The 60,605-nt window shown below is 57.6% G+C and overlaps 1 protein-coding gene across 7 annotated transcripts; it reads left to right on the forward strand.

Moving 5' to 3' along the window:
• Nucleotides 1-9,593: 9,593 nt before the first annotated feature.
• Nucleotides 9,594-59,454, forward strand: NFAM1 (NFAT activating protein with ITAM motif 1). 7 transcript variants are annotated; one of them, XM_058741127.1, is made up of 7 exons: nucleotides 9,775-10,190; nucleotides 20,611-20,853; nucleotides 23,550-23,879; nucleotides 25,080-25,192; nucleotides 31,610-31,693; nucleotides 39,489-39,576; nucleotides 59,072-59,288. In XM_058741127.1, exons 2-7 carry the CDS (start codon nucleotides 20,751-20,753, stop codon nucleotides 59,131-59,133), a joined length of 780 nt encoding a protein of 259 aa, XP_058597110.1. In that variant the 5' UTR covers nucleotides 9,775-10,190; nucleotides 20,611-20,750; the 3' UTR covers nucleotides 59,134-59,288. The 7 variants fall into 7 exon arrangements, 6 of the variants coding, with proteins under 6 accessions (XP_058597113.1, XP_058597110.1, XP_058597111.1 ...); XM_058741129.1 differs by lacking the exon at nucleotides 59,072-59,288 and adding an exon at nucleotides 41,171-41,686 and having other exon boundaries at nucleotides 9,782-10,190; XR_009265269.1 differs by lacking the exons at nucleotides 9,775-10,190; nucleotides 20,611-20,853 and adding exons at nucleotides 13,269-14,183; nucleotides 59,299-59,454 and having other exon boundaries at nucleotides 59,072-59,223.
• The last annotated feature ends 1,151 nt before the right edge of the window (nucleotides 59,455-60,605 follow it).

Genomic DNA, 60,605 nt, shown 5'->3' on the forward strand with positions numbered 1-60,605 from the left:
ATCAGTGAGTCAGGCCCCCTCAATGGGGCCGTGAGATCACACGTATAAAGTGCTCATGGTCGTCCTGGATCCTTAACAGATGCCAGTTCTGGGTCCCCTTCCCTCAATCTTTCCCTGATGTCCACAAAGACGCTTTCAGTCCCTCCCATGGGCTGTGCTAAGTGTGAGAGTGCTGTCCTTGCCTACGCTCGGAGCTTTCCCACAGAGAGTGGGTGCCAGAGCCTGAGAGAGCCTTTTTCCCGAATCAGAATCACCAGTAGACAATCTCAGCCACTGATGCAAGGCACTGGGCTGAGAGAGGGGCAGAGGGGGTGGGGAGGTGGGTCTTCTGAAACAGTCCCGCCCCAACAGGCCATCCTGATGGGCCTCTTCCAGAAAGGGCAGGGCTTTGCCATGCGGGAAGCAAATGTTAGTCACGTCATGGGTTCCTGGGAAAGAGGACCCACGTCCTGGTGGCTCCCACATTCCTGGCGGAAGGAAAGGCTTCCCTCCAGGGGATGCAACAGAGGGTCAACCAGCAACTTGGAGGAAATGGGGGACCCAAAAGGAGCTAAGCGCTTTCAGGAGGCATCTCCAGAATGTAGGGAAGGTCATGGTCCTACTGACCTGGGCACCAGGGCCATGCCGGCTGGAGGAGCCTTCTGAGGGGAAGGGTCTGGAAGCCAGCTTGGGGGGAATGGACAGGACAAAGGATGTCTTGGCCTGCACGAGGGGAGGCTGGGGGCCACACATCCTTGTTCTTAGCTGTGGGAAGGAAAGGGTCATAACCCCAAGGGAAGACCTTTCATCCGGGGGAGAGCTGCTCTGTGAGGTTCGAGCCTCCAGTCACTGGGGACATGAGCAGAGAGGAGTGGCGGGGGAGGGCCAAGAGAGGGACGGGATAGAGAGGGGAAGTGGCAGGAACCCCAGGTCAGGACCCCAGGAAGCGCACTGAGCCCATCCCCGCCCTCCTGCTTCCACCATGTTCCCCAAACAGCCAAGGCCTCCTGCTCCTGCCCCTTCCCACCTGTCCCCTTGGCTGCCCCTGTGCCCAGACTGTTCGTTAGAGCCCACCCTCCCCCTTAGCTTCCACACTGTGTCCCTGAGAGTGGCCTCTGTGACAGGAGGGAAGGGTTGGGGGGGATCTTATTTTTTCCTGTATTCTCACCACTAGGCTCAGCTCCCCCCACACCCCCCTACCTCTGCCCCTGCAACATGTCAAACACCTGCAGGACTGGATTGAAGGAAGAACTTCATTCTGAGGCCGACTTTCCTGTTAATTTCATATTTCTACATGTTAGCCAGTTCTTTCCTAAGTTGGCCCAAATTGTTTTCAGTCTCTGACGTGCACTTCCTGCGAGTTCAAAACCAAGGTCATTTATTGACTGTTAATGTGATGAGAATTCCCTGTGGAGCCCGTTTCACCTGTGTTAGAGAAAGGGTCTCACACAGGGACTCTTCCCAATTCCTTCCTTCCTTCCTTCCTTCCTTCCTTCCTTCCTTCCTTCCTTCCTCCCTCCCTCCCTTCCTTCCTTCTTTCCTTCCTTCCTTCCTTCCTTCCTTCCTTCCTTCCTCCCTTCCTTCCTCCCTCCCTCCCTCCCATTTTTTAAATTTATTTTTGAGAGACAGAGTGCAAGCCGGGGAGGGGCAGAGAGAGAGAGGGAGACAGAGGATCTGAAGCAGGCTCTGCGCTGACAGCAGAGAGCCTGATGCAGGGCTCCAACCCACAAACCGTGAGATCATGACCTCACAGTCAGACGCTTAACTGACTGAGCCACCCGGCCGCCCCAGCCCCCAATTTCTCATTCATTCATTCATTCATTCATTCAAGAGGTACATGTGCTTGGCCTGAGCACCTGCTAAATGGAGGTGTCCTCACCTGGGAAGGGAGGGTGGCTTCAGGTAGAACAGGTTGGGGAGGCTGCAGGGGGCTGACAATCTAGCCAGGGAGTGCACACCCCCAAGGTTGTCACAAGGCAGGACCAGCTGGCAAACTGGATTCAAACCCCAGCTCTGCCCTCACTGGCTGTGTGGCCTTAGAAAAGTGACTTCCTGGGGCACCTGGGTATCTCAGTCGGTTAAGCATCTGGCTCTCGATATCAGCTCAGGTCACGATCTCCGGGTCATGAGACAGAGCCCCGCGTCTGGCTCGGCGTTGTGGAGCCTGCTTAGGATTCTGTCTCTCCTTTTCTCTGCCCCCCCACCCCTGCTTGTTCTCTCTCTCTCTCTCAAAATAAATAAATAAACATTTTAAGATGTGTTTTTATTTTTATTTAAAAAAAATTTTTTTTAATGTTTATTCATTTTTGAGACAGAGAGAGACAGAGCATGAATGGGGGAAGGTCAGAGAGAGATGGAGACACAGAATCTGAAGCAGGCTCCAGGCTCTGAGCCGTCAGCACAGAGCCTGACGCGGGGCTCGAACTCACGGACCGCGAGATCATGACCTGACTGAAGTCGGCTGCTTAACCAACTGACACACCCAGGCGCCCCTAAGATATGTTTTTAAAAAAAGAAAAGAAAAGTGACCTCCTGTCTCTGAGCCTCGGTTTCCTCATCTGCAAGATGTGGGTGCCATAGAGCTGAGCCGGCAGGGTAGCTGAGAGGGTGGCACTGCCCAGCATCTGGGCAAAGATGACTTTCCACTTCCTCCTTGGGCTACTCCCCCCCTACACCCCCTGCCCTGCCCACCTCCAGACACCGGCCGGGCTCAGCTGCCGACGGCTGGACGCCCCATGAGTGGTGGTGTCATAAGAAGCTGGGGGTGAGGAGTGAGGGGACCCCTGTGTGGGTCCAGGCGACAAAGGGCCTCCTGCTGCACACCCAGCAGGGAGCCCAGCCCCGTCCCATGGGCAGCTCAGGGATGGCCATGTCCTCTGCATGTCCCCAGATGGTGCTGACACAAAGATCAGTAGACAGATGCGGGAGGAAAGGCAAGCAGAGGGACAGCTTAGGAAGACTTTCTCCCAAGTCAGAGGCAAAAAGCCTGAAAATACTTTCCTTTGGCCCTGGGTGGGGTGGGAGGATTCCCCTGGGGAGGAGGCTTCTGGGTGAGAGAAATCTCTGGGCCATTGGCCTGCTACATCTGCAGTGACCTACCGGGAATGTCACGGTCCAGCAAGCCCAAGATCTCCACTCAGCTGATGTTTTCCCTTCCTCCTTCTTTCCGGACGAAGAACAGACCACGGTTATTGTTGATCGGCTTGTCCTCTGGAGACTTCGGGTCCTAAAAAGACTGCCACGTCCTTTTGGGGTCGCAGGGCGTTTTGTCCAGAATGGGATTTTCACCCCAGCGAATGCCGGGAGTGTCTCAACTTCCAGACAAGCTGTCTTGTGGAGAAGGTCTTTCTACTCAGAAAGCCTATCGTAAATGATGCCAGGCTTCCAGGAATGGCCAGAAAGCTGCTCGACTCAGATGTGGCTGAAAATCTGTACACGTGAAATGAAAACAGTAGAAATCTATACCAGTCGCAATACCGGTAATCCTTTAATTTAAAAAAAAATGGTTTTTATTCATCTGACCGTTGTCATTGGAGAGCGAAGGTTCTTTCAGCAAAGGGTGGAGATGACCGAGGCCTTCCCCGGCCCGGCTCCCCTGGGTCCTGCTCAGGACGTGACACCCCAGTCCCTCTGGCCAGCTCATGCTGAGAAGCTTCTCACTGAGTCCTTGTGAATGCTGTGGCCTTGGCTTCAGTGGCAGGCTCAGCCTGGTCTTGACCTATGACCCAGGTCTCCCCAGGCATGGAGTATTTGAGGGAAATGGCCCAGCACAGTGCACTGAAGAGAAGTGGGAAGAAGAGAACCTATTGGACAGAGGAGAGAGACAGCTTTCCCGAGGAATCAGGCCAAGCCGGTGGGACAGTCCCCGGAGAATCCTTTGCCCCTGCCCAGCCCCCTGCCCCCATCTCTGGAGCCCTAACACGGGCCAGCTGTAAGTCCAGACTCGGTGCGGGGGTGGGGGGTGGGGTGGGGGGGAAATCCTCCTCTCCTGCCCCTCCTCCTGTTCCCACCTGCCTTCCCGAATGTCTCCCTGCTGCCCCTCCTAGACCTGCCACCCTCCACGGATTCCTCGTCCATGACCACACACCCTCGAGGTCTGTGCGTGCCCCATCACCCCTTGCTGGACCCTGGTGGCTCTCTGCCAGTTCCCCATCCCTACCTAGAGACCTACGCAGCTCCTTTCAACCAACATCTTATTCTTTGCAAAGCGCTTTCCCCTCTGTCACTCCCAACTGTTTGTCATCACGTCCATTCAAGGCAGCTAGTTCACCCCCATATGGTAGATGAAGACAGGACTCCCCATTGGCTTAGAAGATAGGGGGGGAGAGGCACTCGGAGGGGGCCGGGGGGGGGGGGGCTTGCTCTACATTCCCAGGGCACCTGCTGGCCTTCCAGGGGAGGGGGAAGGAGGAGAGGGGAGGAGGGGGGGATCAGATCTCTTTGAGGGGCTCTCCCTGGTCCCTTCAGAACGGGCCTCCTGGAAGGCTGCCCACGGCCCTGCCCACAGCCCCTTGGGAAACTGCCTTGAAAGTGCTTCAGGCAGTTTCTCCAGTGTGAGAACCACAGGATGTCAAAATACTGATCCCCTGGCCTCTCTGGGGTGGGGCCAGAAATGCACATAATTACTGGTTGCCACACACACACCCCTCTGCCCATAGGACACCGAGGCCCTCTGGCTCCTAAAACCAGACAACTGTGAGGGGTGACAATGCATGAATTAGCCTCAGGGGAGGCTAATTGTTTCCTTAATTGGCTGATCTCACTGTGGGAGCCCAGTTGTCCCTGCAAAGCCGGGGGACTGGTTTGCCTGGTGGCCAATAGCTGGTTCCAGTCAAGTTTCCCCAAGTGGATTTTACGAAGTGTTCCCGGCAAAGCAGCAGCCTGTTAGATCACAGAGGCAGGTTGGGGGGTCTACAGCCAGCCAGCGTGCCCTGCACTCCGTTCCCGCAGACCACCCCCAGCACACTTCCGGTCCTGGCGGCCCCTGACGACCCCCCTTCTCCTCCGTCCTGCTCCCTCCTCTCTGTCGCGTTGCCTCTAGCTCCAACCTGAGCTTGCTGGGAAGCGGCCTCTGGCAGCCCAAGACCCTAGGAAGGGGAAGAAGGGGCATGGAGCATTCCCCCATGTGCCACCAGGTGGCGCCATTGGCACAGGACAACCCGGGGCTGTCCCCAGTGGCGGGTCGGGACAGGGGTGGTGCCAAGGCTGTGGTGCCTGCCACCTGAGGACCTGCAATGATTAACCTCCTAGTCGGTGCTTATGTCTCCCAGGGACACAGTTGTTCCAAGGGTCTGAGCCGAACAAGGCCTTGGCACATGGTGAACGTGGAACAAGTGAAAAAGGATGCCATCTTTCTTTTTCATTCCCCACAACCACCCCCCCCCCGCCTCCCCCAGATCTTCAGGACTGTTTTCAGCATGGCAGGGGCTGAAGAGGGGCCATTACCTCCTTGCCGCCTTCCCCCAGCAGAATTAGCAGGGAGGGGCTTGTCTAACTGGGGGCATGTGTCCATTAGGAAAACCCCGGCCTCTGGTCCCAGGTACGCCTCTGATCCCCTCTGTGACCTTGAGCAGGCCATTTACGTGATTTTTCTCCGTCACTAAGTCTGTAAGATGAGAGTTATAATACCAGCCCTGCTGGGAGAATCAAAGCGAATTGCAGGAGAACATAATGATTAAAAGCACAATCACGAGAGCTCATCTCCCTGTCCCCGCTGCCTCCTCGCTGTGTGGCCTTGGGCAAGTAGCTTACACTCTCTGATCTTCAGTTTCTTCACCTGTAGAATAGGGGCCCTAATGATACCCATCCACATGAGGTTTCTGTGAGGACTGAAGTCAATACGTGAAAAACCTTTAGAACCATGTCTGGCGTGAAACAAATACTTAATAAACGGGCGGAAATACTGGCTTGAACCGAGAAGGCACTTTGGAAATGGGCCCTGTGAGCACTCCATCCAGGGCGGGAACCTCCTAGCAGCGTGCAGGGACAATGACCTCCAGGAGGGTGTGCACGCGTCCAGTAACAGCTCATTTTCTCCCGAGAAAGGAGGCTGGTCTCCTGTGGGCCAGCCCAGCTCACGATTAGATGGGTCCCCTCAACTGAGTCCGGGCTGGATCATGTCCCTGGCTTAGTTAGTGGTCAGGTCTACTCCTAGGACGTGGCAGGAGGTTGGCACCCAGGCTGCTACATGATACAGAAAGGGGGACCCCGAAGGCACAGCTGGGTGGTGTTAGGAGAGGACCCGGAGAGTGGACGCTCTCCATCTTGGCCACCAGGCCAGCGCAGAGGGTGGCCTTGAGGGGGCTCCTCCACGGGTGGGCCTCCTGGTGCTGGAGTCTGTGGGGAGGAAGGAAATGACTTCCCGCAGCTGCTCGCTATGCACGCAGCCGGCGGAGGGAACACAGAGAAGTCGGGCAGCTCCTGAGCACGAACCAACCGAAGCAGCCTGCCCGGGGGCCTCACTGCCACTCGCTCACTCCCCTTTGCTCACTCAGGGCGACTGGAAATCCTGCCTGGGGGTTCTGTTCTCTTGTCTACAGGGGAATCAACTGGAGGGCACAACGGTGGCTTATGTTCTGTGCTTGCACGGCCTGGCACACACTAAGCACTTGATAAGTGCGTGGGAACTACACAGAAAAGAAAAGAGCAACCATTGTGGTCCAGTTCGGAAAGCTGTAGTCTTCAGGGGGTCAAGGCACCTCCGGACTGCAGGGGACTTCTGCGCTCTCCCATTTCCTCCTTCTTCAGGCCTGCCACTTCCTCCACGAAGCCCTCCTTAGTACGCCCTCGTTCCCACGCCCTGAGTAAATAACCTCTTCCCCTCTACCCCCCCCACCACCTCCCTCTTCGCTCTGTACACACTTGTGCCATTAAGGCAGGCTGGAAGAGGGGTTAGGGCCCCAGACCCTGGGGCTATCTTCAGAGTCACTCCCCCTGGATACCTTTCTCAGCTGTGTGACCTTAGGCAGATTTCATCTGAACCTCCCGGTGCCTCGCTGTTCTCATCTGTAAAATAGAATTGATCATAGTACCTACCTATGGGGCTGTGGTGCGGATTAAGTTGAATCGTAGATTAAAAGTGTCTTGAAAAGTGTCTGCTGTTTAGTGACTGCTCCGAACCGCTATGTTATCGCTCGGTTATGCTGGGATGATTACTCCTCACCCAAACGTGGGCTTCTCGAAGCCTGGGTCTTTCACTTCTGCATCCTCCTGCTGAGGTCAGTGCCCCGTGTTGGAACAGGCGCTCAGCAAAATGTGAAGGGACGGAGGAACGGACGGAGGGACGGACACAGGGACATATGTCTGGATGAGCACAAGTGCTCCAGGGACCTCGCCCGCGGAGGCCTGGCCCACGGATCCCCACCGGGGATGCCACCCGGGCCCGTGTCCCCTACCCTCCTGTCCCTGCTTACCCAAAGCTTCCACTGAGTGCGGGGAGCGGGGACTGAGAGGGGAGGGAACGCCATCAGATTCAAGTGCAGCAGGTTCACTGCGCGGCGACCACGTGGGTGACAGCAGGTGGAAAGTATTGGTCAAAAGGAGGTTTCTGGATGAGCTGTGGTCTCATTTCCATCCCCCGGTTCCTGAGGGCCTGATGACAGCACAGCCTGGGCCCGCTGGTTCCCTGCCCAGGGCCCCTCCCTGCCTCTCACCAGGAGTCCCACTGAGGCCTGTTGGGAGCCTGCTCTGTGTCTGGCAAGCTTGGGAAGAAGGCACTGTACCCCATCTTAAAATTTAAAAAAGTGTTATTGTTTATTTTTTTTTTCAACGTTTTTTTTTTTTTTTATTTTTTTATTTTTGGGACAGAGAGAGACAGAGCATGAACGGGGGAGGGGCAGGGAGAGAGAGGGAGACACACAGAATCGGAAACAGGCTCCAGGCTCTGAGCCATCAGCCCAGAGCCTGACGCGGGGCTCGAACTCACGGACCGCGAGATCGTGACCTGGCTGAAGTCGGACGCTTAACCGACTGCGCCACCCAGGCGCCCCTAAAAAAGTGTTATTGTTTATTTTTGAGAGAGAGAGAGAGACAAAGCTCGATTGGGGGAGGGGCAGAGAGAGGAGGAGACACAGAATCCGAAGCAGGCTCCAGGCTCTGAGCTGTCAGCACAGAGCCCGATGCGGGGCTCGAACCCACGAACCGTGAGATCACGACCTGAGCCGAAGTCGGACGCTTAACCGACTGAGCCACCCCGGTGCCTCAAGTGCTGTATCCCATCCTAAGCTCATTCATCCGTCCATCGTACACCAATATTTACTGAGCATGTACTAGGCGCCTGCACTGTGCCCAGCACAGAAGAGTCAGAGGTGAAGAGGTGAAGATCAAGGCCTGCACCGTCTGGGGGCCCAGGCTGCAGAGCGGCACCTGCCAGGACAGACAGGTGCGGGGGCAGAGCCCGCGTCCGCGTCCCGAGGCAGCTTGGCGCTCGGCCGCCTCCCAGTGCCAAGTCGTAAAGAGACTCCTAGAGGCGCAGACCGATGCCTTTATAATGCTCCCTCCGTGCACAGAGGCATTAACATGACGTCTATCACCATGGCATCGAGGTGCTTAGACAACCTGCTCCCCCCGGAGGTCGGAAACAGCGTGAAGCAGATTATGTGTCTCCCTGTGACATATGCGATCATGTATCACCGTGATGGATCAACAGTCCCGCCGCCCCCCAGCCAGTAGGAAGTGGCTTGCGTTTATATGTCTTCCTCACCTGGTGGGCAGTCCCTGCTCCTGGGGGCCACCCTCCCGGTGCCGCCGGAGTCGGTGGGAAACCTCTGCCGGCTTTCATTGTTCATGTGCAAAGCCGCCGAGGGGAGAGCATTTGGAAGAAGGACGGAAACCGGACCCCTTTTGTGCCGTCACCGGGGGGGCTGCATGCGGCCGGGCGGGGGTGGGGGGCAGGCTCAGCTTTCACACCGCTGGGCATTAAATGCTGGCCCCGCGTACCTGCCCTGATCTTGAGCAAGCTGCGTTGCCTCTTGGGGGGCGTAGTTTTCTCTTTTGTAAAACTGGGAGCATCACATTTATCTTGAGGGTTCATGGACACTGGTGGAGAAAGGAGGTGAAGGGCTAGCAGGTGCCGAAACTCGGCCGCATTTACCCCAGCCTCCTCTGCCAGCGGGCATGCTGGGATCCTCCCCACGGCCCCCAGCCCCTTTCCCTCTGCCTCTCCGGATATGCAGGCAGACGTCTAGCCCCCTGCCTCATCCAGCTTGGCCCAGTGCCGGGCTCCTGAACGCCAAGGGTAGAGGCTCCATCCTGCTGGGAAGAGGGGTGCGGTCAGCAAACATTACTGTCCCGGAGGCAGTGCCTGCTGGAGGTGAGGAAAGGGGCTGTGGCTCCGGGCCAGATGGGGAAGCAATTCATTTGTCTCCTGGTGGGGGAGGGGATGAGCTCAAGCCGAGGGCCACTTCAGCAGGGGTGCAGGAGGGGAGGGAAAGACATCTCAGGTGAGTCAGGGAGGAGGCCTCTGCGCTGCTCCCACGGTGGCCCTAGCTGTGCCGATGACGGGCAGCTGGCCTTCTGGCACCATTCAGGGCTGGGACCGTGTAGTTCCTGCCCTCACCCTCGCTGCCGGCCCCTCCTCCATCATGTTCCCGCCCCACCCGAACCCTCCCAGCCCTTTCCACCCGGAACCCGGCCCTTGGATGAGCACATCCATCAGGGGGGCCCTGGACCATCTCTGAGGGGAAGTCTGTGTGAACACAGTCATCTGGGGCTGTTCCCGTGACTTGCTCAGAGAGTCCAGGGTTATTTTTTAAAATGTTTACTCATTTATTTTGAGACAGACAGAGAGCAAGTGAGGGAGGGGCAGAGGCAGAGGGAGAGAGAATCCCAGGCAGGCTCCGTGCTGGCAGCACAGAGCCCGACTCGGGGCTCGAACTCATGAATCGTGAGATCACGGCCTGAGCCGAAACCAAGAGTCGGATGTTTGACTGAGCCACCCAGGCGCCCCAGAAAGCCCAGGGTTATTGAGAGGAGCAGGCCCAGTGAGGCCCCGAGGAAGCAGAAGGGTGGCCAGGGTGGAGCCTTGTGGGGACGCAAAGGGGAACTGACGGCCAGCAGGCCGTCCCCTCCTGTGAACCAGAGAGGAAGGAGGAACGCTGACCAGGAGGCCTGGATGGAGAGGCGGCCTCCGTGGTGTCGGGCCCCGCCAGACCCGCTCTCGGGCCCCCAGCTCCTGGGTTTGCTCCTGTTTCCCTGGACCCTGCAGCTCGCAGGTACGGCCTCCTTCCTTCTTCCCACGCGCTCCCTGGCTCGCACATCAGAGTGACTTTCATCTGCCCGAGCAGCTAATTCCTGGGGACCTGTCTCGGGAGATTTGCTGGTTGCGTTTGAACATTGCAGACTTCACAGGGGAAGCCTTCAGGGACCCAGGAGATGTTTAGCTAATGCCTTGCCAAGGTGGCTTTTGAAGGGGTGGGGACGGCGCTCCCCCCCCCCCCCGCCCCCACTGCTATGTTCACAGTCTTCTTCCGATAGCCTGTACTTTGGGCCTTAAACAAGGTGGGGGGCAGGCGTGCTGCGGCCAGGGGGCGTCAGAATAGGCGTGGGGTCAGTGGGGAGGGACAGCTCACCCCCAAGGAATCTTACGGTGGAGCCACAGAGTTGACCCTGCAAAGCCTCAGAGCCACCCTCAGCCTTGTTCCCCGTGTTAGCCAGGGAGACGAGGGGCAGCCAGGGGCTGGCCACCAGGAGCACTGTGCCCCGGGCCACAAAATTGTCACTGTTGCCAGAAAGGGTGGCACTCTCCACTTCCTCGAGTCCAACCAGAGGCCGCAACGGGAGCTTATGCCGTTCCCAGGACCAGCGCTGTGCCTCCTTTCCTGGCCCCAGATCCCCTCAGAAGCTGGGTGGCCTGGATCCGAGCCACCCCCAGGAGTGTGCCTCACCGGGCTGTCCACACCGGGGTCCCTCTTGGATTCCCAGGCTCCCCCCGCCCCACTGTGCAGCCGAGGAATGTTTCTTCCTCTTCGTCTAGACTTTTATGCCCCCCTTCTGCTTTGTCCTCTACCTTTTTCTTTATACCATAAACAACGGCAGCTATGCTTATTGTCGTGAATTAGCCTCTTCGAACACTTAATCTGGGCTTTACTCTCCCACTCAGCCCCGCTCCGGCCTGCCTTGGGGTACTGTCCCTGCCAGCCACTCAAAAACAGGAAAACTGAGGCCCAGGGAGGCCAGGTAGCTTTCCTGAGGCCTAGAAGGTGAGGACAGGTCAAGGTTAGACCTGAGTCAGCCTGAAGCCCAAGCCTGGACCCTTGGCAGCGGGCTCGTGGGGCTCCTCTCCGCTTTCTTTGTAAAGAACATTCCTCATAGAAAAAATTCTCTCCCCTCCCCTCAAGAACGCAAGAGCTGACTGTGGTACCTACTGTAGGTTTCCTGGGCTGGGCCCCTTGCGACATCATCCCCTTCAACCTTGTGCCCTTTGCACCTCTCCCGTCCCCCAGAGATGGCCGGCTCGGAGATGGTCCGAGGAAACGCAGCCTGCTGGTGGGACTCACGCTTAGTCATTTCTAACTTAATTTCCTTCCAATTCCCGTCATTTCTTTTTGTGCGGCCCCTCCTCCCCCGAAGGGACCCTGCACGCCTGGGTAACCGTGGATGACACTTTGCGGGATGCTGCTGTGAGGAGCGCTTTTGTAACTGTCTTCACTGTCAACACGCAGCACCTTTCCCCCCAGTGTTGCAGCGAAGTTTGTGCAAAAGAGAAACTCTGCTCTTTCACAAGAGGTGGAAAAGCCTGGGGATCCTCCAGCACCTCCTGGAGCAGCAGACGGCCCCCCATTTCTCTTGGTCCTGCCCCTGCGGGTGCCTGGCTCTCTCTGTCACTGACGCCCAGGGTCCCCGTGCCATTTTCCTGAACTGCAGAAAGATGCAGGGTTGAGTGCGTGCGAGGGCATTCAGCCTGAGTTTCGATCCGAGCTCTGTAACTCGCCCCAGGACCCTGGGCAGGTTCCTAATGTCGCTCTGCCTCCGCTGCCTCATCTGTTAAATGGGTGGGATGATAGTACCTGCCCCTGGTTGGGGCTCAGAGGATGTCCTAGCTGAGCCTAGCAGAGCCCATCGAAACTCAAGATTCAGTTGGCCGGCTGGATATCTTGGCGAGCCCACTGGCCCCTTGGGGTCTTTCTGACTTTTCCAGTGGCCTCTAGCACAGCAACCCAATAGAATGGTGTGTCAGAACCGCTATTGTTCCCAACCCTCCTCCCATCGTGAGGCAGGACTCAAGCTTGCTCTCCTCTGGTCTTCTGAGCTCCCTGCCAATTCTGCTTTTCTCAAAGGGTCTGGCAGCCACTGTGGTCTCATGGGCAACTGCTCTCCCCCAGGGGTGGCTCGTCAGTCACCTGCTGGGGGTTTGGGGCCAGACAGGCCAGGTTCAAGTCCTACCTTCTTCTATTGACTGCTGTGTGACCTTAGGCAAGGGACTTAACCTTTCTGAGCCTCTGTGTCCTCAACAAATGTCAGTCCCCTTTCTCTTCCCGGCCTTCCCAGACCTCTGGGCTATAGTGATTTCTCAAGTGTCCTTGGAGGAGGACCGGTTCTAGGCACTGGCAGGGGCGGGGACCCGGAGGTGAAGAACCCGTACCCCGCAGCCTGGCAGAAACGCTGAGATCTGCCCAGAGGACGTGACGGGACATGACCCAAGGAGGGAGTTACCGATGCCGGCTCGCCCTCTCCCCCTTGGCTCTAGACTCAGGTGTCCCCGCTCGCTTTGTTGTCCTAAAGATGTTCAGGAGCCTCCTGCCTTCTTGCCCGCAGCTCCGAGCCTCTGTCAGGATTGGCCTCTGCTTTTCATCTTTGTCTAATCCCAATAAAGAGCTTGCGAGGCAGGCGGAGAGAACCACCGGAGGTGGGGCAGGGGGAGGGCTGGAGGGGGCAAGGGAGCCGAGATGGGGAGGAGGCGGAGCAGGTGGGTGGGTGGCGGGCGCAGCGTGAGAGGCCAGAAGGCAGAGGCAGGGGGAGGGAATGGGGAGAGGTTCAGTTTGACTGGAGAGGAGGGGCTCTCGGCGGAGCAGTGGGTTACGAATCCCACTGGGCTATATTCGGGTGGATTTCAAATGCCTGTCAGGTAGGGGTTCCGGTTGGCCCTGTCGTCATTGCTTTCTCTTTTTAACTCGTGAGCTATAATACGTACACGGAAAAGTACAGTCAGTGTTCTAAAACAAAGACCTGTGCGGCTCCCACTCAGAGAACGCTGCAGGCCCCCCCAGCCCCTGGTCCCCCTCCTCCCCCCACCAAGACACCCCTCTCTCCCACCCAGACTTTTAGGGCAATCGTGTCCCGGCATCTCTTTATAGTTTTGCCCTTCGGTATGTGTTCCTGAATGGTATAGACTGGACTTGCCTGGTGTTGAACTTTGTATGATCAGAACGATACCGTATATTCTTTTGTGACCTGCTTCTTTCGCTCCAAGTTATGCTTCTTAAGATATATCTAGTTGACGCTGTGGCTGTGGTTTGTTTATTTTCATTGCTAGCGAGCAGGGATCACAAGCAAAGGCCCCAGGGCTAAATCCAGCCCGCTGCCTTTTGGCCTGCGAGGCGTGAGTGGTCTTTCTGGTTTTTAACGGTTGGAAGGAAATCGAAAGAAGACCATGTCGTGACACGTGAAGATTATACAATAGTCACATGCCAGTGTCCATAAATAAAGTTTTATCGGAACAAACCACACTCATTCATTCGTCGATCGCCTGTGACCGCTGTCACCCTACGTCGGCAGCGTTGAATAGTTGCGAGAGAGACCATCTGGCCCACAAGGTGTAAGATGTTTACTCTCTGGCCCTTTACGGAGCACGTCCGCCAGCCCCCGCTGTGGAGCGTCCCATTGGATGAACTCACTGCAAGTCAGTTATGATCGACACGTCACGCGCTTCCTGTCTGTGGCTGTGAACACTCACGTGTGGTCTCCGGCCCTTGTGTGTTCAGTGCTTCCAGGGGACACGTTCCCGTTAAGGCTGCTTCTTTCCAAGAGGACTGTGAGCTTCGGGGGGCTGGAAAACGTGCGGACTTTCGTGGGTCGAATCCTCGACCCCCAGCACGGTGCCTGGTACCCGGGGGATATGCCGGAGATACCACAGCAGGAAGGACTCAAGTCCTCAGCCACAGACAACCCCGGGAGGCGGTCCAAGAAGGCTGGGTGGAGACGTGATGCCTCCAGGAGAGGGAGCTGGGTCCAGGGGCAGGAGGTGGGCCCCGGGCTCCTCAGCGCAGGTAGAGGGACGAGACCCTGATGTCTTGGGAATAAGAGTGTGGATACTGGAGTTCCGGGTAAACGTGGGCCCTGAAACAGGATCTCACGCTTGTTGTGGATCTAGGGACCCTGGTGGGAGTGTGGGCCTGAGGCACTGGGGTAGGGGGCCGAAAGCAGAGGAAGGGAAGGGGGTGACCTGAGCCTGGAGAGGGAGTAGGTGTGAAATTGGCAGGCAGAGCTCCTGACCCCCTGGTGAGGACAGTCTGGCCGGCCTGGGGTCCAGTCATGGAAGATGTGGCCAAGTCACCTGACCACGCTGAGCCCCCCACTTCCCCGGCAGGGCGCTCGGCACCCTCCCGTGCAGACCTCTTGCTAAGGTGACAGGAAGATACCGCCAGGACCACCGGTGGCCCTGGGACCTCCATCAGGGACCCCTCAGGAAGGGTCCGTGGGGCGGGGTGCCTGTAAGAGGTGGTGTGGTGAACCTGATGTGTGTCTGCTCTCCTCAGGGCCGCACGGGCCGTGCGGAAGAAGGTGAGGTCAGAACCAGGGCTGTGCTTGCTGTCGGTGGCCCAGGGGAAGGGGACGCCAAGCCAGGCCAACCCACAGGCTGGTATCCCACAGCCCGCAGACGCCTCGCCTGCAGCTCTGCTCACAGGGCCCAAGGCCTATTTCTGAAGGCCCTTCGGCAACCCAAAGCAAAACTTAAAAGTTTAAAAGGGTACGTGCCCTTTGAATCAGCAACTCCCCTTCTTGGACCAGAAAACCTTTATATACGGGGATGGTCGCTCACGGGTCCATGGACCACGGCCGGAGACTAACTCACTGACATCGGCTGGCCCCTTGCTGTGGGGGGTTTGGATAAGACCCTCTCCCACCCCCTGGCCCTGAGCTGTCCTTTCCTCCGGCTCCTGCCTCCCACACCCACAACCCACTTTGGAGCCATGCTGGAGGACTGCCTGCCGCTAACCCTTTGCTTCTGCTCCCTTTTCCTGGAAGGGGTCCTCTCACTCCCCCACCTGGTGACTCCAACCTGTCAGCCAAGGTCGAACTGTGCTACCTTCTCTGTGGTACCCATTGTGGCCCACTCAGCCAGGCCCCGACAAACCCAATGGCCGGCTTGCCCCACCAGTTCACCTGTGGTTCTGAGCCTCAGGAGCTCAGAGGTCTGAAGGGCACGACTGGGCTCACCGGGGCAGGCGAGGGTGCCGATGGCACCAGGAACACGTGCCCAACCTTAAGAGGTGAACTGTGCACAAAAAGCCGGAGAGAGGCCTAAGAGAGAAGGTGCAGGCTGGGGAGCTCTGGGGGGAGGAGGAAAGGTCAAAGAGGGAGGCACCGGCAGGTTAGGGTCAAGGCCAGAAGCTGCAGGAGCCACAGCTTAGCCTCCAAGGTCTTTGCTGAGCTCCGCTGGTGGTGGGAGGGGAGGAGGCCTACAGGAGGCAGGGACAGGGCTGGCCGAGTGGAAGGAGAGGGTGGGGAGGATAGAGGGCAGTGAGTGATTTTGTGCCTGGAGGGTACCGGGTCTTTGGGGAGGTAGAGATTTAAGAGAAGTCAGGATAAAAGTGATCTGGGGAAGGCGTCTACAGGAAGGAGTTAGTGTGTTGACAGCCAGAAGCATTTATATTTTAAAAGGAGGCTGGAAGAGGAGGGGGTCCCAAGCCCTCAGACCGAATCACTAATGCAAGGGGCTTAGGCAGCCGAGGAAGACTGGAACTCTGTAGTATTTCTCTTGTTGTCTTTCTTTTCTTTAAATTTTTTTTTTAACGTTTTATTTATTTTTGAGACAGAGAGAGACAGAGCATGAACGGGGGAGGGTCAGAGAGAGAGGGAGACACAGAATCCGAAACAGGCTCCAGGTTCTGAGCTGTCAGCACAGAGCCCGACGCGGGGCTCGAACTCATGGACCGCGAGATCATGACCTGAGCCGAAGTTGGCCGCTTAACCCACTGAGCCACCCAGGCGCCCTTCTCTTGTTGTCTTTCTAACACAAAATGTGACTGTGTCAATTCCCAATCCAGAAGCCCACAGAGGCTGGATTGTGGCCTCAGGGGCCCCCTGAGCCCCCAACCCTTACGACTCCACTGCACCTTGTTGAGCCCCCCAACTACCAACAGGACGGGTGTCTGGTTTCCAGATTTCTCGAAGCTTCATCCGAGAGGTTTTTGCGCTGAAAACCCCCTCTCCGCCCTCCTCCCCCACCCGGCTGTCTCTGATTCCTCCTTCAAAGCCCAACTCGTAAAGGGATGTGGACAAATCATCACGAGGTCCACAGCCGTGATGTCACGGCGGCAGAACCGCAGGCCGGTTCAGTGTTCTTGATCTTTCGCTGCAGTGTCTAGAATTTCTACAGTGAGCATGTCTCGCTTTTATAATGGGGGGAAGAGGGCCTAAAGAATCATAGTTTGAAAAACAATGGACCCCGTCCAAGGGTCATGCCTCCAGGAAGTCTCTGCCCCCTCCCGGCTGGGTTGGGTCCCCTCCTCTGGGTTTGTGCAGGCTCTGAGACGTCTCTTTATCTCCCCACTCTCCAGCTTCACCAGTCAGCTCTGCCCAGGGGCAGGGCCCGGTCCTCCCTGGCAGGACTTGGAGAGAGCATACTTCGGTGGGTGCCGTGGCGGGGTCTACCCTCTCACCCTTCCTCTTTGGTCCACTCCGTCCTGATGCCCTTCTTTGCTGGCAAAGGAGGGTACAAAGGGAGAAACGGAGTCCAAACGAGCTCCAAAGTTTGAACAACTTGCCTCTTCACAAAGCCGAAGGAGAGGTGATGCCGTAAAAATGCCAATTAAGACCCACGAAGCTTCTACATTTCTGGGACCAAACATTTGACATCCTGCACTTGGTCTGTGTCCCCTCCTGGCCGCGGTGCACCCCGGGGTCCAAAGATTGGAGGCTTTAGAACAGAACGCAGGCAGGCTGTGGAAATGGCCCCCGAGGCAAGCCACATCCGTATGTAGCTTTGTAATTCGGAGGTGTTGAAAGATGTGACAGCCAGTCTGATGGCAGTGTTGGAGGGCACCAGCACTAAAAGCTTCATAACACACGCTCTCTGTTCAAAGGTTGCCTTCCAACGCCTGCTATACGCTTCTCCCTAATCAGCCACTTGGCCACGCGCCGTTGTGTTTGATGCCCGTGTCCTGAAGGACTCACCCGTTTTTCTGCGGCATCCTGGGATGCGTGCTCAGGCAAATGGCCGGAGCCCTGTGATAAGACCGGCAGCCCCACTTCTGTGTCTTCCCGGGAGCCCTTCAGATGGGCCTTGAAAAAAAAAAAGGCATGGTCTGAGAAATGCCAGAATTAAATTGGAGGGCAAAACTACATGCCTCAAATAAAGACCGTGGGAACGACTTTCTTCTGTAGCTGGGGAATCAAAGTATTTTCCTTTAAAATCGACCTGAGTCGGGATGGATACCTTTGATCGGCACGTCTGGCTCTCACACCCCTCCTGGTTGACGATGCTGACGCTCGGGGGCTGTGGAAGGGATTGAGTTCCGGGCAGAGCGGGGAGCTGGGGCCAAGGCCTGGCCTAGGAGTGGGTGGGTCAGAGGGGCCTCGAGACCAGGGCAGATGGAAAGAGTGGGGAAGGAGGGAGCATCAGATTTTGGGGGTGGAGGGATGTCATTGCTGGAGTGAAGGAGGGACACTGGCTGCCTCTGCCACCGGACCAGTCTGTGGAGGGCTCCTGGGGCCCCTTGCTTTCTGCTCTGGGAGCCACAAGCTCTCCTTGAGCTGGACAGCAGTCGCTGTCCCCTGTAAGCTGCAGGGTCATTTCTGATGAGTACCTTCGTCCCCAGATCCCATAGGCTGCCAGACATGTCTGTCTATTAAATGACCCAAATCTAGGGAAATGGCCTCCAAATTTTTAGCTCCCTTTAAAGGGGTGCAGCTCTTGGGGCACCTGGGTGGCTCAGCGGGTTGAGCGTCCGACTTCAGCTCAGGTCATGATCTCACAGTTCAAGAGGTTGAGCCCTAAAGCGGGGCTCGCTGCTGTCAGTGTGGACCCCCCCTTCGGATCCTCTGTCTGCCCCCCGCCTTCTCTGTACCTCTCCCACTCGCACTCTCTCTCTGTCTCTCTCAAAAAAATAAACTTAAAAAAAGTAAATAAAGGGGTGCAGCTCTTTCATTTGAGAAATGTTTTCTTTTTCTTGCTCTCAGATTTTAAAACTGTAGCATAGACCAGTGGTTAAGAGTGTGGGGTTAAGGGACACCTGGGTGGCTCAGTCAGTTGAGAGTCCAACTTCGGCTCAGGTCGTGATCTCGTGGGTTTGTTGAGTTCGAGCCCCACATCGGGCTCACTGCTGTCGGCCTGTCAGCCTGTCAGCGCAGAACCCACTTCGGATCCTCTGTCCTCCCCTCTCTGCCCCTCCCCCACTTGCGCTCTCCCACCAAATAGGTAAATATCAACAAGAAAAAAGAAAAAAGAAAAAAAAGGGTGTGGGATTAAGGACCAGCTTAAAATCACATCCCCACTCCTGACCAGCTGTGATGCTGGGCGAACCTCTTCCTTTCTCAGAGCCTCAGTTTTCTCATCTGCAAAAGGGGTGGGTGCCCCCGGGGACATTAACGTGTCTCATCACGGGGCTTACCAGCAATGCCTGAGAAACTGTGCCAAGCAGGGGGAGTCGGGCACCCAGGAGTGGCTCAGGAAGGAAGGAAGTCCTGCAGATTGAGAGGGTGACGGCACAGTCCTGGGAGAGGAAGGGGACAGGAGGGCGTTCTGAGCAGTGAGACTAGCGTGGGCAAAGACTCAAGAGCCTGGCAGGCCTGGTTTTTGGGGGTGAGTGAGCAGAGGGCAGCTGAGCTGGGCCGCGCAGGGCCTGGAGGCACGGATTGGATCCTCCAATCAAGGGACTTGCAATTTTTATGTTTTAAAGGTGGCCCAAAGCTAAGGGACGCGTGTTATAGCATGACCCCGTCTGAACCCAGTTACGTGAATTTAACTGAAACCAGGAGGTCACAGAAAGTGCCCTTGTTATGCACAAAATGCTTCGTGTTCTATTTTTTTTTTAGCTGCTGGTGTTCACCATGTAAATTGGTTTCAGTCTCCTTCCTGGGTCTCCCCTGGTGGGGCAGCCCAGCAGGGTGAGCAGGACGGTTTGTGGCTCCCTCGGGAGCAGTGCAGGACAGGTCTCTGGTTGCAGGGGAGAGGAGCCCAGGGGAGGGGAGCTGTCGGGCGAATGGGGGTGTGCGATGTGTGGGGTGTGGGGAGGGCAGATGGAGCGGGCACCCTTCCTGCATCGAGTCAAGTTCTTTGACCGCGAGCCCCTCCCCCAAGGGACTCAGCACAGGGTCGCGGGGCCAGGACGGCAGTGAGACGCCTGCAGCTGGCTCTCCAGCCCGCGGCTCAAGCGGCCACAGACTCAAAAGAAGAACCAGAAAAGGAAGGATCTGGTGACGGCGGGTGGCAGACAGACTCTTTCCCAACAGGGGCAACAGATCCTCAGGATGGGGGGAGGACAGAGGGACACTGCCGGAGGGAGGGCTCTCCAGGCTCTGAGCCCCTGCACTTGAACACGACACACCTGGCTGGGGAGCCTGGGGATGAGGCCCAGGGTCTGCACCCCGGGGTGTCACCCACTCCCTTGTGTCCAGGCCAGGCCGGGGCCCGGGGAGCTAGACAGGCTGTCGTGCTGGCAGGCCGCCCCGCTGCGGGCCTGTCGCTTACACAGGCAGAGGGTCAGGCTGCATTTGGCCTTCCAGACTCGGCGAGGACTCCTCTGACCTCCTCGCCTCTTTCTGGTTCCCCGGGGAAGAAAGGCAGCTTGGCCTGGTGGCCCCTCTGATGTTCCTGGCCCCACTTAATCCCATGCCAACCCTCTGCTGCTCTCCCCGATTTTCAGGGGCAACACCAAGCTTCGGAGAAAGAAAGCCACCTGCCGGAAGTGGCACAGCCTTCGGGCGGCAAAGCCAGGATCCAAACCCAGGCCTGATACCTCAAGAAACTGGGCTTTTCCCAGGCGCCCCCACCCACATTTCTGGCCAGGCCCCAGACTTCCTAGCAGTCCTGAGAGCTACAGAGAAGTAAGGGGTGGAGGGTGTGCCATCCCTGAGGACACCCGTCCTGCCAAGGGCTGGTGGCGGGGCGGGTGGGGGGTGGGTGGCGGAGGGCTTAGCTGTAGAACCTACGCTGCCCAGCAAACCGGCTGTGCTTGTAATGGTGTGGGGGAGGGGAGGGAAGATCTTGGAGATGCCTTGGAAGTAAGCAAGCTCCGGGGCAGGGCTGGGCTGGGCTGGGGGCCCTAGGGAGCGGGGTCCTCTCAGGCTGGGGTGGTGGCCCTTCGGAGTGGGGTCCTCTCAGGCATCACGCTATTTCCCAATCCCATCTCTGGCCATCCTCTCCTCACCACCGCCCCACCTCTGCCTCGGCTCCACGCGAGCGTCGTCCCCAGGCCCTTCTCCCTACAAGGCAGGGAGCTCTGTGACTCGGACGAACCCATCTCCCTACAGAAAACAAGCCAGGCTTCTCCCTCCTCCCTGCCTGAGTCCTGGCCTGGGCTGCACCAAGAACCCACCAGCCTCCCGGAGGATTATCCAAAGAGCGACTCGGCGGGGCTCCCGCGGCCCCGTAGACCTTTCATCGCAGGGAGATGTTGCGGGGAAAGCCAAGCCAGCCTGGCCGCTCCAGCCGCTCTGCCCAGCGGTCACTCGCAGGCAGACTCGAAGCCCCGGTTCTTCGTCTCTCCAACCAGGGTAACAGCCAAAAGACTGAACTCGGTGCATGCTGAAGCAGCGTCTGGGGCCTGTGTGAGAGTGAGGGGTGAGGGTCCCCTTCTCTTCTCCCCCCTGGAGCCCCCTCGGCGTCCTTCCCCGCGTGTCAGCTGGGTCGAGACAGGGGACAGGCAAGGGGCAGGGAGAGGGCAGAGGAGCCCTGCTGGTGGGTGCTGTGACAGCTGGCCCTGTGCTCTGGGTACCCACAGGGCTGGCAGTGGGCCCCCTCGGGCACTTTTGTGCGCCGGCTGTGCTCCTGCGGCTCTGCCTCCCTCCTCAGCCCCAGGAATTTAAGTCCTGCCCTCAAGTCCTCCTCCCTGGGCCGCGTGCCCCTCTGGGCGGCCCATGAAATGCAAGAGGGTCCCCAGGGAGCTCGCTCTGCCCCAACCCACCTCGTTCAGTGGGGGACACACTCCAAGCTTTGAGAGGGTCCCACTGAAGCCCCTCTGGGTCTGGGGTGAGGGCTAGGTGCCCAAAGGGCAGGCGGGTGCCCTCTCCAAGCCTCTCGGCACCCATGTTCTCTGTCACGCAGCCCCCTGGCCTCCAACTCTGGGAAGCTGAGACTTGGGCCAGGGATCTGCATGTGGCATTGGTGCCACCGTGAACCAGCCCCAGGCCAGGCCACACTGGACTGTGTCCCTGACTCGACTACCCACCTTGTCCCGGGGCTGGTTTCACGTCCTCAGCACGGACAAAGCCTGGGCTCAAATCCCACTTGGCCACTTAGGGACTCCGTGGCTCCGGGCCTCTAGGACCCTCTGGGGCCTTTGTCTGCAAAATGGGGCTGCGGTGGTGGCCTCAAAGGGTTGTTGTGGGGTTTAGCTGTGCCCAGCCAGGGCAGGGGCTGGCACGGCCTAGGTGTTAGCCGGGCTGCTGTGGTCCGGGCTAACACCCCAATAAGAGCAAGAGGCCTTGGAGGCGGTGGGCTGCACCATCCGGCCAGGACCCAGGCTCCTTCTCGGCAGTGACAGGCCTGCCCCCCTCCTCCTCGTTTTTTACCCACTGTTCCCAGGTTGTCCGTCCTTCCTGGTCGACAGAGACTTGCCTCCTTCTTCGCTGCTGGAGAGTGTGGTTTCTCTGAGGTCTGGGGCTCTCCTGTCCGAGGCAGACCTGACCCGGGGCCACGCGCTGCCGCGATCCTAACCTTCTGACCGTAAAATAACGAACGCTGGCAGAATGCAGAACAAAGGCCATCTCTTTTTATAGATGTCCCCCGAATTGTAAAGATTGGCCTAATCACACTAGCACGTTAAATCATTTTCTAGAAGGATACCTCAAACGGGGAAATAATTTTGAAGACAACTGGATGAACGTCTTCCTGCTTGGACAAACAGGAAGGTGGCCTTGGAGTAGTGACAGCGTGTCTGGCCTCCCCAGGCCTCTTAGACACACAGAGAAGAGACGCGGAGGCCCTGGGGTGGGCGGGTGGGGGGGAGGCGGAGACGCCTCCTCGCCGGCCCTGGCGAGACCACTTTCCTGGTGGTTTTGGTTGGCTTCCAACCTCCCGGCCCCCAGGAGGAAGCACTGGCCTGGTGCCGTTGCCTGGAGGGCCAAACGGGACAATGTGGCTGAAAGGGTGGATCTCGCGCTGAGTGTGGGGACTGGGTGGGAGGAGGCCAGATGAAGAGGTGGGAGTCCCAGGCCCAGGGGCCTCAGGGGTGGACGCAGAACGGGAAGTGGCCGTGGTGGGAAGGGGGGAAGGACTCCAGCGTGACCTTGCTAGGCAGGGCAAGGAATGTCCCGACAGAATCTGGGTGCGACTGATGACACCTCCCTCACAGAGTGACGGTGGGACACAGATGAGAGCAAATGCTTCTTCCTTCCTTCCTTCCTTCCTTCCTTCCTTCCTTCCTTCCTTCCTTCCTTCCGGGGAGCTGGGGATCCAGAAAACCCAGGACAGGGGCTTCTGATCTGGGGAGCTAGAAATGTTGGCATGTGGGCTTGAGGGTTCCACCAGATACCCAGAAGCGCCCATGACCTGGAAAAGGCTGAAGAGCCCTGGTTTGGAGCAACGAGATCAAAAGGCAAGGAAGGGGTCCCCAGTGCAAGAGGCCAAGGCCCACTGGGACACCGCACCCCTGAAGCCGCAGGGAACGGGGTGGGGAAACAGCGCTGCTGGGTGTGACAGACTCAGGGCAAGGTTTGTCCCTCCTGATGCCTGGCGTGCCTCCTCCTTCAGGCAGGGGAGAGCCATGGCTCCCCTCTGTGTGTCTTCTGCCAAGAAGTTCTTCCTGCCAGGAAGGGTTTCTTGATTTTGTCTCCTGCCTCCTTCCTCTTTTACTCCTTGTCCTTCGGCAGCTTTGGGTCTTTTCCAACCGGTGCTCTCATCCAACGTGGCTTCCCGGCCTTTGAGTAGGGATGCGGTTAGGAATGTGGGGTCTGGAGTCTGCCTGCCTTGGGCAGGGCTACAGCTCCACTCCCTACCTGCCGAGAGATTGAAAGCTAGCAGGGTGACCTCCCTGACCCTCGGACTCTTCCCCTCTGTGAACTGGAGCTCTTACACACTTTGCCTTGGGTGTGCCGAGAGATGCAGGGTTGTACGTACAAAGCACTTGGCTTTACCGCACGCCGTGGCTGTGTGGCAAGGTAGGAGTGTGAGCTGAGGCCGTCAGGAGGGAGAAGGGACTGAAGCGGCCCGGAGGGTAAGCTCCCGCTCTCTCCTTTTCCTTCCTCTGCAGGAGGACAGTTGGTGACCCACATCGGCGCCCCCATCATGGTCTCTCTGGCCAACGAGGCCATCTCCTTTGGCTGCAAAATCTCCTACCCGCACAGCCCCGAACTGAAGAACTTCACAGCCTGGTACTTTCACGTGGACCTTCAGAGTCAGAGGAGCTCTGAGAAGCAGATCAACTGCTCATCCCACCCGGTCAAAGAGAACCGGACGCACAGCCTGAAATGCTGGGTCACGCCCCAGCTGCCCAATGCGTCAGCCACCGGTACCTACTACTGCTCCGTGCACTGGCCAGACTTGATAAGAATCAGCCAAGGAATCTTCATCCTGGTCAGAGGTGAGGCTCCCTCCCGGGCTCTCCCCAGGGCGAAGGGCCCAGAGAGTTCACACTGCAGGGTTTGGGGCCCCGGACCTAAAGCGGGAACATCTCATCTACCAGCTTTGGCAAAACAGAACAGGGTGTCCTCGGGGAGCCCCTGGCCGCACAGGCGTGCCTACACCCACCTCGGTTCGGGAAGGACAGAGGCCTGGGATGGAGCTATGCCTCTGGCCACCCCACAGGATACCTGAGAGAAACCACTGGGCCCTGGGTCTCGGTGTCCCTCCGGCACAACGTGGCGGGGGGGGGCTGGGCACAAGTTGGGCTGCTGTGTGTGTGTGTGTGTGTGTGTGTGTCTGTGGCAGCCCGTGACTGAGCTCTGGGCTCATGTGCGTATTTCTGGGAAAGCTTCCTAGTTTCATCACATCCTCAAAGGAGCGATGACTATAGACAGTTAAGAACAGCCTATCAGCAAAGCCATGACTCTCTGACCTGCCCCGGGGCCTCCCGCCAGCGGGGGCTGGGGGCTGGGAACGCCACAGAGCTGGGCTGGCCAGGGTGCGGCTGTGGGCCTGGCCTTCATGGCAAAACCCTGCCCGTCAAGGGCTCTTACGGGGAAGAATGAGATCCTGTGTGCAAGGGCTGGTGTCTGGTAATAGGAAGTGTTTGATAAATAACAGACACTGATGTGCCTGGCACGTGGTTGGCACTCTGCAGTTTTCTGCCAGCCAGATGGAGGGAGGGAGGGTGGGAGGGAAGGATAAAAGGATGGACAGTGCCCTTCACCTACCCCTGGTGCAGGCCAGCCACCGGCTAGGCCCAGGACAAACCCGGCCCCTCACCCTCACCGCACCTGCCCGCGTGAGCCCCGTCTCACCTGCGGCAAACAGGAGGCCCTGGGAGATGGCATGACTCACCCAGGGTCCCACAAGCGGCAATCGGTGGCACCAGTTCACCCCGAGACAGGGCACTTGAGAAGCAAAGACGTGGTCCTTGCCCTTAACCAGAATCAAGGCGGCAAACACAGGGGCTTAGCCAAAAGCAAGGACCTTGGTAGAGGTGGGGGCTTGGGGGGGGGGGGTCCCTCGGCAGGGAGCGTTGTGAGTGGAGTCCTGGGTAAAGGAGAACATAGGAATTGGGGGCCTGGGGGTTGGCTGGGTGGGGTGTGCCCAGCCTTTCTCGGGGAACTAACCCTCTGCTTCCCTGCCCTCCTCCTAGACACAGGGTACCAAGAGCCCCCACAGGGCGCCCAGAAGCTTCTGCTCTTTTGCTTCACGGGCCTCCTGACCCTCCTGAGCATCTTGGTCACGGCTCTGCTCCTCTGGAAGAAGGTAGGGGACGCACCCACCCAGCGGCGCTGTTTCCCCACCCCGTTCCCTGCGGCTTCAGGGGTGCGGTGTCCCAGTGGGCCTTGGCCTCTTGCACTAGGGACCCCTTCCTTGCCTTTCGTCTCGTTGCTCCGAACCAGGGCTCTTCAGCCTTTTCCAGGTCATGGGCGCTTCTGGGTATCTGGTGGAACCCTCAAGCCCACATGCCAACATTTCTAGCTCCCCAGATCAGGAGCCCCTGTCCTGGGTTTTCTGGGTCCCCAGCTCCCCAGAAGGAAGGAAGAAGCATTTGCTCTCATCTGTGTCCCACCGTCACTCTGTGAGGGAGGTGTCTCCCCACCGTGCAGCCCTGGGAAGTGAGACCCAGAGAGGGGGGTGACTTTCCCCTGATGGTGCAGAAAGCACGTGGCCGTCAGGGCTGGAGGGCAGATGGATTGAGCGGTTTGGTCCAGCTCCACGCCTGGCCGACTCCTGCTGGGGTTGCCTCCCCACAGGGGTCTTGTCGCGGTCCTTGTCACCCAGCCCTGTGGTTTCTCGTTCTACGCCTGCCCGCCCTCCCTGCCAGGCAGCAAGTGCCATGAAGACAGACACCAGGGCAAGCTTGTTTCCGTGGCTCCGCGCGTGCCCAGGCGTGGTGGGTGCTCGGTAAATGCTGGGTGAAAGAATAATGCGTTACCCAGTGGGTGCCAGGTTCTGTGCAGCTCTGGGGTGCAAAGATGGCCATCAGGGCCCCGGGCTGCGGTTTGGACCCTCTGTCCTGGCTCCTTGAAGGCTTTAATCAGAGCAGCTCAGGCCACTGCTCCCCCCTCTAGGGACCAAGAGCTTCTCTGCTCCTCGCCTCGGGGGCCGAGCCTGGAGAACAGCTCAGTCAGCTGAGGCCCTGAGTGTGGGGCGAGGGCTCTCGCACAGCCATGTGGGCTCCTTGGGTCAAGAAAGTTTCAGCGGCTACACCCAAAGTGCCGGTCCCTATCTACACCCAGGGAAGCACCCGCCACCCCGAACCCTGAGATGGGATTTCATGCGTTCATTCATTCAACACTTATTTATTGAGCACCTACTAAATTCCGGGTCCTGTTTAGGCCCTGGGGCTACAGCAATGACTAAAATTCATCCCCAGGAAATCCCTGCCTTCATCGAATTTGTATTCCAGCTGAGGGGAGACAGACTATAAACAAATACACAAATAAGTAGCATAACGGATGCGATCAGTGTTGGGGGAAAATATAGCAAAGCAAAGAGAGTGGTGAGTGTGGAACGAGGGAGCTTGCTATTTTAAGCAATAGCCAGGGAGGACCTCCCCACAGCACACCCGGAAGGATGGGGGACAGGCAGACATCAGGAAGAGTGTGTCCCGCAGGGGAACAGCAGGCGTGGCTGCTCTGAGGCAGGAGCTGCAGGGAGACCCACGTGGGTCGTGTGGCCTGAGTGCAGGGAGGTGGGGGGAGAGATGGCAGGCCTGGGACTTGAACCCGGGCCTCTGTTTCCCACCTCGTTTCAAGGCTGGAGACATAATCGCTCTTCCAGAAAAGGCTCCAAGGTCTTGAAAAAGGTGGACGCGGCCACTTTATCTGCCACTAACTTCCAGAGGCTGCCTCTCCCGCCAGCTGTGGGCCAGAGCCTGGTGACAACCTCAGCTGCCCCTCCAGTTCCTCTCCTGTCCTGTGATCTGCTTTGGGACGCCACAGATGGGGGCTGTGGCCTTGGCATGACCTGTTCCTAATTTGGCTCATCCTGCCGACAAGCTGCAGAAGGGGTCCACTCTGCTCTGGCCAGGTGCGGACTCTGCCATGAGGTCCGAGAGGGCCATGCCGGCTCCGTGGGCCCTTGCCCTCCACCCCCCACCCCCTGCCCCTGGCCTGGCCACAGGGACAGCTGAGCGGTGAAGGCAGAAGATGGCAGGAAACGCTTCTCTGGGCCTCGCGGGAATCCCAGGATTAGGACAGGGACCCACCCGCCACTGGGCCCACTCTCCCTCCCTCAAGCTCACACGTGCTGAGCACCTACTGTGTGTCCAGCTTGGCTCTCATCCTGCACCACTTCTGCTCTTCCCATGACGGCAACGGGCAGGGCGGCTCTTGATTGGCTTGCCACTCAGCAAACATCTACTGGAACTGGGGTGTGGACCCAGAAACCGTGCTTCAGGCGGGGGTGGCGAGGGACCCACACTCCGTCTGCGGACCCCCACGCCAGGCTTATGTGAGTGACTGCACAAGCGGCTTCTGTGGGCGCAAAGCACAGCAGGTGGAGGGCAGAGCCGGGTCAGGGCGAGACCTTGACCCTGAGCCTCCGCTTCAGCCGCTGTTCTGCAAAACAGGATTGTGATGAGTGGGTCTAGGGTCCTGCAAGGCCAAGGAGGCACCAGGCACAGAGTAGGTGCTCAGGGAAGTCTTGGGAGGCGGGGTCAAACTCAGCCGATCCCAGTTTGACTTCCAATCCCAGCCCCTCACCCCGCTGCCTGGCTTCAATGACTCCTACCTTCCCTGCCTCCTTCCAGGAATAGCTCTCGAATATCTAGTATATGCCAGGCACTGGGCTGAGTGCCAGACACAGTGGAAAGCAAGACAGATGCAGTCCCTGCCCTTGCTTCGAGCCATAGCCCTCTCTGAGCCTTGGTTTCCTCCTCCAGAAATCGGGAGAAGGATAGATTTTCCCCCTCACCTGGCCAGGGCGGAAAAGACAGTGTCTGCGAGGCACCAGCTGGGTGCCTGACCCCCAGGGGAACGAAGTGCTTAGACACGTCCCGTCTTCCCTCCGTGCACGTATGGAAGGAAGGGCTGGTGCAAGACCCGGCCTTGAAGGAGAGAGAACTCGGAAGGCCACAAGTTACTGCTGCCTTCGTGTTGTGTCCCCAGAGCTCCCTAGAACTGGATCCAAATTTGGGATGCAGACCCCGTGGATGCCGCTCCAGAGTTGGATGGCCGCCAGTGGCCCGTCCCCTCGCAGGCCAGCATGGTTTGAACCGAATGCAGGAACCGAGCATGCAGGGGGCCCTCCCAGCCCGTGACCAGGCCAGGCAGTCGGCCATGGGGGCCAAGAGGCAAGAGGAGAAGGGAGGGGGAGGCACAGAGGACCCCAGGAGCACAGGCAGCTGTGGAGAAATGAATCGAAGCCAGGAGCCACTGGCCCGGAAAAGGCCGATGATTTCCTGCCACAGGAGCAGGCTGGAGGGCTCCCACCCGGCTTGGGGATGAAGGTTGGCTTCCGGGAGCAGGCTGATCGGTCCTCAGCCCTTGAGGGCATGTGACACAGCAGGTCTCCCTCCTCCGCCACAGGCTTCTTCCCCGGGTTCCAGGACCCCCGGGCAGCCCTGGGCTGGTCACACATATCTAAACATTGCACGTCTCAGGCCCCTTCTTCCGTGCTCTCCCTGCTCGGTCTACACTCCCTGGTGATGGCTTTGCTCCTGAAGTGATGTTCCTCACCCCTGACGCTGCCCAGGCTCCTCCCCGAGCTCCAGACCAGGCCCGCTGTGTGAGGCCCACAGGCGTCCGCACCCCCTGCCCCTGACATCACTCTTTAGCATCCAGATCTGCCCTGTCTCTGCAAATGGCACCATGCCCCCAGATGCTCAGCCCAAAGCCTTAGAGCTGTGCTGGGCTCCTCCCCCTCCCCCACAGCAAGCCCTGCCCACAATCTGTCTGCGATCCAGCCCCTTCTCCCCTGCCCCGCCCCCCAGCCTGGGGCTGCCGTCACCCCTCACCGGTCTCCCTGCTTCCACTCTTGTCCCCTCCGGCCCTGCTCCCCACACCTGTGCTTTGTGTTTGCCACTGTTTCCGCCACCGCCACCGCCACCGTAACTTAAGCCCTAGAGGGCAGGGACTTGTCTCCCCCTTGCCAGGGGGAGCCTGACACATGCTCAGTGCTTGTGGGAGGAGTGGCTTCGTAAGTGAGCACTGAGACCTGGAAGATGATGGCCAGGCTGTGAGGTAGGCAAGGCGACGGGATTGTTCCCATTTCACAGAGGGGGAAGCTGGGGCTCTACAGGTTTCCTGAGCTGCTGGCGGCCACACGGATTGGTGGATTCATTTGAAAAGCCCAACTGGAAGGGCACATGTTGATGGCAGGGAACAAGGCACCTGGGTAGGGCAAGGCTGGCTCTAAGGGGCGGAGCATCCCCAGCCCCGAAACAAAATGCACTCATCTGATTTTTCGGGGGGCACCCCCTCTGCGCCACAGCCCAGGACTCCCCCCCGCCCCAACACACACTCCTGGAGGTCTCTTGCCTCTTCCCCTTACTGCCCCTCGCCACTTGCAGCCCACCCAAACCGGCGGCGGGAGTGGAGAAGCCTTAGAAAATGCAAATGTCACCAAATCTGGTGGCTTCCCTGCCCTCCGAGGGAAGACACTGTGGACCCCGCCTCGTGTGGCAACGCCCTCGCCAGCCTCCTGCTCGTCTGCTGCCTTCATCTTTCACTTCCATCAGCTATTTTCCATCAGACAGTCCATCCTCGAGCGTGTCCCCGACACGTGATATTCCTGCCCTCATGCTATTCCATGCGTTGTCCCCGTGGCCTGTGACACTTTCTCAGACTCTTCTCCCATCCTCAGGAGACAGGGCAAGCCCTCCGAAGTCTGCCCCGGCCCCCTGGCAGTCTCGGGGCTCCCTCCCACACCCCCACAATGGTACTTACCTGCCTGGTGGCCCCACTGGTCTCAGGAGAAGCACCACGAGGACAGGTTTGGGTCTTGCCCCTCTCCACCGCCCCCCCAGGGCCCAGAAGAGCCCCTGCCCATGAGCTCGCACCCACCAGCCTGGGCAGGGTCAGCGAGGGGAGAGGCACCAGGCCCCCGGCTGTCTTGAGGTGAGCCATGGCCTCTGTGACAGATGGTGCAGGGGAGGGACACTAGATTTGGAACAGGACGTCTAGTCCGTGCAAAGGCGGTCATTGACTAGCTAGACATGCCTCAGTTTCCCCCTCTGTAGGGTCTACTTCCCCAGGCAGTAAAGAGAATCAAATGAGAGCAAGTCTCAGGGCTGTTTTGTAAGCTGTGAAGTGCCACGCGGGTGCCAAGGCCTATCTAACCGCCCACGAGACCCGCACGTTCGGACAAAACAGAGAGGCGAAAACTGATACTCTCAGGTCGGCCATCTTGGTGAATCACACGGACCCGGGTTCAAATCCTACCTCTGCCCCTTCCGGCTCCGGGGCGGGGGGGGTGGGGGTCGCTCAGGCCGGTCGCCTGCCCTTTCTGAGCCTCCCCGTCCTCACGTGGGGAACGGAGGTGACGTGAAAACCTGTCTTGCCGGTGTGTTGAGAAGCACATGAGGTAGGGCGGGGGAAGCGCGCAGAGAGGGCCCCACCTGGCATCCGGTGAGCCTTCCTCTCCTGGGCGATGATTAGGCTGCGACCGGGGTGGCGCCGGCTTCTGCCTGACAGTTGAGGAGCTCTGGAGAGCTAATCCGAGTAAACGGGCTGGGGACGGGCAGGCGGCCGGGATTTTTCATCAGCCCCTGCCCCGAGACGAGGCCGCCGTGGCTCCATTGGTGGCGGTGTGGTGCCTGCCACGAGGAGGGCCGTCCTCCCGCTGGAAGCACTCAGACGCTTTCCACCGAGACCACACTGTTAGCTCAGCCCTGGTCGTTGCGGCAAGTTCGCCTCTCTCTGGCCACGTTGACTCTCTTGAAGTTCCTCGAGACCTCAGGGCCTTGGCACATGCCGTTCCCTCTGCCTGCTTCCCCTCCCTCTCTTGCCCGACGTAGCTCCTCAGCGTTCAGGGTTAAAACCCCCTTTCTGCCAGGTGAGGAGCGTGCCCCCCCCCCCCGAGTGCGCCGGAGGCTCTCTGTCCTGTCGGTCAGCGCATGAACCCTGCTTTGGCAAAACTGGGAGTTTATCGTCCGTCTCCCCACGGGGTCCTCGGTTCCAGGAACGCGGGGACGGCGTCCACCTCTTTGGACCACCCGGCCAACAGGAGGTGGCTGACGGGCGTGTGTTGGTTGGCCGAGGACTGAGTGCCAAGTACTCATGCCCTGGTCACCTCCCCGCCTCTCTGCAACAATCTCGCGAAGGAGGGTTCTTGCTGGAGAAAGTGAGGCCCGGAGGGGGGAAGTGGCATGAAGGAGGCCACAGGGCCAATGAGGGGCAGAGTGGCACTGGACATCGGACCACCCACAGCAGTCAGCTCCGTAGCCAGGGGCCCTGTCACCGTGTCCTGCACTGCCTGTCTCCCCTGAGCCGGGCACTGGCTGACCCCGTGGGGGTCTTGACCACTCCGTAAGCGCAGGCAGATGGGTGGCTGGACGTGGGTCTTGGAGGCATTTGCCCCGTTTCCTTGGGGAAGGTGGGTGGGAGGAGGTGCTGAGTGATCAATTTCTGAGCGGCCTGGTGACAATCTGCTATTTGTTCCCCACGGGGGGGGGGGGTGTCTGCGCGGTGGGAGCTGCCCATCGCCCGCCCTGACGCCCGACTCCTTTCCTTGCAGGGACAGATGCGGGCTCCCCCGAAGCACCTGGACCCCGGCACCGCCCACGGCCAGGAGCAGCCTGTGGCCGAATCCATCTACACAGTGAGTCTTGGGGCCCCGGGCTCCCTCTGCCTCTCTCAGGCCTGGCACAGGGGCCGGGGCCGGCTCAGCCATGCACCGGCTGCGTGACCTCTGAGCCTCCAGTTCCCAGCCCGCAAACTGGGGACAAGAATTCTAACCTGGCGGGATTTCTGTGAAGATGAGCAAGCGTGTGGCCCCTGGCGGGCACGGAGCTGTGAGGTGGCCCCGGGCCCCACTCCCTGGCACGCCCCTCCGCTTCTGGGACAAGGGCCAGCCGGGGCACGAGGTGGGGAGGAATGAGTGACGTTGACCGGCTCAGCAGCTCTTTCCTGTTTTTATTGCACGAACAGCATCACAGCAAACAGCAGAAAGAGGGAAAGGTCAGGCGCCATCGCAAGCCCTTAACACATCAACGCTTTTCAGTTTTTCACACCTCCCTTCCCCCACACGCAGGCATTGCTTCTCCTTAAAATCAAGCAGAGACACGAGCTGGGATGAGCTGGGATGTCGTGTCATAAGCATTTCCTGTCGCTGTACCTGTCTTCGTATCTACCTGGGGGAGGCTCAGCCTGGCACTCCCGCGGGGTGTGAGTGAGCCCGCCCACCGGTTCCCACGGTCCCCACGCAGCCCCTCTCTGCCCAGCGGCCGGGAAGGTGACAACCGTGCCTTTTCAGCTACGTCTAGTTTAGTTCCACAAGCAGCGTATGCTCACTGTAGAGGAAGTGAATAAATGCCACCCAGTGTCAGCTGGGCTCTCGGCACCATGAGACCGACAGCTGCCAGGTCAGGATCTCGGCTCCACACCTGGAGGTACCAAGCCCTGCCGGACCTGCGGGCTCCCCAGGGGCATGTTCGAGGGCTGTCCCTGCACGTTTCTGCCGGGACCTGCTGTCGCTGGTCTGTTCCCACCACCCGGACACGCAGGAGACTCGGGGCCACACAGAGGGCATTCAGAGTATGGCCCTACTTCCTGAGGATGGGGACAGATGGGGATGGGGCAAAGGCAATGTCCCTCCAGCACCAACAGCTCCAAATGGAACAGAACACAGCCAGCCCTCCACTCCGGGGAATTTCCACCAGCCACTTTCCCACGTGGTCCCAGACTTCCCCATGTCCCCTCTGCTCTCTTGACGACTCAGGGTATTTTCCCTGTGAGGGATTCTGGTGTCAGCTTTTGAATAAAAACATTTCTCTCTCTCTCCACACACACACACACACACACACACACACACACACGATCTCTCTCTCTCTCTCTCTCTCTATTATATATGTATGTATGTCTATGAAGAAAATAACCATCATCCTAAGCCTATTTTCTTCCAGGATAAATACTAGTAACATCGACTTCTATACCTTCCAGTCTTTTTTCTATAAATACATACAAAGAGACCCATATACACACTCACACGTACTTTTTTTTTTTTTATTGGAGTAGTACAGCTATTTTTGTTCGTGTTGCAATATCTCATGAACATATTTCCACATGAATAAATATCCTTCTACCAGCGTGGTTTTAATGGAAGAGACTCACTTCTGCACGGATCATCTTTTTCCTGCCTGTGTTTAGATTTCTCCGAGGCTCAGGCAGGTTTCTCCAGGGTGTGCGGAAGAAGCCCAACGGCCCTGAGGGGTTAAGGGGTGGTTTCAAGAGATTTCAGGACAAGAAAGGAGACGTGAAGGGAGGCCACAGACTTTGGGAGCCCTTGAGGCCGGTCCCTACCAGCTGGGCAGGTAGGCATGACATTAACGACAGGGGTGATGACTTCAGGAGCGTTTGTTGAGTGCCTACTATGTGCCAGGCACTGTGGTGGGATTCTATACCTGTTATGTCATTGAGTCTCACGTTAGGGATTTCAGATACAGGTGCTAGCCCCATTTCAATTTTATTTCCTAATTGTCTATCGTAAGTATGTAGAAATATGATTGGCTTTTGCATATTGACTTTATATAGAGTGACCTTGTTGAATTCATTAATTCTGGTTTTTTTAATGTTTATTTTTGAGAGAGAGAGAGAGAGAGAGAGAGCAGGGGAGGGGCAGAGAGGTGGGGTGGGGGGACAGAGGATCCAAAGCAGGCTCTGTGATGCAGGGCTCGAACTCACGAACCGTGAGATCATGACCTGAGTGGAAGTCGGACACTCAACCGACTGGGCCACCCAGGTATCCCAATCTTTCTTCTTTTCTAATCTATGCACTAAAAGCTATGAACTTCCCTTTAATTATGGCTTTAGCTGTATCCCCCAAATTTTGATGTGTCATGTTTTTATTATCTTTCAGTTTAAATTTTCTGTTGGGATTTCTTCCTTACCCCATGGGTTGTTTAAAAGTATTTTGCTTCATTTTCAAATGTTTAATTACTTTCTAGTCATTGTTCCATTTTTTATTTCTCGCCAATTCCACTGTGATCAGGGAATATAGTCTGTATGATTTTAATCCTTTGAAGTCTCTCGAAACTTACTTTATGGCTCAGCCTGTATTGTGTGCACTGGCAAAGAACTTGCATTGTGCACGGCTGACTAGGTGTTCTACGTGTGTTAATTGGGTCAAGTCTGTTGATCGTGCTGTATAAAATATTCCATTTCCTTATCACTTTTTGGTTTTGGTCTATCAGATGTTAAGAGAAGTGAGTTAAATCTGTCCATCTCTTTGTATATTTGTACATTTCTCCTTTTAATTATGTCAAGTCTTCTTTTTTATTCATGTGGGAAAATACTCATGATATATTGTGGCATGAGGAAAAAAAAAACTGTACCACTCCAATTTGTTTTTTTTAAAGTAATCTATTCAGGGGCATGGATTTGGACTGGGTCAGGCAGACTGGGGTTCGAAGCCTACTTCTTTTGCTCGTAGGTTCTGTTAAACTTTCTGAGTCTTGGTTCCCTAATCTATAAAGTAGGGTTTAACAGGAGAATATTGCATTTACAGCTTGCAAACGTGCTATGGTTTCTTCCATCCTGGATTTCTTACATCGAGCCCACGTCCCTCTCCAGTGACCCTGCCCTTTCTCCACGACTCGTAACAGCAATGTCAAAACTCTCTGTCTTCAGTTCCTCTCTCTCCTTTTCCGACCCCCCTCAGGAGGGCTTCCTGCCCAGGTATTCATCAAAATCTTCCTCCTCAAGGTCACCATCAGCCTCCACTTTGTTACATCCAAATGTCATTGGATTAAATCCTGGTCCTCATCTTCCTTAATGAATCAGCAGCATCTACCAAACTCTCTTCCCTCCTTGACACACTTTCTTTCCTTGCTTCCAGAACATTCTACACCCTCGTGATGCCCCCTCCTCAGACTCACTGCCGGGGCCTCCTTAGCTTCTTTCACCGGTTCCTCGTGGAACCCTGACTTCTCAACATCAGAGTCCAGTCCTGGGACCCTTTCTCTTTGATCTTCTTCCCCCTCTTCAACCCCTGGGTGATCTCACTCAACCTTAAGGTTTGACACCATCTATATTCTGACAACTCTCACGTTTCTACGTCCAGCCCAGACACCTCCTCTGAACACCAGAGTCCCTCCATCCGAGTCACCGGCTTCTCTCTCAGACCAGCCTCCAGGTCTTTACCCACTGAGGTGCCTCGACTCATGGTCCTCGTTGTAGGGACGGACTGCTCCAGCCTTCCAGTTGTCCAGGCTGAGCCCTGGAAGTCGTCCTTCCCTTGTTTCTGTCACGGCTCATATCTGATCTGTCAGCGCGTCGCGTTTCATAGCATGTCCGGAATCCCCGCCCCCCACCACCCTTTCTTGTCTGCTGCCTTGCAGTTGGTTTCTGATCAGCTGGCCTATTGTTATCCTTGTCCTTGGGCAGCAGCCAGAGCGATCTTGCTCAAGCACAGATCACATTCGCTCTGCTCGGGGCCCTTGGGGAGTCAGAGAAGCAGCCACAGAGCTGGGGCGAACCTGAAATGGTCTTAGTAAGGAAACCACCTGTGGGAGAAAATGGGGAAGGCTGGGCGAGCCATCAGACCAATGCAGAGCTGGTCCTGAGTGAGGAAAGTGGGAAGGACGGCAGAGAGGAAGTCCCGAGGCCGCACGGTCTAGGGAAGAAGGCTCGGCAAGGCCGGTGGGAGTGCGCACGCGCGTGAGAGGAGGTCCTTTGCCAGGGTAGGAGGCTGTGCGGGCACCCCCACTGTGCTTGGCCACCGGCTGGGAGGAGGCCCCAGGGCCTCCGTGGCCTCCGTGTACCCATGATGATGGCTTCCAGAGCCCCGCAGCCGGGGCCCCTGGTCAGTACTGGTCCCTGGGCCTGGAGGTCTGGGGAGCACGTTCTCACAAGTGCCACCAACCTCCCAAGGTTCCTGCCTCACTCAGAGTTGACGTCAGAGCCCCCGACAGAGCCTCCACGAGCTCTGCCCTCATGGTCTCCCCCTCTCTCCAGTCACACTGGCTTCCTTGCTGTTCCCAAACACCAGGCATTCCCTCACCACGGGGCCTCGCTGTCGGCCGTGCCCTCTGTTCCGGAGTGTCCTTTCTGCAGCTGTCCATGGGGGCTGCTCCCTCCCTCCCTGGCACCCTGCTCAGATGGCACGTTGGCCATGAGGTCTTTCCTGACCTCCCTTTTAGAATACAAGCTCCCCACCACCTCCACGACCCCAACCTCCCTATCCTCCTTCTCCGTGTCCCTCTGTGGTCCTTATGGCCACCTCTTACTTTTGTGACTGTGGTTTGTCTCACACAGTGGGTGCCTAGCAGTCAAGTGCCATATGGACAAGCGGAGGGCCGTTCTTACCCTCCAGATGCCTGGGTTTCCACGGGGCTCGGTGCTGGGCACCCCGGGGCACATGGGGGGCATCTGCTCTGCGGAACACCTCCCTCAGCTCTGCTACATCCTTTGCCTGGCCTGCTGCCCTCCTTCCTGCCCACTGCAGCGGGGGGACCTCACTAACACACCATCGATGCGGTCGCTTCCCACTCAGAAGCCTCCAGGGACTCCCCACTGCCAGCTCTTCAGCCTGGCAGCCTTCGTTGGAGGGCTCTTCCAGCCCTGCCTCCCCGGACTCCTGTCCCCTCAGTGGGCCATTCATTTCAGACATGCCAGGACCTTGACCTACAGCAGAGGTACTTCTTCTCCGATGAGTGCTGCCCCTTTTGGCACAACACCCCCAAATTGCCCCCAGCTGCCCCCAGAGTGCGTCGTGCAAGTCTCTAAGTGCAGGTGCCCGCAAGAGTGCAGCTCCTGCGTTTTCCTGGTCACAGGGAGGGGTAGGTCTTACAGGGGGACCAATGTCTAGAACCCTCGTACTAGGTCCTGGCCCCGGGGCAGCTGACTTCAGCTTTGGCTTCAGCTGACCTGGAGGAAGGCTTTGCCACTGACTCCACACTTCAGCACTGACAGCCATTTGGGTCAGCACTGTGGCCCACAGAGCAGCAGGAAGCAAAGGACTTGGGGGGCCCGGGTCCCAGACAAACAGCCCTGGCCCAGCACAGCACAGGCCAGCATGGCCTGAGCACAGTACGTTCCCGAGCCGCCCCAGCTCAGGCCAGCCTAGCTCAGCACAGCCCTGCTGTAGCCCAGCCCAGCCCAGCCCAGCCCAGTGCAGCCCTTTGAGAGGCCAGGGCAGTCCTCTCCCAGCAGGCACACCCCGAGGGAGGCAGTTCCCATCACCACCAAGGAAGGCTAGGAGGTGCGGAGCCCCCAGGCCGCCAGGCATTTCACAGCCCAGCGAAGCGGGTCACACCCTGAATGCAAATGCAGCCCAGCAGGTCAGGGCTTGTCAAAGGCTTCACTCAGCAGCTGCTAACTGGCAGGGACCCCTGCAGCCTGCCCTGCCCTCAGCCCCCCTGCCTCTCCTGCCCTCAGCAGGGTCAGAGGCCGGTGGGGTCCCGCGACAGGGTGTTCTTCTGTGTCTCAGAAGTCCCCCAGCCGCTGCCTGGCCCAGGGGGAGTGCGTGGAGCTGGGGCAGGAGGCCTGAGTTTCAATCCTGGCTCTGCCACCCAAGGGGGCTGTGTGACCCGAGACATCTTTGAGCCTCTCTGGGCTCATGTGTGACAGGCAGCCCACGTGGGCTGGACGTGAGGGAGAAGGGAGCCACCTGTGGGACCCCAGACCGGCTCCCCTGCTGAGATGTCAGCAGGGAGGCCCTTTTTTCCCTTCACTCTGTGACCGGAAATGTCCAGCTTGGAAGGGCTGCCAGCTCGGAGGAGATCCAGGTCTGGCGGACAGAGGCTGGGGGCACAGGGCTGCTGAGTAGCAGATGCCTATTCTGTGTGCCAGGCAGGCCTGAAGACCAGAGAGGCCTGAGCAGGGGCCCTAGAGGTCGCCTTGCACTGGAGATGGGGCTTCTCCTTGGGGCAGTCTGGCCCCCTTCCCTCCCCGGAGGAGGGTCAGAAGCCCCTCTCCTCAAGACCCCTGACTCAAGGCCCCTTGAACTGATCCCCAGGGCTGCCTAGCCATCTCTGTGTGTGATGCCCTTGAAGTGAGGGTCTCCGGAGCGCCAATGGTTTATTACTCGGGTTTTCGTGCACTGCTACCTCTCAGCGCCTCCCTCCCTCCTCTCCTCCCCACCTCCCCCCTCCCTTGCCTCAGAGCACCACCTGTCTCTCCAGCCTGCCTCGGCAACCCCTGCTTGCCTGTTGCCAGGGAAACCACCTCCTTGGCAACCAGCCGGCTTCCATATGACATGTACGCGCGCGCGGGAAGGGAAGGTTCCTGCCTCTCGCCGAGGCCGTTGGTGGCTCTGATGTGCCAACCCCGAAGAACAGCGTTTGCTCCTCGCATGGGACCCGGGTGCCCCCGCAGAGTCTGGAGGAGGGTCCAGGCTCTGACCGCAGAGAGGAGAGGGAGGCACCAAGCCTCCCCGGACAATTGCTCAACTCATAGTCCTTCAGTAGGTGTTCAGCACCTACTATTTGCCAAACCCTGTGCCAAACATACAATCTCTCATTTAATCGTGCTTTGAGCCTGCAAGGTAAAATATGATTATTCCCATCTCGCAGGTGAGGAAACTCAGACACGGAGAGTTCCAGGGGCTGTCCAGGGCTGGCACATGGTCAGAGCTGAGAGCCACGCTTACTCTTGTCTGATTTCAAGGCCTAGCTCTTTCTACCATCCTGACACCTCTGGCCAGGCTGTTCATAGCTAGGCCAAGAGTAACTGTGGCCTCAAGGCACACGCCCTGGTGAGCAAGGAGCCCCCTCATCATAGCTCCTGTGGTGCCAGTCTCCAAGCATGCCCAGCAAGCTGTAGGTTCAGTGACCCAGACACGCACCAGGTACAGCTTAATGGGAGAGGTGTATGACCCAGCAGGTGCCTAAGTCATCTGTGAGCAGGGGCCGCGGTGGGGGTGTCAAAGGAATCCTATAGGGGTGGATGGGTGGCCAGGACCCTCATGGGTGCGGCGGCTTTGGACCCAGGGAGTGAGGACAGGTGCCGGGAGGGCATCCTATTGGAACCACGGCCATGGGTGTCATGGCTGGGACTGCTGGCAACCAGGCTCTGGAGGGCCTAAGGACCGGCAAGGACTGTGGGAGTGGCTCTGGGCCCCTGGCAGAAGCCTGTAGAGGGCCCACCCAGGCTGAGCAGAAGACCTTGAGATGGTGTGAGGCAGATAACAGGGGGCACAGAGAGGAGAGTGTCCGTGAACAAGTGGGAAAGGGCAAAGCGGTTCCGCGAGAGGGAGGAGGGCAGGGGCAAAGGTACAGTGGTATGGCCGTGCGTGACGTAGCTGGGCGAGGTAACTGTCCCCTCACAGGCTGTGGCCCAAAGGGCCCTGTTTCCTGGGTGCCCGCAGGCAGAGGTGATCATAACGGGGAGGCCTGGCTGCTGGGACCCCGTCCCTGCGCCCCAGGTCACCTTCCTCTGACCCTTGCCCTTTCCCACAGTCTCTACAGGGCAGAGACACTGAAGTCTACTCCTGCATCCAGACCGTGCCCAGCAGCCTGCCCCCCAAACCAGAGCTTTGTCTCCCAGGTATGCAGGGGGGATGCCAGGCTCCCCTTCTTACTCCATGGGACCTTCTCTCCTCATCTGTGAAATGGGGGTAAATGGGACCACAGGAGTGAACCTCTTGCAGTCGAATCAGAGCCCTCTCCCCTAGGCAGGTGGCCTAGTGGTTAAGAGGACTAGGGGGTTTGAACCCCTGCTCTGTCCCCAGGCAGCTGCGCGGCCCTGGCCGAGGGGCTTACCTCCGAGCCCGAGTCCCCTCCTCTGTAAACTGAGTCACAGACTTGCCATGAGGGTCAAACGTGGTACTGGGGCCCCGTAGGGTCTTTGCGGTGTGAGCAATGTCTACACTGGTCGATCGGGCGGGCGTTATTAGGTTTCCAGCTGTCCCCAGGCTGACACTGGCTAAAGTTGGAAGCTGGTGTCGGGGCTGGTGCCAGCCTGAGCTGGCCTGGTCAGGGGTCCGTGTTCATCATGATGGAGGCCAAGGCATATCACTTGATCATTATTCTTTCTCTCCCTCTCTCTGTTTTTTTTTTTTTAATGTTTATTTTTGAGAGAGACAGAGCACAAGCGGGGGAGGGGCAGAGAGAGAGGGAAGCAGGCTCCAGGCTCTGAGCTGTCAGCACAGAGCCCGACGCGGGGCTTGAACCCACGAACGGGGACATCATGACCTGAGCCGAAGTCAGACGCTCAACCGACTGAGCCACCCAGGCGCCACTGGTCATGGTTTCTCTGAAACCTGTTTGCTCATCTGTAAACTGGATGAGTGACCCTTTCCTACAACACCAACTGCCCTGAATTCGAATGAGTTCCAGGTTAAGTAATGTCGACACCCGAGCTTTGGGCATCATAAGGTGCAGGGGGTTCATCGAGCCAGTACAGGAGCCCTTGGGTAGTGGGTGGGCCCACGGGCATCTTGGAAGAGCCGTCAGAAGTGAGGGAGCTGGAACTTGGCCTCCCCCCCCCAGCCCAGGAGGCCCAGGCTGGCATTGTTGACGCCTCTTCTCCAAGCCCGTGCTCTACTCAGCCCTGAACTAGGCCCTGACTGGAAGCAGGGCTTCCCCATGCCGAGACCCCCAAGGATGTCTGGGCCATCCTAGGCAGTGCCCGCCCTGTGCCAGGCTCTGAGGTGTCGCCAGGACGGCTGGCCCCTTCGGGAGCCTCGGGTCTGCAGGAACAGTCACTGACAAACAGAGGCATTTGCAGCCCCCTGTGAGGGGTGTGCTGGGGGGAGGCATCGGCCTAGGGCCAGGGGAGGGGGTTTTCGGGGGTGCTGAACCAAACCCTGCAGGGGGAGTAGGTGGTGGTCGGGGAGTTGGTGGGGTGGGGGAACACCCAAGGCAGAGGGAAGAGCATGTGGGGAGGCGGAAGGGCTGGAGGGCAGAGAGCAAGGGTGGGTGGAGTGGAGGAAGAGACTGGTGAGGTGGCCTTGGGGACAAGGACAGGCCTCCCAGTCAGAGCTGCGCCTCTGACTAAAATTGCATTAGTACAACTTTGTTCTTTCCTACCTATTCTTTGTCTTTCTTCCTTTCTCCACTCCTTCTCTCCTTGTGTCCTTTCCTTCCTTCCTTCCTTCCTTCCTTCCTTCCTTCCTTCCTTCCTTCCTTTTTTTCCCCAGGAGAAAATGCACAGATTTACGAATGACAGCGAATTTAACCTGGTCTATGAAAATCTCTAGGATGAGCTCCACGGGCCCTTCGGTCTCGCCCTGGATCAGATGCCCCACAGCAGCTCCTCCTTCCACAGGACTTGTCCTATCCCAGGAGTGAGGCCCCAGGGGCATCCCATCACCTTGCCCCCACATTCAAGGCACTTCCGGCCTTGGCCTGCCCCCTACCCCCTCCTTCTGTGTCCCAGCCAGACCCACCGGTCACAGCGTTTCACATCTGGCCCTTGCCCAGGCTGTCCCTTCTGTCCGGGAGCCCTTCCTCAGTCCTCACAGGCTCTCCTCGACACAGCCCCTCCCCAAGCCCTCCGTACCCTTTCATGGGCTCTCTGGGCACCAGCCTGCACCACGGCCTGAGCCGGCGAGGCCAACCGTGAGCTCCTCTGGGAGGTTCCCAGCAAAGGACACTTGTTGGTGCCGTGAGCGCGCGCATCCGCGGGGATGAATAAAGGAACGACTACACAAATACCCCACCTCCGTGCCCCTGCCCAGCTAGGTCAAAGGCACAAGGCGGACGCACAAAGTAGAGGAGGGGGCTGGCGCAGGAGGAATGGGGTGTGGGCCCGAAGGAGCTGTGCAGAGGCGGGGCTGGGCTCTGGGACAGAGCCAGAGGCCAAGGAGGTGGCTGAGGGCCGGTCATCAGGCTGGGGGCCTGGAGCAGGGCAGCTGAGGAAGCAGATCCGGCACATTAGGGGCAGATGCTGGCCCAAAGGGCTGAGCCTCCCGAAGCTCTCCATCCCCCAACGGGGACCCCAAAGCCGTCTCCCATCGGCCTGGCCCTCTACACGCTCTGCCAACACCTGCAGCCCTCCTCCACCCTCAGGGCCTCAGCGACTTCTCCTTCCCCCACAGCCCTCACCATCTGATCTCCGCGGACCCCACCCACCTCCTCCCTCTGTCTGCCTTGTGCACCTGCCCCAGTGCTTCGGGGCACCTCCTCACGCGCTCTAGCCTAGCCGAGTGGTTTGGTGCCTGGGGCTCCTCTGGGCTGCAGGAGGGCCCCCTCGATGTGGCCGCAGCTCAGGCCCCGTGCAGACAGTGGCCCTCAGTGCTTGCACAGAGCCGTTTCTGGGGCTCCAAGTCCTCAGCAGCCCTGCTGGAACCCGTTACACAGGCAGGAGGGGGCTGAGGGTGGGGATCACCTGGGCTGTTGGGCTCTGCTCCTTCCCTCCCCTGCTCTCCTCCACCCCTGCTGCTCTCCGCAACCTCATTTGTAAAATCCTCCCTCCCACCCCCGCGCTCTTCCCAGAGGTCCTTGAGGGAGGGGCCCTTGCACACAAACCCCAAACGTGTCTAGGGGCGCTGGGGGGGCCCAAGGCATGAGCCCCGGCCCTGGTCCCTGAGCCGTACTGGGCAGCTTGAAGGCAGCACTGGGTCTGCAGGTCAGGCCCTTCCCTCAGGGTAGATGGGCTGGGGGGTCTTGGGGGAGGGGAAGCAGCAGACTGACATTCGAAAGAAATCCCGGCCCCTCTGCTAGGTTGGCCCGCAGCCTCCTTGGGCCCACAGGACAGGGCAGCCCACAGCCTCTAAGCTTGGTTCTGAGCCTGGTCTGTGAGCACAGCGCAAGGAAGGCTCTAGTGGGATTATAAGGCTGAGTGGAGAGGGCCCTGCTCACCAGGAGGCTGGAGTTGAATGAATTCCCTGCCTGTTCAGGGGGCGAAGCTGCCTGCAGAAGTGTCTTCCAGGCTCCGGGCTCCAACAGGCGCACTCCAACGGCCCCCCCCCGAGGCAGAGGCCAGGGTTGGGAGTTGGGGGGAGGGGAGGCATACTAGGGGGGAGGGGAGGCATGCTGCTCAGGGTACAGCAAGCCTCCCCAGAAACACCAAAGCCAGCAGGACCAGGAGGAGGCTACCTGCTGGGCCTGGGCCTCTCTCTCCTGGCCCCAGGACCCCAGCCCCTCAGGCTGGGAGTCAGACTTTTCCAGCCAGCCCCGGGGGTACCGGGGAAGCCTGAAGGGGCTACACCCCCTTGCCCTGGTCCAGGCTGCCCTGCCCCGCCCCCTGTCTCTTCTTCACAAACGGATAAAACCTACATAGGGTCTCGTCCCTCCTGGGCTCAACAGTTCCCACCTGAGCTCGAAGGGCTGGTGCAGGTGGAGGGGTGGCAGATTACTTTAGGGGGGTGCAGGTGGCAGTAAGGGAGGAGAAGGGGCAGAGAGGGCTTCGAATGGCGCTCCTTAAGGGCAGGCAGGCTTGTGTGGCCTCTGGACTCTGAATGGGCACAGGGGGGAAGAACCAACCCTTTGAGGCCGGGTGGCTGCTGGCCCCTCTCGACCCCAACTCCACCTCCCAGCAGCCATGTCCCCCTGAGCCTTGCTTTCAGTGACAATCGAGACCTCTGGGCGTGGCTCAGAGGGGACAGAGGGGAACTCTGCTCCTCCAGAGGCTCCGCGGGTGTGCATTTTCTTCCGCACTCAGCTTCCAGGAAAAACAGGCTATCACGGAGCCGTGTGGAGGGGGTCTGCTAAAAGAGGGGTTAGGTCTCCCTGGGGGAGATGGGGACCCAGTTTCTGTAGCCCCCACACGGAGCACCCAGGGGTGGGGGCAAGGCAAACAGAGGGATGGCATGGGGAGGGCTGTTCCTGGCCCAGGCGGGACAGGAGTGGCGGGAGGAAGAACAGTCAGCTTGGAGCACCCCGAGGGAGTTGGATGGGAGGGGAACAGGTGAAACCCTGGCGAGTGGAGCCCTAGGGGGCCCTAGACCCAAAGGGTGGATGGCCGCATCCTGAGGGCGGATTCCTGGCCTAGCGCTGTGGACCCCCCCCCCCCCCCCGTGGCCCCTGAGGGCCAGGCCCTGGGCACCGCCTCTTCCCACCCAGACCCTGCCCCAATTCAGGGGGACAGTCTCCGTCTAGCCTGCCTGGCTCTGACGGGGATTTCCTTCCAGCTCTCAGCGGAGCCCCCCCCCCCCCCCGCCCTCCTAGGTCGGGCCTTGACACCCTCTTCTGAGCCTCAGGCGTCCAAAACAGTTCAGCTTACTTCTGGCACCCTCCACCTCCTCTGGGGCAGCCCCTCAGAAATGGCCCCCGCTGCCCGTTCCCTCCGGGTTTCAGCCTCCAACCCCCTTTCTGCTCCTGCTCCTCTCAGGTGCTTGCCTGAGAAAATCATCCCTGGAAACCAAACCCAGGAACACAAAAATGGGTGTGGGAAGCGGCTGCCCCTCCTCAGCGACAATTTCCAGAGGATTCTGCAAAGCAGAGTTTCCATGGGAACATGCGCGGTTCCACACAGAACCTCTGTGGGGCCGGGGTTCCCCTCACACCCAATACTGCAGGACCGTGTGGCCTGGGGGCCTTGGCCAAGCAGGGCCACCGTGCTTTGGCCACCAGCCCTCACCAACCTGAGATCACGTTACTGGCAAATCTGCCTTTTTTTTTTCCCTTCTAATTTAAAGGCGCCCTCCATGCTAAGGATGCCTCTGGGATTTCCAGGATGGATTTTTATGTAGCTCAATAGGTTCCTTGGCAGACTGCTCAGCCAGGAGAGGTGGGCCATGGCCCCAGCCCCGCCAGGCTGCCACAGCGGCGTCTCTCTGTCCCTCCTTCGTGCCAACAGACGTCATTTACCCGCCTGAGGGGCTTCCTCAGACCTGGATTCAGACTCCAAGAGTTTGGGGACATCAGCAGCACAGGGCCCTGGGACGCTTCCCTTACTAGGCTCCTCCCTTGACCTGCGGTCATAATCACGGCCTGCGAGCATTGGCGGGGCATGGGGCCGACCCTCCTCTCTGCACTCTGCGTTTAGGATGTGTTTATCCAAGCAGGTGATGCAGGCGTAACAGGCATAATGCAGGCTGTAAAATTCCCTCTGATGCTCCCGCCATTTACAGCCTCCATCCCGGTGCCCCCGCCCTGAGGTGACCACTGGGTCATTTGGGTGTGTGTGTGTGTGTGTGTGTGTGTGCGTTTTCTTCCAGACTGTTTTTATTGCATCCACATACCTATATGCATGTACACGAACATATAAAATGTATGGTGCTTGCGGGGGGCTCTGAAGAGCTTACATGGAATGATTCTGTAGGTGCTTGCTTTGTTCATACAGCCCCACGTGGTGGAGATCCGCCCGTGACAGCCACGCAGAAGCTGCCAGACTCTTTAATTACAGCAAAGGATTCCACAGGACCGATGGATCCTAATTTAGCCAAGCCCCTAGAAACGGCCTTTTCCGTTGTTTACAATTTCCAACCTCACAGAAGGGGCCGCAGGAAACATCCTTGGGCGTCATCTGCAAAAACTTTCTCCTTGGGGAAATGACGAGAAGGAATCCCCGGGGCCTAGAGCGTGGACATTCACTGTTTTAACAGAGGCTGCCAGAGGGGTCACGCGTGGAGTTTGTACCAGTTTCCGTTCCTCAAGCCTATCTACAAGAGCTCGTTGAATCCTGAAAACACCCTGCCAAGTGAGGGGGGGGGGGGCATCTTCCCGTTTTACCAAAGCAGAAACCACAATTCAGAGAGGCTGACTGGCTAGAGGTTATATAGCACAGAAGGGGCAGCGCTGGGCTGCCTCCAACTGTGTGTGGCCCTCCTGACTCCATGGGTCAGGTGAGGGGGGGGGGGGTTGCATAAAGTGTCTTAGATGGACTCACGGCCCCCAGGGCTGGGGAAGTCCTTGAAGGGACAAATTTCTGCCAGAGATCAACGACCAGGCTTATATTGCTCAGAATCGTAGGGGCGGGGGGTGGGGGCGTCCTCTTTGGGGTGGTCTGTCTTCTTGGGGAAACGAAGGCAGGTCAGTAGAGGTGATGGAGTCGGCGCTGCCCAGCAGCCCACCCACACTGCGGGGCCTGGCTTCAGGCAGCCTAGACATTTGGATCCCTTAGCCTCCCCTGGAAATTTCCGGGCACAACATGCCTGGAGGTGTGAACTGCCTCTTGGAAGCTTCATAATCCAGGATAATGCTGCTGTAATTGGCATTGTTTTTGCATTTACAACCCTCTCGTTACCTGAAAACCTGCTTGCCTGAAAACCTGCTTGCGATGGCTGTATCTGGAGGGGGTTTAATTTTACTACTTGGCGGACCTTGAGGGGCTGAGGAGCACAAGCTTTTCCTCTGGGCCCCTTGGCCCACCCCCCGCCCCCATTCAGATTCCCCAGTGAGTGCCACAGGCCTGGGTGGCCCAGGCCGGTTGACCTCGCGGCCTTGGTTCAGGGTACAGCCTCCCCACAGGAGCCCCAGCCTGATCAGGGGACTGCTTTTCTCCCCAATTTCCCTTCCTTCCTGGGTCCAGCCCACCCAGCTCGTCTCCCTTCAATCCTTTCTCCTCCCAGGGGCTCCTGGGTGGCTCAGTCCGTTGAGCATCCGGCTCTTGGTTTTCAGCTCAGGTCATGATCTCACAGTTCGGGAGCTCGAGCCCCGCGTCAGGCTCCGTGTTGACAGTGCAGAGACTGCTTGGCATTCTCGCTCTCTCCCTGTGTCTCGGCTCTTCCCTTTCTCTCTCTCTCTTTCTCAAAATAAATAAAGAAACTTAAAGAACATCCCTTCTCCTTCCAGCCCTTCCCAGTCTCTACCACCAAACTGATCTTCCAATGGCACGGATCTGACCGCACCTCTCCCCTCTCTCAAAACCCTGCAATACCTCCCATTTATTCATTTCAACAAAGGAGCCGAGATAATTCAATGGGGGAAAAAACAGGCTTTCAGCAGACAGTGCTGGGAGAGATGGACGTCCACATGCGGAAGGAGGAAGTTGGGCCCCTTCCTCACACCCTCTACGAAACCTCACGGTGCCTTCCTCTGTCCACGGGATGGAGCCTTGACTCCTCAGGCCAGGACTCAGGGCTCTTACAATATTTGTCCAGCTCCAGTGCGTGTGCTGAGTCTGGGACAAGAGACAGATGGTTCTGTCCTCGTGTTATCGTCAGCCTCGTTTCTTTTTTGTTGTTGTTGTTTTATTTATTTATTTATTTTTTTACGTTTATTTATTTTTGGGACAGAGAGAGACAGAGCATGAACGGGGGAGGGGCAGAGAGAGAGAGGGAGACACGGAATCGGAAGCAGGCTCCAGGCTCCGAGCCGTCAGCCCGGAGCCCGACGCGGGGCTCGAACCCGCGGACCGCGAGATCGTGACCCGAGCCGAAGTCGGCCGCCCAACCGGCCGAGCCACCCGGGCGCCCCACGTCAGCCTCATTTCTGACCCGGGCACCCCAAGCCCCAGCCGTGCTGCCATCCACAGCTGCTGTTCCCCAAGATGCCAAGCTCCCCCACCTCCGAGCCCGTGCTTCTCCCACTTTCTCGGCCCCAAGGCCCTTCACCCCGTTCTTTGCTCGAGGAATTCCCACTCCAACCGTACCTTCTCTGGGAAACCTCCTTCAAAACCCCTCCCCCACCGAAAAGTTTATTCGTTTCTCACCTGCTCTGACCCCTTTGAGTTGAAGCCGTTCACCCACATCCATCTCCCGGACCCCCGGCCGGCCCTGAACCTTCTGAGCGCGGGCGAATGTGCTATGCGCTTCTCTTTGCGCCTGACGCATCGCAGGGGCCCAAGAACCATTTGTTTGAAGAATAAATGAACTTCTTCCCTTGCTGGCAATTTAGTGCCCCCGTTCTCACTGCAGGAGGAAGGACGACTGTATTTTCCAATTTCCGGGAAGTGAGCCCTAGTAGGTGATCCATTTTACGTAGGTGAAAATCGAGACAGGCATGTCGCTCCATCCGCACCAGGAGAGGGGAGACTGAAAGCGCGGGTCCTGGAAGCCTCTAGCACCCTCCCTCCAGACGGGAGGGGGCGGGCTCCGTGTGGAGCTGTGGGAGACCAGGCCCGGGGCACGTGAGAAAGAGGCGAGCGGGGGGCCCCTGGCTTCACCTCTTGGCTCTCAAAGCTGTCAGAGGCTCGATCGATGCCACGTGCCTGTGGAACATGCGTCAGGGGCCGAGAGCCCTGTTAGGGTGGTTCTGTTAATTGATCCCAGCTTCAGCCGGCTCAGCAATGTTCTGACCACTGTCCCTCGCCTCACCAGATGGCCTTCCCTCCTGCCTCAGCTGCCTCTAGGCTAGGCCAGACAGTCCTGACCATGCAGGGCCTAGGCCCCTCCATGCAGCCAGCAGCACTGATCCCCTGGCAGCGTGCGGGGTGGGAGCACAGAAGACGCCCCTGCTGTGTCCTCATGTTCCGGCCAGGTCAGAGCCCCCGCCCCGCCCCCCCGACAATGGCTGGATGGGTAGGGGAGAGTCAGGGATGCTCAGGCCTTAAAAAGGCCCCGTACTGGGGCGCCTGGTGGCTCAGTCGGTTAGGTGCCCGACTTCAGCTCAGGTCATGATCTCGTGGTTCGTGAGCTTAAGCCCCACGTTGGGGTCTGTGCTGACAGCTCAGAGGCTGGAGCCTGCTTCAGATTCTGTGTGTCCCTCTCTCTCTGCCCTCCCCTGTTCACACTCTGCTGTCTTTCTCTCTCTCTCTCTGAAAGATAAATAAACATTAAAAAAAAAAAAAAAAAGGCCCCATATTCCGGCCTCTCTGGACCCAACCTCAAATGCTCCCCACCTGCCTCCGGCAGCCTCACAGCCTACTACCTCCTGTGGGCATGAGCCCTGAGGTGCTGTGTATTGGGGGTGAGGCCGGAAGAGCTGCCGGCCCCTTTCACCTATTAGGAGAAGTCTGTGTGGGTGAGGCCTAGCGGGGAGAGAGACTCTGGGACCAAGTGACCAGGCCCAGAAATAAAAATGATAACTGTGGTGATGGAAAGTGAGCCCTGAGCTCCCACACCTGGGCCTCCTCAGCCTTGTGCAGTGGGTTACCCTGCCTCCCGGGATGCTGTGAGGAAGCCGGGAGAGGTGGAGGAGAGAGCTGATCCCAGGTCGGCCTGGCCCTGTGGCTGGTGCCCCAACCCCACAGCTCAGTGCTAGAGGGCACGCTGTCTTCTCCCTGGGTTCAAGCCTGGAGTGGGAGATCGCAGAGAGCTTTAAGATGCCCCAAAAAACTGCTAATGGGTACGGGCCTTCTTTATGGGGTGATGAAAATGTTCTAGAATTCGATAATGGTAATGGGTGCACAACCTTGTGAATATGCTAAAAGCCACCGAATCGTACACTTCAAAATGGTGAGTTTTATGGTATGTGAATTATATCTGAATGAGACATAACAAAAGTAAACAAAAACTGCCTTGTTTAAACACTTTCTGTATCCCCTGTCCACGACCCCCAGGACAGAGGACCGGGCACACACACACACACACACACACACTCCTTCCCTGGGACCTGGCCCAAGTCCGCCATCCACCCCTCCACCCCAGCCTGCCCTGCCCTCCCTCCCTCCCTCCTACGCAAGGGTCCTTCCAGGCTCTGGCAGGTGTAGTCCCCTCTGCCTACCATGTACTTGCATGCCTACTGTGTTCCTATCTGGAGCTAGACACTGTTCCCATTTTATAGATGAAGAAACTGAGTATCTGAGAGATATAGCAACTTGCCCAAGTGCTCACAGCTGGCAAATGGTGAAGCTGAGATTCAGGGCCCGGAAGTCACCTCAGAGCCCACGATCTGAACCTCTTTGCTCCGTTGCCTTCTGCCGTCGCCTGAATAGCGGGCCTCGCGGAGACGTCCACACCCTAATCCCTGGACCCCGCGAATGGTACTTTATACGGCAAAGACTCTGCGGGTGTGATTAAGGATTTTAAAATGGGGAAATTATCCTGGTTATTACAATCGCAAGCGTTCTTATACGAGGGCGCGGGGGAGACGACAGACAGAAGGCAGAGAAGCAATACGAGGATGGGAGCAGAGGGACGTAAAGTTGCTACATTGCCCACTTTGGGGGAGGATGGAAGAAGGGCCCAGGAGCCAAGGAATGCAGCTCTAGAAGCTGGAAAGGGTGACGAGGCAGATTCTCCTCAAAGATCTGGAGGGAACGTGGCCCTGCCAACCCCTTGGTACCAACCTGGTAAAACTGATTTTGAATTTCTGACTTCCGGGGCTGCCAGAGAATCAACATGCACTGTTTTAAGACACCTGAGTTTGTGGCAATTTGTTACAGCAGCCCTAGAAAATTAATACACTTTTTGGGGCACCCCGGTGGCTCAGTCAGTTAAGTGGCCCACTTGGGCTCAGGTCGTGATCTCGCGGTTCGTGGGTTCGACCCCCGCATCGGGGTCTCTGCTGACAGCTCAGAGTCTGGAATTTGCTTCGGATTCTGTGTCTCCCTCTCTCTCTCTCTGCCCCTCCCCCACTCACACTCTGTCTCTCTCTCTGTCTGTTAAAAATAAATAAACATTAAAAAAAAATTTAATAAACATTAAGGGGTGCCTGGGTGGCTCAGTCGGTTGAGCGTCCAACTTTGGCTCAGGTCATGATCTCACAGCCTGTGAGTTTGAGCCCCGCGTTGAGCTCTGTGTTGACAGCTCAGACCCTGGAGCCTGCTTCGGATTCTGTGTCCCTCTTTCTCTCTGCCCCACCCCTGCTTGTGCTCTGTCTCTCTCTGTCTTTCAAAAATGAATAAACATTAAAAAAATTTTTTTAAATAAAAATTTAATTTAAAAAATTTAATAAAAAAAAAAAGAAAATTAGTACACTTTTCCTACTGGAAAGGTCTATTCAGCCTTCCAGGCCCCCTGGTCAGGTGGCTCACCCTGTGCTCCTCACGGTTGCGTCTCACAGCTCTGACCCTGGAGGTCGCCGCTGCCACAGCCGCTGTGCTAACCCCAACCTTGACCTCTTCCCTCACTCCTGGCATTGACATTGCCAGGCTGGTATCATCCTTCAGTTGCCCAAGGGTAGGCAGCTCTGGGGCATGGCAGAGGAGAAAAGTGAGACTCAGAGAGGGGCAGCAGGTGCCCAAGGTCACTCAGCAGGCAAGAGGCAAAGCCAGGTTTGAACTTGGACCTGGCTGATTCTTACTGGTGCTACTAATGACTCTCCTCTCAGCGGACACTCAAGAAATGCCCCTGAATGAGTGACAGTCAATAAAGTGTTCCTGAAAGACAGGAAGACACAGAAACCCAAGGAAAACACATTGTGGGAAGGCTGTGGGAGCCTCAAGGAGAGTAAACCAAGCTTGAGCTAACCAAGGAAGGCTTCCTGAAAGAGGGGACTTTAAAAGGCATTCCACACAGAGAATATCATGAGCTAAGGCCTGAAGGTGGAAGGATGTGTGAGGTGTTTGAGGGAGGCTGGGGAGATGACACCAGTCCCAGGTTGTGAAGGGCCTTGGGTACCAGACTGAGGCCTGAGGGCCACCCAGAAGTCGGGGAACAGGAGAGCAAAACCCCCTACACTGTTCTTTAGGAGGCAACTTGAGCGAATGGCTCTGGGGAGGCCGGCCTGTTTCATTTGGAGGCTGCTGAGATCGGCAAAAGTTTGGAACTGGGACTGAGGCCGAGGAGGTGTGGGCTAGGGCAGGGGACCAGACTCCAGAGCCACTTTGGAAGGGAGAGGCCGACAAGACCTGGTGATCTGCTGGTCTCAGATGTCCATGCCCCATCCAGTGGACAGAGGCTGGTTCAGTAAACACAACCAGAAGTACCAGAGTGGAGCACCAACTTGGGGAGAAATCCCGGTGGCAACCAAGAGGAGGCGTCCTGAAGGCAGCCAAGAGAATGGATCAGGACTCAGGAAACAGGTTGAGGCAGCAGACCCATGGTGAGGAGAAACCGGGAAGGCTCTGGTGGCTGGAGCTGTGGGAGGAATGAGGTAGTTAGGGAAGATGTGCCAGGAGGTGACAAGTGAACCCATGGTCAAGGACTCTTAAGAAAAGGCCCTTTCCCTCATCTGTCGCTGCTGCCTCAGGGCACCAACCCCAGCACCCATCCGGGCCCATATGGAATTGGACCTTTCCCTGTGGGCTTCACTTTAGGCAAACTGATAGCAAATCCTAAGCCAATAAGAGCAAATAAATGAGGGGTGATTACCGACAATAGAGGAGGGTACACCACGGGGTGCCTCCAAATAGCATCTCCTCCAGTACATTTTAAGTGCTTTATAGGTCATTAACTACTTGACAGAGAGAGCCTGACACTTAAAGCCAAGAATTCTGCGCCTCTGCCGGGGAAAATCAATCAGAAATGAAGATCGAGCATTGTCGACGTTAAGATGTTCGGTGGGCAAACGGGATTTGATTTACACATAATCTTAAGGCCCTCTCCGTTGGGTGAAGTGGCCACCCTGGTATCCGAGGCTGTTTATACATCCCAAACTTAACCTCCCCCTGCGATATGTTGTTGTTGTTATTGCTAATGAAGTATTTCAAAGACATGGGAAAGCACGGGGACGAGCTTAAACGCCTAAGCCTGCCACCCGACTCTGTCAAATAAAACATTACATCTATGGTTGGAGTACCCACTTTGTAAAAATGTGACTTGCTTTTTCTTCCGTCTTTTCAAATCCTTTCTGTCTTCCAGCCCCACCTTTTCAGGGAGACCGAGGCTGACCACCCATCCCTGCCCAAGACATTGCTCCTTCCTCTGAAATCTGAGCGCAATTACTGCCTCTTTAATTAACTTGGCGATTAATCACCACCTGCTTGTGAAACAGCTTTTATTGTCCTTGTCCATCTCGCGTGTGGGATGTGGGTGGGGGTGGGGACCAGGCAGGCAGAAAGAGGAGGGACAGGCAGGCTGCGGAGAGTCTGCTTGAAGAAGAGGCTGAAAAGACTTGAAGATTAGCTTGCTCCTGGCTCCATTTAAGCAGTTGCCAGGTATCAGGAACTGAGAGAGGCTGGAGGTAGGACCCCAGAAAGCAGTGGGCACTAGGAGGGTAATCTGCTGTTGCCGTTCCCCTCTGGCCAGAATGGTCTTTCTTCACTGAGCCTTGTTGCAGGCTGAATTGTGTCCCCCCAAAACATATGTTGAAATCCTAACCTGTGAGTGTAACCTGATTTGGAGAAATAGGGTCTTTGCAGATGTAACGAAGTTAAGATGAGATCATACTGGATTAGGGTAGGACCTACAACAAATGACTGGTGCCCTAATAAGATGGCCATGTGAAGACAGAGACACAAGGAAACTCCCTGTGTCACCATCACCAAGCCAGCTCCTCTGCCTGAATCTGAACATCCAGGATCTTAGGTAGCATTTCTCTGGCCAATTAATGCTCTCACCCAACTCCAGGCACAGCTCCTACACCCGCTTTTATCAGAGGAAGTCTTTTCCCCAATCCCATCTCAGATACCACCCTTCAATCAAAAGGACCAGCCTAGGGGCACCTGGGTGGCTCAGTTAAGCCTCTGACTTTGGCTCAGGTCATGATCCCACGGTTTGTGAGTTCAAGCCCCGCGTGGGGCTCTGTGCTGACATCTCAGAGGCTGGAGCCTGCTTCAGATTCTGTGTCTCCCTCTCCCTCTGCCCCCTCCCCTGCTCACACTCTGACTCTCTCTGTCTTTCAATAACAAATAAACGTTAAAAAAAATTTAAAAAAAAAAAAAAAAAAAAGGACCAGCCTGGGACAGGGTGGGGTTTTCCAAGGACTCGCTTTACCCCCAGAATAGCACGTCTGCTCAAGTCAGTTTCCCTGTGGCTCCCCCCAGAAAAATCCTCCCACATGCTCCCAGACCCTCAGTGCTGGGCATAGTAGCCTGGTTGGAACACAATGCTTTTAACTTTCCCTGTGATTTGGGGAGGAGGGAGTCCCAGCAAGGGAGAGGACCCAGAATTTAACATGGAGGCTAGGGATATCTCATTCATGCTGCCAACCACAGTGCTGCGTACAGCACGTGCACTGAAATAATTTTCCAAACCACCGTTTAATCACTCCAATCCTTGGACAGATGGGGAACTGAGGCCCTGACACTCCACAGAGCATCGCTGTGTAGAGGTCTGAGGTCCAGTGATGTAAGCGTGTCCTAGTATCAGCTCAGCCATCACTCCCAGGTAACAGCATTTCTCTGCACGTCAGTCTCCTCATTCTTGAAGAAGAAGAATACTATCTTCTAAAGATGTTAGCAACCTTACAGACAGCTCTAAAAACCTGTACGCACCTTTTCCGTTAATTCAATCAACACATGCGTTTGAGCACATCCTGTATCCTGGGGACACAGTGGTGAGCACCACAAACCCAGTGTCCCGACCTCAAGGTGCTACCTATTTGGTCGAAAAGGGCAAAGAAATGCAGCTATACTCGGGTGGTTAAGTGTTAGATGGGGTGCACGGAAGCAGCGATGAAAAGGCTGCGGATCTCAGGAGAGCTCAAAAGAGCAGCGGCGGCCGCAGGAAAGAAAAGGCAAAGAATGAAACCCGCAACCCCCACCCACTGCCTGAGCCCCTTCTTCATCTCTGCCAATCAGGCCTCAGCACCGCCGGCCGGCCGACCAATCAGAGCTGGAACAGGAGCGCTTGGAGCAGGGCCCGGGCTTCCCGCGGGAGGGCGGCTGGAGCCCGCACGCCCCGCCCCGCCCCGCCCCGGCCCCTCCCCTCCCCGCCCAGGCCCCGCCCAGGCCCCGCCCCGCCGCGGCCAGCCGCGCCTGCCTGGAGCCCCCTGGCCAGCGGCCGGCCGCTGGGGCCGAGTATTGTCCCAAAGACCGAAAAGAGACGAAAGCGGGGAGATTGGGGGACAGCCACGTGACCGGGGGAGGATTTACAATATTTTCTTTCGCTGTCGACAATATTGCAAAATGTATGGAAGGGACCGCACGGCCAGGACAGGAGCGTGAGCGCGCGGGCAAGGTAAGAAGCCTCCGGCCGGCTTCGCGGGACTTGGGGACACCGGGAGGAATCGCGGCACCACCGCGCTCACCGAGCGGCTGCCGCGGGGTCTGCGCCCGAGGGCGCGCTCTGAGCCTCGTGAGCCTTGAGCGGTGTAGACGCGGCCCGGGCGCTGAGGCATCTCCGAGGCGGCGTGGACGCGGCCCCTGAGCCGAGGAGTCCTCGGTGACCCGGGGGCTGCCGTGGCGGTGTAGACCGGCGCAGGCGGTGCAGCTGGGGCGCCTCCGAAATCCCGACGTAGTCACGGCTGAGGTGGGCAGTCAGCGCAAGTCGCGGCGGTGAGACGGTGGAGACGCGGAATGTGCCCCGGGCAGCCTCCAGACCCTCGGGGGCAGGAGGCGCCGCCGGGCCGCGTGCAGGTGTAGACGCGCGCGGGGGGCCGCCGCGGAAAGTTTGCTGGAGTGCGCTGGGCGTGCGCCAGAGGCTGGGCGCTGGGGCTGGGGCGCGCTGCCGGCGGGTCCCCGCTGCTCCCCGCCGCCGGCCCCGCGGGGGACCCCCACTCCCCAGCCTCAGCCGCCGCGGCGCGGGGGGAGGGGGCGGTGGGGGGCGGGGACTAACTGAACCGAGCGCTGGAGGGAAACGAGAGGAGATTGACTTGGAGCCTTTCAGACAGGTTCTCGAAGCGCCCGCGCTGTGCCCGCCGGAGCCTGGGGTCTCTCCATTTCACCCGGGAGGAATCTGAGGGGCAGAGGCCAGCTTACCGACACGACACACGCTGAGGGGACTCAAACCCGGTCTGGTCCAAGCCCGGAGCCCAGCTCCTTCCCTCCTTCCACTTCTGCCTCGGCGAGGAGAAAGGCGTGGTAGTGGAGGGGGGCAGTTGGGACTTGGGGGTGGGGTGTAGGAGGACTGGGACTGCCGCATCTGCCTCCCACTGCCTCTCTGTGGCTCTGGGTGGCCCCTCAGCACCAATGGAGGGAAGAACGGAGGAGGGAAGGCAAGGATGGGAAGGCAGGGTACTGGGCATGTGATTCCTGCCATTCCCCCACCTACCTGGTCCCCAGGGGTGCTGTGCCCGGGGCGGATCAAGTGGGGCAGAGTACCTATGTGACACTCCCCTGTAGGGGAAGGAGGACACCCCAACCCAGTTTCTGCCACAAAGGCAAGGCAGAAGGGAGCCCAGAGGAGGGAAGAGATACCTGTACACCCAGGGTGGCTCTTGGGGTGGCTCAGTCCCCTCTTCCACCACTCCCTGGGACTTTTGCCCGCCCCCCACTTCTTACTCCTACACCCTCCCAGTCTCTGTGATCCCTCCACTGCGGGTCCTTTGCACGTGTTGTTTGTTTGTCTATTGATTGATCAACAAGTAATCATCAAACATCCCAGGCATAGGCAACTCAGTGGTGAGCAAGGCAGACCCAGTCTGGGACTTCCAGACCAGCGCAGGGACACAGATGATGAACGACAGTCCAGAAGGGAATGAGGCATAGGAATGGGAGGCAACCTTGGGTGGGCATGAAGGAACGGTTCACTGGAGAGGTGACAGTGAATCAGAGGGATTAATGCCTCCTCAAACTTTGGGTCCCAGTCACCTCCTCCTGGAAGCCTTCCCTGACCTCACTGACCTGACCCTTCCCCTGTTGACAGGCTGTCATAACCTGGGGACCACTCCCTCCACGGACATTTTTATGTCATTATTGGGTTAATGTTTGTTTCCCTCCATCAAATGTAAGTGTCACGAAGGCAGGACCGGAACCTCTTTGGGGGCAGGTGGTAGACAGAATGAATAAAGGATGGGTAGAATTTCCCCAGAAAAGCACAAGAAAAAAAAAAATCTCAGCCAGGTCAGGTATCCAGATGGCAGAAACTTTTCTTTCCCCTTCCCTGGACTGAGTCCTGGGCTCCACACCCCATTTGCAGTTCACAGAAACAAAGTAAAAGAAACCAACAGGCCTGGTAAGGAAGAGAGCAGGGAGAGGCCTGGTACAGTTGGCCCACGGAAGCTCCGAGGCTGTTCCACTAGAAGGGAAGGAACCTGCAGAAGGGGAGGCCTGAGGACAGGTGCCTGTCCTGTTCAGACCAGGCAGGACCAACCTAGTCATTCTTCTGTCCCAGCTCTCAGAGGCTTGGTTTCCTTTAAATCCTACTCTGGAGAAGGTGGTGGCCAGCAGGGTCCCCAGGATGGCCACGGGACAGGGCCACTGCAATTGCCCGCCGTCCCCTGCCCCTCCCCCAATCTGGAGTGGACAGGACCTGGGGCAGCACCTGTCTGACCCAGGGTCCGGCCTCTGGGCCACAATTAGCCGTCCAGGTTACCTGCAGTTCATTTAAACTCCTGCCTGGAAAATAGGACTCGGGCTTAGAGGGACCGACTCTTTATTTTTCGTAGTTTCTACACGCAGTGAATTTCTCCCTCCCCTGGCTCTCTCAGACCTGTGCGCCTGGCACCTTTCCTGTGGCAGATTATGCTCTCACAGATGCCCAACAAAGCTTTTAGCTTCCCCCCCTCTCCACTTCAGGGGATTGAACTGCCTCCATGCACGGCTAGGGAGAGTGTCTACATGCTTTATTTAGGCTCTGGCAGGGACAGAATAAAAGCGGCCTCCTCAGCCAGCCAGCCAGCCAGCCCTCCTGACTGGAATTGCTTTAAAAAATTAATTTGCAATGATTTACGTCCTTGTGTTCTGCGGGGATCACCAGCATTTTAAATATGTATTTAAATCAGATTCACTGCTCCCGGTTAAACCTTCACTGCCCCCCCCCCCTCCCCGCACCCCACCCAGCAGAAGGGCCACTGGATTTGGAGTTGGTGAAACGCAGAGGTTCAGGCCAAGTTCTGCTAATGACAAGCTGTGTGACCTTGGGCAAATTACTTAACCTCTCTGCGCCTCCATTGGCTCCTCTGGTAACTGAGGTTAATGATAATCCTTCCCTCACAGGGTGTTGTGAGGATTAAATTAGATAACGTTCAGGGAAGAGCTGTGCAATGCCAGGCCTGTTTTCTGTTCCCCAGTACAGGCTGTGCCGCTAATTAGCCCGGTGACCTTGGATGGGCCACTCAGCCACTCCTGGCCCTCAATTTCCCCATCGGAAAAGCACAGGGGTTGTTCTGGAAGATGAGGCCGTAGAGCCTCCCCACCTCCATCCCTGAGCCCCCTGCTCACCTCCTCCGGCCCTCTGCTAGACACCCTCCCCTTGGCCACCCCCCTTTTACATTATCCAAGCACGCACTTCTAATTGGAGATTGCTCCCCTCCCCAGCTGCCTCTCCTCCTGGCTCCCCGCGAAGCCCCCCGCAGGGTTTGGGCCCCGGGGGCCTGCAGTTCTTGGCTCATTTTCAGGAGCAATTAGCCGTGATGTCACAGGCCTCCGCGGTGGCCTCCGTGGGCGTGTGTGCCTGGAAGCCTGGAGGGGCGCTCTGCGGCCTTCGGGACTCCCCTAGGCCAGGGGGTCCCCACTACCAGTTGTAGGGAGGCGGCTTCCCAGGCAAAGCCGGTTCCATGTCTGTACTTTATGACTCCTTGAAGCCCCGAGTCTCAGCGTAAATTAGTTCTACCCTGTGCTTTTGTTGGCACTGTCTGTTCCCTGGAAGCGAGGGGCTTTGTCAGGAAGAACAAAGCTGTTTGGCGGTTTTGTGATTTGGGGGAAGCGTGCTCCTGGGGGAGGGCACATGGCTTCTCAGTGTCAGTCTCGAGTCCTTGATTCTCAGACTCACCGGTTTTTGTTTGGGCTTTTTAAGTCCTATGGCTTAAGAGTCACATATGTTTGTGTGAGTGTTGGCGAGGGGATTTCTTTCCTCCTTTTTGGCGTATAGAGTGTGTTCTGTGGAAGCTAATTCCAGGGACTGAACTTTTCAAATCACTGCTTCAACAGCTTTTAAAAATCTGGACCTAGTTACTCCTGTCATCCATGTGTAAAGATTTAGAAGAAAATTCCAAACCCGAGGGTGGGCAGCCTTGAGGATGTACAGCTCCTAGCAGCAGACTTGAGGTCAATGCTGAAATGTCGAGTGCCTCTGGGGACAGGAGCCGGGGGGGGGGGGGGGGGGGGGGGGGGGGGGGGGGGGGCGGGGGGGGGGGTGGAGGGAGGGAGCGTGCTCTGCTCAGTGCCAGACATCTGGATATTTAGAAAACATCTGGGTGGCTGGATTTTTCAGGTTTCTGCCTGACATTTAATATCACAAACACGGAGCCTGCCTCCCGTCCCTCACCTCCCAAACACACCCAGCCCCTTCCCCGCACCCCACCCCCCTTCCCTGATGGGTAAGAAACATCCATTCTTTCCAATTCCCCAGCGTTTCCCCCCTACCGGAAATCTGATGGGCTTATGACATCATGGCTGGCTGCTGAGCGATGAAGTGGATGCCACAAAGAAATCCGACATATCAGATGGATTCTGAAATCAGTTTCCCTCTGGCTGCGGTAACAGGCGTGAAGTCAGGAGAATGTGAGCTTTGTTTAAGAAACAAAAAATAAAACTAAGCCCTGTCCCGTATTCGATACAATTTTTTTTTTTTTTAAGCAAACAGACCTTTTGGACATCATCCGATTTTAATAAAGACGCTGGCGTGTATGAAATGAAAGCGGCTAATAAATCAGACCTGAAGCTGCCTGTGAACATTCCCTTTTGGCTGAGTTTTTGTGTGTCCTTCTTCACTAATAAAAGAGGAACTGGGAATGGTTTATCTCCCTTCGTTATTCAGATGGGGTCGCTTGGGGGGTGTTTGTTTGTTTGTTTGTTTGTTTTGAGGCCAATAAAATTCATCAGGTAAATTGCTTGGTTTATGTTTTTTTCAGGATTCCATTTTTATAGAGTGACCGTGGACCTGACCTGGTCTGCAAACATTGTATTTCCCTCTGCTGGTTTTTCTGGCTGGGAAAGTGTGAAGGGGATGCAGTTCAGCCTGCTTTTCAGTCTCCCCTTCGCAGGGCAGGGCAGGGCAGGGCAGGGCAGGCAGGCAGGGCAGGGCTAGGACCAGTGCGACAGGGTGGTTTGGGGGATGAAAACCTCTCTGAAAGGACAGACAGTAAAGGGGCCTGTGACACCAGTCCAGGCAACCCGGGAGTAGGGGAATCTACTGTCTTTCTCTGTCCCTCCAAAAAGGATCTCAGACCTCAGAAAGAGCTCCAGACTGAGGGAACTCACCCCCGATGCAGGCCCAGATTAAAGGAAGCTCAGGGTTCTATGTGCCGTGCCCACCAAGCCTCCAGCGCGGGGATTTGGAGTCTAACAGATCTGGAGTGGAGTCCCAGCTCCAACGTGGACAGGCTGTGGGGCCCTGGACAAATCACATCACCTTGTTGTCTCTGCTCCTTTGAACTGACCCAAAGACCCCACCCCACCCGATGGGAGAATCAGACACCCCTCTGATGCCCGGCCACTTTGTAGGGTTCTGGGGTCAGTCTCGGAGGCAAGGGAAGCCAGTGTAGATTCTGGACTTTATACCCTGGCTCTGGCAGCTTCTGTCTGCATCATAGTAATAGGACCAGCCTCACACCCGGGGCCGCTGTGAGGACTGCGTTGTAAGCGATTGCCCAGCATAGGCTGTTATTGTGAGATGTGCCCCTGAGCCCAGCAGGCGGGTTGCCAGGCGGGACTGTCGGGCACGGCACGGGAGGGGATGTGTCCAGCCGATCGCAGGTGGAGGATAAGCGAGGACTGAATGGAATATTCCTCATTGCTCTGCACAGAACTTTCCACGGGCACCCATTGCCTGAAGGGAATAAAGCTCTCCTCTTGATCCGATCCGCGGGTACCTGACGCTTGGCCCTTATACATTCTTCTCTCCCCTTGTTTGGCGGTCCTCCAGGGCTGGAGGATGCTGCCTT

This window comes from Neofelis nebulosa, chromosome 8 (assembly GCF_028018385.1).
Source record: "Neofelis nebulosa isolate mNeoNeb1 chromosome 8, mNeoNeb1.pri, whole genome shotgun sequence".
NCBI lineage: Eukaryota > Metazoa > Chordata > Mammalia > Carnivora > Felidae > Neofelis > Neofelis nebulosa.

Excerpts from the sequence above, each read along its gene's own strand:
- NFAM1 (XM_058741125.1), top strand. The coding sequence starts at position 13,802 with ATGAACTCACTGCAAGTCAGTTATGATCGACACGTCACGCGCTTCCTG. Across the intron at positions 14,184-23,549 it reads CCCCGGGCTCCTCAGCGCAG|GAGGACAGTTGGTGACCCAC; the intron begins GTAGAGGGACGA and ends CTTCCTCTGCAG. Across the intron at positions 39,577-59,071 it reads ACCAGAGCTTTGTCTCCCAG|CGTTTCCCCCCTACCGGAAA; the intron begins GTATGCAGGGGG and ends CCAATTCCCCAG.